The sequence below is a fragment of the Microcebus murinus genome, chromosome 14 (genome assembly GCF_040939455.1).
Source record: "Microcebus murinus isolate Inina chromosome 14, M.murinus_Inina_mat1.0, whole genome shotgun sequence".
NCBI lineage: Eukaryota > Metazoa > Chordata > Mammalia > Primates > Cheirogaleidae > Microcebus > Microcebus murinus.
This window is the reverse complement of record NC_134117.1, coordinates 81,057,048-81,116,496: the sequence shown is the minus strand read 5'-3', so window position 1 is coordinate 81,116,496 and position 59,449 is coordinate 81,057,048. Positions and strand designations below refer to the sequence as shown.

The window sequence follows — 59,449 nt, the reverse complement described above, 5'->3', positions numbered from 1 at the left end:
CTTGAAGCTCTGACCCGAGGGGGGAGGCTTGGAGAGGGCAAGGCACCCGACCTTAACATTGGTACCCCCACAATACGCTGGAACAACATGAGAGGTGTATGAATAAGAACACAGGGGGGGCCGGGCGCGGTGGCTCACGCCTGTAATCCTAGCTCTCTGGGAGGCCGAGGCGGGCGGATTGCTCCAGGTCAGGAGTTCGAAACCAGCCTGAGCAAGAGCGAGACCCCGTCTCTACTAAAAATAGAAAGAAATTAATTGGCCAACTAATATATATAGAAAAACACAGCCGGGCGTGGTGGTGCATGCCTGTAGTCCCAACTACTCGGGAGGCTGAGGCAGCAGGATTGCTTGAGCCCGGAGATTGAGGTTGCTGTGAGCTAGGCTGACGCCATGGCACTCACTCTAGCCTGGGCAGCAAAACGAGACTCTGTCTCAAAAAAAAAAAAAAAAAAAGAACACAGGGGGGAGGGCGGCACGGGCAACACATGTCACCTGAATACTTGTACTCCCATCATCTGCTTGAAAAGAGAGAGAAAAGAAAATGCAATCCTAGAGGTAAGAGACACTTTTTAAAAATAATGAATCCGAAGAGAAAAGTAAAAGGAGGCCTGTGGAGCAGGTCTGGGTGTGACTCCGGATCCCCCAACATCAGGTGCCACCACCAAAGATTCCTGCGTGTAGCCCATAGAACCCCAAAAGCAACGGGACGAGTTCTGGTCACATACTCCCTCAAAATGACATCCTGGCCTTCTTCTGGAACTCCCTCCCCTCTCAGACTCTCAAGGTTTCCTCCAGCGTGTCGGTTCCCACAGAGCAGACCTTTGGTCTGAGACCTGACAGTCCAGATGCCACGCATGCTGCCGCGTGGCGGCGGTGTCGCGGCTTGGGACAAGAGGAGGCCCCACGGTGCGGGCTGGGGCGCCAGGCACCGCGCGGGCGCTGAGGGTGGGGGTGACCCCCACCCCGGGCCGCCGCCGCGCTCCCAGAAAGGGGACAGAACAAGAGGCAAAAAAAAAAAAAAAAGCAGCAGCCTGTGGCACCCGGTATTCCCAGGCGGTCTCCCATCCAAGTACTAACCAGGCCCGACCCTGCTTAGCTTCCGAGACCAGACGAGATCGGGGGCGTTCAGGGTGGTGTGGCCCTAGACGGCGGCGGAGGGCGCCCCTGCCCCGCTCGAGAAGCCGAGCCTCTCTGGGCTTCCCCGCCGCCGCCTCCCGCCCCAGGCCCCGCGCCGGGCCGGGCCGGTTGAGTTCGCCGGCCGGGTCCCGCGGGCTCCCAGGGACGGGGGTGATGGGCGGGGCGGGGCGGGGTGGGGGGCTGTCTCTCTATACACACACACACACACTCACACTCACTCACACAAGATGCGCCTCCACGGCTGGACTCGCCAAGGTGGAGCCCTCCCAGCCCCCCTCGTCTCCTCGCCAGGCCTCCTTCACCTACCCGCTGCCCACCCCCAGCGCGTTGCTGCCGCTGACTGCGCACGCGCGGGACGCTCGCCCTTTGACCCCAGCCAGGGGCCGCCCTCCCCCACAACCCCTTTCAGCTGCGCCCCCCCCCTCGCCCTGTGGGTGGGCTGCCGCCTATTCCCCCGGGCCAGGGCTGGGGCACAGCCAGTGTATGGGGCGTCTCTCTCTGGGGATGTGTCCCATGGGTGGGGTGGGGTGGCGTGGTTTGGGGGGCGCTGAAGAAATCAGTCCCCTCCATCTCCTACCTCTGGAAAACGCCCAAGCCCGTGGAGAACTGCCGGCACCGCTTCGTGGGGGCCGGGACCCTCCTCAGTGTCCTCCTGTGGCCCAGTCTAAGGGGCCTGGGCCTGGCCGGGGCTGCATTGGACCCCGACCACCCTGGCGTGTGGACTCGCTAAAAATCGGCCATTAGATATTGGATTCCAGCTTCCTTGAGGTCATTTCACTAATGAGTGCACCGGAAAGGGTTTCCTAATCCATCTGTGAGGGTGGCAACTGAAAGAGAATTTGAAAGCTGACAGAATAGGCGAGGGAAGGCATAGGAGATTTCCACACCCAGCAAGGAAGACTTTCCCGAAATGGAAGAAAGAAACGAGCAAACAGAGACACCGGTAGCCCGCCCGGAAAAGAGTCTGCCCCTGAGAGAAAGCACCCTGACCAGGTTCACCCGTGGGTGGGTGGCGAGCTAGCGGCATTCAGAAGAGCGAGGCCCGCAGTCTGTGCGGAAGACACCTGCGCCTGGGTGTGTGTGGCGGCGCGATTCACAAGCAGCTCTAGATGTTAAACCAAGGAGAAGCCAGGGAGTTCCCAACGCCCCAGGTGTCCTCAGCCCACGACTGGCTGCTGTGGGAATGCGAAGCCCGGCTCCTTGTCTCAGAGCGGGGTTCCCAGGAGGATCAGGCTGAAGCTGGGACTTGGCCTCAAAGTGTCCCCTCGCATGGCCACCCCCTTCCCCTTCCTGCTCCTCTACTCCTGGTGCCCCTCCATCCAGGGGCCAGACCTTAAAGAGTCACCGCAAGAGAATCCTGGTCCCAAAGGAGCCTTCTGGGGGACCGGTGCTGAGAGAGGTTGTGGGCATGGCCCGCTGGGGCTCTGCCCGACCCAGGGCTGAGAGATGCCACCTCCCAGCTCTGGGTCCCTGCAGGAAGTGTTGGCAAGCACAGGGCCGGTCCTCCAAAGGCCCAGGTGCAGGGAGCCCAGGCCAAGCAGCCTGTGGAAGAAGCCACTTGCCGTGCCACCCCGGGAACAGGACTGCAGGCCCCGGCCCTTCCCACCTCCTCCTCCTCCTCCTCCTCCTCCCCCCCGCCCCGCCCCCACAGGGCACAGGGCTCAGAGACACCTCAGACTCTTGCTACCCAAAGTGCAAAGGGCATCAGTTGCTCCTCCAACCCCCCCCCCAGCAGACCACGTTGTCCAGCCACCCCCTGGCCTCCCTGGGGTGCCCAGCAGAAAAGTGCAGACACCCACCGGACCCTCAGTCTCAGTTTTCGGAGGTTTTTGCCACTCTAAGGACCCGCAGGCCAGCTGGGCCTTCGGGCAGGACAGAGAGCCCCGGAATCCGACGTGGAGAGCTGCGTGTACGTCCCCATCAGGAGGCGGTCCCCACCTCCGCGGCTCTCCCCTTGCGGGGAGCGGCAGCCCAGCCGGCAGCCGCAGGGCCTCAGGGAAGACACCAGGCTGGGCCCCCGCGGCACAGCGGGGGCACGTCCCCCGCACTCACGCGACTTAGGGACGGCTGCTGGAGACTGCTGCGGCCACCCTGCTGCCGGGTTTCTGGAGGGCTTCCTGGAAGCAGCATCCACACCAAGCCCTTGGAAGGCCCAGGCGACGGAGGAGCCGGTCAGGCAGGGGCCGAGGACGGTGAGAGGCCGGGCGGGAAGGAGCGTGTCAGGCAGGGGCAGAGGACGGTGACCGGCCGGGCGGGGAGGAGCCGGTCAGGCGGGGGCCCAGGACAGTGACGGGCCTGGCCGGGGAGGAGTGCAGTCAGGCAGGGGCAGAGGAGACGGGCTGGGTAAGGGTTAGGGTTACAGTTAGGGCACAATTCACAATCCCAAATACGTGGAAGCGACCCGAGTGCCCATCCTTCCAGGAGTGCATCAATAACACGTGGCGCGTGGACACCACGGAGTGCCATTCGGCTGTGAGGAGCAGCGGTGAGAGGGCGCCTCTCGTGTTCTCCTGGCCAGAGCTGGAACCCGTTCCAGTAAGCCAAGTATCCCAAGAATGGACACACGAGCACCACGTGAGCGCGCTCACCAGCAAATTGGTACGAACGGATGGACGCCTAAGTGGACAGAGAGGAATCACCTTCATCGGGTGGGTGTCGGGCGGGCGGGTGGGGGGAGGGGAGGGGCATACACATCCATTAGGCATGGGGTGGGTGCGCACCGACTGGGGGATGGGCGCACTTGAAGCTCTGACCCGAGGGGGGAGGCTTGGAGAGGGCAAGGCACCCGACCTTAACATTGGTACCCCCACAATACGCTGGAACAACATGAGAGGTGTATGAATAAGAACACAGGGGGGGCCGGGCGCGGTGGCTCACGCCTGTAATCCTAGCTCTCTGGGAGGCCGAGGCGGGCGGATTGCTCCAGGTCAGGAGTTCGAAACCAGCCTGAGCAAGAGCGAGACCCCGTCTCTACTAAAAATAGAAAGAAATTAATTGGCCAACTAATATATATAGAAAAACACAGCCGGGCGTGGTGGTGCATGCCTGTAGTCCCAACTACTCGGGAGGCTGAGGCAGCAGGATTGCTTGAGCCCGGAGATTGAGGTTGCTGTGAGCTAGGCTGACGCCATGGCACTCACTCTAGCCTGGGCAGCAAAACGAGACTCTGTCTCAAAAAAAAAAAAAAAAAAAGAACACAGGGGGGAGGGCGGCACGGGCAACACATGTCACCTGAATACTTGTACTCCCATCATCTGCTTGAAAAGAGAGAGAAAAGAAAATGCAATCCTAGAGGTAAGAGACACTTTTTAAAAATAATGAATCCGAAGAGAAAAGTAAAAGGAGGCCTGTGGAGCAGGTCTGGGTGTGACTCCGGATCCCCCAACATCAGGTGCCACCACCAAAGATTCCTGCGTGTAGCCCATAGAACCCCAAAAGCAACGGGACGAGTTCTGGTCACATACTCCCTCAAAATGACATCCTGGCCTTCTTCTGGAACTCCCTCCCCTCTCAGACTCTCAAGGTTTCCTCCAGCGTGTCGGTTCCCACAGAGCAGACCTTTGGTCTGAGACCTGACAGTCCAGATGCCACGCATGCTGCCGCGTGGCGGCGGTGTCGCGGCTTGGGACAAGAGGAGGCCCCACGGTGCGGGCTGGGGCGCCAGGCACCGCGCGGGCGCTGAGGGTGGGGGTGACCCCCACCCCGGGCCGCCGCCGCGCTCCCAGAAAGGGGACAGAACAAGAGGCAAAAAAAAAAAAAAAAGCAGCAGCCTGTGGCACCCGGTATTCCCAGGCGGTCTCCCATCCAAGTACTAACCAGGCCCGACCCTGCTTAGCTTCCGAGACCAGAGGAGATCGGGGGCGTTCAGGGTGGTGTGGCCCTAGACGGCGGCGGAGGGCGCCCCTGCCCCGCTCGAGAAGCCGAGCCTCTCTGGGCTTCCCCGCCGCCGCCTCCCGCCCCAGGCCCCGCGCCGGGCCGGGCCGGTTGAGTTCGCCGGCCGGGTCCCGCGGGCTCCCAGGGACGGGGGTGATGGGCGGGGCGGGGCGGGGTGGGGGGCTGTCTCTCTATACACACACACACACACTCACACTCACTCACACAAGATGCGCCTCCACGGCTGGACTCGCCAAGGTGGAGCCCTCCCAGCCCCCCTCGTCTCCTCGCCCGGCCTCCTTCACCTACCCGCCGCCCACCCCCAGCGCGTTGCTGCCGCTGACTGCGCACGCGCGGGACGCTCGCCCTTTGACCCCAGCCAGGGGCCGCCCTCCCCCACAACCCCTTTCAGCTGCGCCCCCCCCCTCGCCCTGTGGGTGGGCTGCCGCCTATTCCCCCGGGCCAGGGCTGGGGCACAGCCAGTGTATGGGGCGTCTCTCTCTGGGGATGTGTCCCATGGGTGGGGTGGGGTGGCGTGGTTTGGGGGGCGCTGAAGAAATCAGTCCCCTCCATCTCCTACCTCTGGAAAACGCCCAAGCCCGTGGAGAACTGCCGGCACCGCTTCGTGGGGGCCGGGACCCTCCTCAGTGTCCTCCTGTGGCCCAGTCTAAGGGGCCTGGGCCTGGCCGGGGCTGCATTGGACCCCGACCACCCTGGCGTGTGGACTCGCTAAAAATCGGCCATTAGATATTGGATTCCAGCTTCCTTGAGGTCATTTCACTAATGAGTGCACCGGAAAGAGTTTCCTAATCCATCTGTGAGGGTGGCAGCTGAAAGAGAATTTGAAAGCTGACAGAATAGGCGAGGGAAGGCATAGGAGATTTCCACACCCAGCAAGGAAGACTTTCCCGAAATGGAAGAAAGAAACGAGCAAACAGAGACACCGGTAGCCCGCCCGGAAAAGAGTCTGCCCCTGAGAGAAAGCACCCTGACCAGGTTCACCCGTGGGTGGGTGGCGAGCTAGCGGCATTCAGAAGAGCGAGGCCCGCAGTCTGTGCGGAAGACACCTGCGCTCGGGTGTGTGTGGCGGCGCGATTCACAAGCAGCTCTAGATGTTAAACCAAGGAGAAGCCAGGGAGTTCCCAACGCCCCAGGTGTCCTCAGCCCACGACTGGCTGCTGTGGGAATGCGAAGCCCGGCTCCTTGTCTCAGAGCGGGGTTCCCAGGAGGATCAGGCTGAAGCTGGGACTTGGCCTCAAAGTGTCCCCTCGCATGGCCACCCCCTTCCCCTTCCTGCTCCTCTACTCCTGGTGCCCCTCCATCCAGGGGCCAGACCTTAAAGAGTCACCGCAAGAGAATCCTGGTCCCAAAGGAGCCTTCTGGGGGACCGGTGCTGAGAGAGGTTGTGGGCATGGCCCGCTGGGGCTCTGCCCGACCCAGGGCTGAGAGATGCCACCTCCCAGCTCTGGGTCCCTGCAGGAAGTGTTGGCAAGCACAGGGCCGGTCCTCCAAAGGCCCAGGTGCAGGGAGCCCAGGCCAAGCAGCCTGTGGAAGAAGCCACTTGCCGTGCCACCCCGGGAACAGGACTGCAGGCCCCGGCCCTTCCCACCTCCTCCTCCTCCTCCTCCTCCTCCCCCCCGCCCCGCCCCCACAGGGCACAGGGCTCAGAGACACCTCAGACTCTTGCTACCCAAAGTGCAAAGGGCATCAGTTGCTCCTCCAACCCCCCCCCCCAGCAGACCACATTGTCCAGCCACCCCCTGGCCTCCCTGGGGTGCCCAGCAGAAAAGTGCAGACACCCACCGGACCCTCAGTCTCAGTTTTCGGAGGTTTTTGCCACTCTAAGGACCCGCAGGCCAGCTGGGCCTTCGGGCAGGACAGAGAGCCCCGGAATCCGACGTGGAGAGCTGCGTGTACGTCCCCATCAGGAGGCGGTCCCCACCTCCGCGGCTCTCCCCTTGCGGGGAGCGGCAGCCCAGCCGGCAGCCGCAGGGCCTCAGGGAAGACACCAGGCTGGGCCCCCGCACTCACGCGACTTAGGGACGGCTGCTGGAGACTGCTGCGGCCTCCCTGCTGCCGGGTTTCTGGAGGGCTTCCTGGAAGCAGCATCCACACCAAGCCCTTGGAAGGCCCAGGCGACGGAGGAGCCGGTCAGGCAGGGGCCGAGGACGGTGAGAGGCCGGGCGGGAAGGAGCGTGTCAGGCAGGGGCAGAGGACGGTGACCGGCCGGGCGGGGAGGAGCCGGTCAGGCGGGGGCCCAGGACAGTGACGGGCCTGGCCGGGGAGGAGTGCGTCAGGCAGGGGCAGAGGAGACGGGCTGGGTAAGGGTTAGGGTTACAGTTAGGGCACAATTCACAATCCCAAATACGTGGAAGCGACCCGAGTGCCCATCCTTCCAGGAGTGCATCAATAACACGTGGCGCGTGGACACCACGGAGTGCCATTCGGCTGTGAGGAGCAGCGGTGAGAGGGCGCCTCTCGTGTTCTCCTGGCCAGAGCTGGAACCCGTTCCAGTAAGCCAGGTATCCCAAGAATGGACACACGAGCACCACGTGAGCGCGCTCACCAGCAAATTGGTACGAACGGATGGACGCCTAAGTGGACAGAGAGGAATCACCTTCATCGGGTGGGTGTCGGGCGGGCGGGTGGGGGGAGGGGAGGGGCATACACATCCATTAGGCATGGGGTGGGTGCGCACCGACTGGGGGATGGGCGCACTTGAAGCTCTGACCCGAGGGGGGAGGCTTGGAGAGGGCAAGGCACCCGACCTTAACATTGGTACCCCCACAATACGCTGGAACAACATGAGAGGTGTATGAATAAGAACACAGGGGGGGCCGGGCGCGGTGGCTCACGCCTGTAATCCTAGCTCTCTGGGAGGCCGAGGCGGGCGGATTGCTCCAGGTCAGGAGTTCGAAACCAGCCTGAGCAAGAGCGAGACCCCGTCTCTACTAAAAATAGAAAGAAATTAATTGGCCAACTAATATATATAGAAAAACACAGCCGGGCGTGGTGGTGCATGCCTGTAGTCCCAACTACTCGGGAGGCTGAGGCAGCAGGATTGCTTGAGCCCGGAGATTGAGGTTGCTGTGAGCTAGGCTGACGCCATGGCACTCACTCTAGCCTGGGCTGCAAAACGAGACTCTGTCTCAAAAAAAAAAAAAAAAAAAGAACACAGGGGGGAGGGCGGCACGGGCAACACATGTCACCTGAATACTTGTACTCCCATCATCTGCTTGAAAAGAGAGAGAAAAGAAAATGCAATCCTAGAGGTAAGAGACACTTTTTAAAAATAATGAATCCGAAGAGAAAAGTAAAAGGAGGCCTGTGGAGCAGGTCTGGGTGTGACTCCGGATCCCCCAACATCAGGTGCCACCACCAAAGATTCCTGCGTGTAGCCCATAGAACCCCAAAAGCAACGGGACGAGTTCTGGTCACATACTCCCTCAAAATGACATCCTGGCCTTCTTCTGGAACTCCCTCCCCTCTCAGACTCTCAAGGTTTCCTCCAGCGTGTCGGTTCCCACAGAGCAGACCTTTGGTCTGAGACCTGACAGTCCAGATGCCACGCATGCTGCCGCGTGGCGGCGGTGTCGCGGCTTGGGACAAGAGGAGGCCCCACGGTGCGGGCTGGGGCGCCAGGCACCGCGCGGGCGCTGAGGGTGGGGGTGACCCCCACCCCGGGCCGCCGCCGCGCTCCCAGAAAGGGGACAGAACAAGAGGCAAAAAAAAAAAAAAAAGCAGCAGCCTGTGGCACCCGGTATTCCCAGGCGGTCTCCCATCCAAGTACTAACCAGGCCCGACCCTGCTTAGCTTCCGAGACCAGACGAGATCGGGGGCGTTCAGGGTGGTGTGGCCCTAGACGGCGGCGGAGGGCGCCCCTGCCCCGCTCGAGAAGCCGAGCCTCTCTGGGCTTCCCCGCCGCCGCCTCCCGCCCCAGGCCCCGCGCCGGGCCGGGCCGGTTGAGTTCGCCGGCCGGGTCCCGCGGGCTCCCAGGGACGGGGGTGATGGGCGGGGCGGGGCGGGGTGGGGGGCTGTCTCTCTATACACACACACACACACTCACACTCACTCACACAAGATGCGCCTCCACGGCTGGACTCGCCAAGGTGGAGCCCTCCCAGCCCCCCTCGTCTCCTCGCCAGGCCTCCTTCACCTACCCGCTGCCCACCCCCAGCGCGTTGCTGCCGCTGACTGCGCACGCGCGGGACGCTCGCCCTTTGACCCCAGCCAGGGGCCGCCCTCCCCCACAACCCCTTTCAGCTGCGCCCCCCCCCTCGCCCTGTGGGTGGGCTGCCGCCTATTCCCCCGGGCCAGGGCTGGGGCACAGCCAGTGTATGGGGCGTCTCTCTCTGGGGATGTGTCCCATGGGTGGGGTGGGGTGGCGTGGTTTGGGGGGCGCTGAAGAAATCAGTCCCCTCCATCTCCTACCTCTGGAAAACGCCCAAGCCCGTGGAGAACTGCCGGCACCGCTTCGTGGGGGCCGGGACCCTCCTCAGTGTCCTCCTGTGGCCCAGTCTAAGGGGCCTGGGCCTGGCCGGGGCTGCATTGGACCCCGACCACCCTGGCGTGTGGACTCGCTAAAAATCGGCCATTAGATATTGGATTCCAGCTTCCTTGAGGTCATTTCACTAATGAGTGCACCGGAAAGAGTTTCCTAATCCATCTGTGAGGGTGGCAACTGAAAGAGAATTTGAAAGCTGACAGAATAGGCGAGGGAAGGCATAGGAGATTTCCACACCCAGCAAGGAAGACTTTCCCGAAATGGAAGAAAGAAACGAGCAAACAGAGACACCGGTAGCCCGCCCGGAAAAGAGTCTGCCCCTGAGAGAAAGCACCCTGACCAGGCTCACCCGTGGGTGGGTGGCGAGCTAGCGGCATTCAGAAGAGCGAGGCCCGCAGTCTGTGCGGAAGACACCTGCGCCTGGGTGTGTGTGGCGGCGCGATTCACAAGCAGCTCTAGATGTTAAACCAAGGAGAAGCCAGGGAGTTCCCAACGCCCCAGGTGTCCTCAGCCCACGACTGGCTGCTGTGGGAATGCGAAGCCCGGCTCCTTGTCTCAGAGCGGGGTTCCCAGGAGGATCAGGCTGAAGCTGGGACTTGGCCTCAAAGTGTCCCCTCGCATGGCCACCCCCTTCCCCTTCCTGCTCCTCTACTCCTGGTGCCCCTCCATCCAGGGGCCAGACCTTAAAGAGTCACCGCAAGAGAATCCTGGTCCCAAAGGAGCCTTCTGGGGGACCGGTGCTGAGAGAGGTTGTGGGCATGGCCCGCTGGGGCTCTGCCCGACCCAGGGCTGAGAGATGCCACCTCCCAGCTCTGGGTCCCTGCAGGAAGTGTTGGCAAGCACAGGGCCGGTCCTCCAAAGGCCCAGGTGCAGGGAGCCCAGGCCAAGCAGCCTGTGGAAGAAGCCACTTGCCGTGCCACCCCGGGAACAGGACTGCAGGCCCCGGCCCTTCCCACCTCCTCCTCCTCCTCCTCCTCCTCCCCCCCGCCCCGCCCCCACAGGGCACAGGGCTCAGAGACACCTCAGACTCTTGCTACCCAAAGTGCAAAGGGCATCAGTTGCTCCTCCAACCCCCCCCCCAGCAGACCACGTTGTCCAGCCACCCCCTGGCCTCCCTGGGGTGCCCAGCAGAAAAGTGCAGACACCCACCGGACCCTCAGTCTCAGTTTTCGGAGGTTTTTGCCACTCTAAGGACCCGCAGGCCAGCTGGGCCTTCGGGCAGGACAGAGAGCCCCGGAATCCGACGTGGAGAGCTGCGTGTACGTCCCCATCAGGAGGCGGTCCCCACCTCCGCGGCTCTCCCCTTGCGGGGAGCGGCAGCCCAGCCGGCAGCCGCAGGGCCTCAGGGAAGACACCAGGCTGGGCCCCCGCGGCACAGCGGGGGCACGTCCCCCGCACTCACGCGACTTAGGGACGGCTGCTGGAGACTGCTGCGGCCACCCTGCTGCCGGGTTTCTGGAGGGCTTCCTAGAAGCAGCATCCACACCAAGCCCTTGGAAGGCCCAGGCGACGGAGGAGCCGGTCAGGCAGGGGCCGAGGACGGTGAGAGGCCGGGCGGGAAGGAGCGTGTCAGGCAGGGGCAGAGGACGGTGACCGGCCGGGCGGGGAGGAGCCGGTCAGGCGGGGGCCCAGGACAGTGACGGGCCTGGCCGGGGAGGAGTGCGTCAGGCAGGGGCAGAGGAGACGGGCTGGGTAAGGGTTAGGGTTACAGTTAGGGCACAATTCACAATCCCAAATACGTGGAAGCGACCCGAGTGCCCATCCTTCCAGGAGTGCATCAATAACACGTGGCGCGTGGACACCACGGAGTGCCATTCGGCTGTGAGGAGCAGCGGTGAGAGGGCGCCTCTCGTGTTCTCCTGGCCAGAGCTGGAACCCGTTCCAGTAAGCCAGGTATCCCAAGAATGGACACACGAGCACCACGTGAGCGCGCTCACCAGCAAATTGGTACGAACGGATGGACGCCTAAGTGGACAGAGAGGAATCACCTTCATCGGGTGGGTGTCGGGCGGGCGGGTGGGGGGAGGGGAGGGGCATACACATCCATTAGGCATGGGGTGGGTGCGCACCGACTGGGGGATGGGCGCACTTGAAGCTCTGACCCGAGGGGGGAGGCTTGGAGAGGGCAAGGCACCCGACCTTAACATTGGTACCCCCACAATACGCTGGAACAACATGAGAGGTGTATGAATAAGAACACAGGGGGGGCCGGGCGCGGTGGCTCACGCCTGTAATCCTAGCTCTCTGGGAGGCCGAGGCGGGCGGATTGCTCCAGGTCAGGAGTTCGAAACCAGCCTGAGCAAGAGCGAGACCCCGTCTCTACTAAAAATAGAAAGAAATTAATTGGCCAACTAATATATATAGAAAAACACAGCCGGGCGTGGTGGTGCATGCCTGTAGTCCCAACTACTCGGGAGGCTGAGGCAGCAGGATTGCTTGAGCCCGGAGATTGAGGTTGCTGTGAGCTAGGCTGACGCCATGGCACTCACTCTAGCCTGGGCAGCAAAACGAGACTCTGTCTCAAAAAAAAAAAAAAAAAAAAGAACACAGGGGGGAGGGCGGCACGGGCAACACATGTCACCTGAATACTTGTACTCCCATCATCTGCTTGAAAAGAGAGAGAAAAGAAAATGCAATCCTAGAGGTAAGAGACACTTTTTAAAAATAATGAATCCGAAGAGAAAAGTAAAAGGAGGCCTGTGGAGCAGGTCTGGGTGTGACTCCGGATCCCCCAACATCAGGTGCCACCACCAAAGATTCCTGCGTGTAGCCCATAGAACCCCAAAAGCAACGGGACGAGTTCTGGTCACATACTCCCTCAAAATGACATCCTGGCCTTCTTCTGGAACTCCCTCCCCTCTCAGACTCTCAAGGTTTCCTCCAGCGTGTCGGTTCCCACAGAGCAGACCTTTGGTCTGAGACCTGACAGTCCAGATGCCACGCATGCTGCCGCGTGGCGGCGGTGTCGCGGCTTGGGACAAGAGGAGGCCACACGGTGCGGGCTGGGGCGCCAGGCACCGCGCGGGCGCTGAGGGTGGGGGTGACCCCCACCCCGGGCCGCCGCCGCGCTCCCAGAAAGGGGACAGAACAAGAGGCAAAAAAAAAAAAAAAAGCAGCAGCCTGTGGCACCCGGTATTCCCAGGCGGTCTCCCATCCAAGTACTAACCAGGCCCGACCCTGCTTAGCTTCCGAGACCAGACGAGATCGGGGGCGTTCAGGGTGGTGTGGCCCTAGACGGCGGCGGAGGGCGCCCCTGCCCCGCTCGAGAAGCCGAGCCTCTCTGGGCTTCCCCGCCGCCGCCTCCCGCCCCAGGCCCCGCGCCGGGCCGGGCCGGTTGAGTTCGCCGGCCGGGTCCCGCGGGCTCCCAGGGACGGGGGTGATGGGCGGGGCGGGGCGGGGTGGGGGGCTGTCTCTCTATACACACACACACACACTCACACTCACTCACACAAGATGCGCCTCCACGGCTGGACTCGCCAAGGTGGAGCCCTCCCAGCCCCCCTCGTCTCCTCGCCAGGCCTCCTTCACCTACCCGCTGCCCACCCCCAGCGCGTTGCTGCCGCTGACTGCGCACGCGCGGGACGCTCGCCCTTTGACCCCAGCCAGGGGCCGCCCTCCCCCACAACCCCTTTCAGCTGCGCCCCCCCCCTCGCCCTGTGGGTGGGCTGCCGCCTATTCCCCCGGGCCAGGGCTGGGGCACAGCCAGTGTATGGGGCGTCTCTCTCTGGGGATGTGTCCCATGGGTGGGGTGGGGTGGCGTGGTTTGGGGGGCGCTGAAGAAATCAGTCCCCTCCATCTCCTACCTCTGGAAAACGCCCAAGCCCGTGGAGAACTGCCGGCACCGCTTCGTGGGGGCCGGGACCCTCCTCAGTGTCCTCCTGTGGCCCAGTCTAAGGGGCCTGGGCCTGGCCGGGGCTGCATTGGACCCCGACCACCCTGGCGTGTGGACTCGCTAAAAATCGGCCATTAGATATTGGATTCCAGCTTCCTTGAGGTCATTTCACTAATGAGTGCACCGGAAAGAGTTTCCTAATCCATCTGTGAGGGTGGCAGCTGAAAGAGAATTTGAAAGCTGACAGAATAGGCGAGGGAAGGCATAGGAGATTTCCACACCCAGCAAGGAAGACTTTCCCGAAATGGAAGAAAGAAACGAGCAAACAGAGACACCGGTAGCCCGCCCGGAAAAGAGTCTGCCCCTGAGAGAAAGCACCCTGACCAGGTTCACCCGTGGGTGGGTGGCGAGCTAGCGGCATTCAGAAGAGCGAGGCCCGCAGTCTGTGCGGAAGACACCTGCGCTCGGGTGTGTGTGGCGGCGCGATTCACAAGCAGCTCTAGATGTTAAACCAAGGAGAAGCCAGGGAGTTCCCAACGCCCCAGGTGTCCTCAGCCCACGACTGGCTGCTGTGGGAATGCGAAGCCCGGCTCCTTGTCTCAGAGCGGGGTTCCCAGGAGGATCAGGCTGAAGCTGGGACTTGGCCTCAAAGTGTCCCCTCGCATGGCCACCCCCTTCCCCTTCCTGCTCCTCTACTCCTGGTGCCCCTCCATCCAGGGGCCAGACCTTAAAGAGTCACCGCAAGAGAATCCTGGTCCCAAAGGAGCCTTCTGGGGGACCGGTGCTGAGAGAGGTTGTGGGCATGGCCCGCTGGGGCTCTGCCCGACCCAGGGCTGAGAGATGCCACCTCCCAGCTCTGGGTCCCTGCAGGAAGTGTTGGCAAGCACAGGGCCGGTCCTCCAAAGGCCCAGGTGCAGGGAGCCCAGGCCAAGCAGCCTGTGGAAGAAGCCACTTGCCGTGCCACCCCGGGAACAGGACTGCAGGCCCCGGCCCTTCCCACCTCCTCCTCCTCCTCCTCCTCCTCCCCCCCGCCCCGCCCCCACAGGGCACAGGGCTCAGAGACACCTCAGACTCTTGCTACCCAAAGTGCAAAGGGCATCAGTTGCTCCTCCAACCCCCCCCCCCAGCAGACCACATTGTCCAGCCACCCCCTGGCCTCCCTGGGGTGCCCAGCAGAAAAGTGCAGACACCCACCGGACCCTCAGTCTCAGTTTTCGGAGGTTTTTGCCACTCTAAGGACCCGCAGGCCAGCTGGGCCTTCGGGCAGGACAGAGAGCCCCGGAATCCGACGTGGAGAGCTGCGTGTACGTCCCCATCAGGAGGCGGTCCCCACCTCCGCGGCTCTCCCCTTGCGGGGAGCGGCAGCCCAGCCGGCAGCCGCAGGGCCTCAGGGAAGACACCAGGCTGGGCCCCCGCACTCACGCGACTTAGGGACGGCTGCTGGAGACTGCTGCGGCCTCCCTGCTGCCGGGTTTCTGGAGGGCTTCCTGGAAGCAGCATCCACACCAAGCCCTTGGAAGGCCCAGGCGACGGAGGAGCCGGTCAGGCAGGGGCCGAGGACGGTGAGAGGCCGGGCGGGAAGGAGCGTGTCAGGCAGGGGCAGAGGACGGTGACCGGCCGGGCGGGGAGGAGCCGGTCAGGCGGGGGCCCAGGACAGTGACGGGCCTGGCCGGGGAGGAGTGCGTCAGGCAGGGGCAGAGGAGACGGGCTGGGTAAGGGTTAGGGTTACAGTTAGGGCACAATTCACAATCCCAAATACGTGGAAGCGACCCGAGTGCCCATCCTTCCAGGAGTGCATCAATAACACGTGGCGCGTGGACACCACGGAGTGCCATTCGGCTGTGAGGAGCAGCGGTGAGAGGGCGCCTCTCGTGTTCTCCTGGCCAGAGCTGGAACCCGTTCCAGTAAGCCAGGTATCCCAAGAATGGACACACGAGCACCACGTGAGCGCGCTCACCAGCAAATTGGTACGAACGGATGGACGCCTAAGTGGACAGAGAGGAATCACCTTCATCGGGTGGGTGTCGGGCGGGCGGGTGGGGGGAGGGGAGGGGCATACACATCCATTAGGCATGGGGTGGGTGCGCACCGACTGGGGGATGGGCGCACTTGAAGCTCTGACCCGAGGGGGGAGGCTTGGAGAGGGCAAGGCACCCGACCTTAACATTGGTACCCCCACAATACGCTGGAACAACATGAGAGGTGTATGAATAAGAACACAGGGGGGGCCGGGCGCGGTGGCTCACGCCTGTAATCCTAGCTCTCTGGGAGGCCGAGGCGGGCGGATTGCTCCAGGTCAGGAGTTCGAAACCAGCCTGAGCAAGAGCGAGACCCCGTCTCTACTAAAAATAGAAAGAAATTAATTGGCCAACTAATATATATAGAAAAACACAGCCGGGCGTGGTGGTGCATGCCTGTAGTCCCAACTACTCGGGAGGCTGAGGCAGCAGGATTGCTTGAGCCCGGAGATTGAGGTTGCTGTGAGCTAGGCTGACGCCATGGCACTCACTCTAGCCTGGGCTGCAAAACGAGACTCTGTCTCAAAAAAAAAAAAAAAAAAAGAACACAGGGGGGAGGGCGGCACGGGCAACACATGTCACCTGAATACTTGTACTCCCATCATCTGCTTGAAAAGAGAGAGAAAAGAAAATGCAATCCTAGAGGTAAGAGACACTTTTTAAAAATAATGAATCCGAAGAGAAAAGTAAAAGGAGGCCTGTGGAGCAGGTCTGGGTGTGACTCCGGATCCCCCAACATCAGGTGCCACCACCAAAGATTCCTGCGTGTAGCCCATAGAACCCCAAAAGCAACGGGACGAGTTCTGGTCACATACTCCCTCAAAATGACATCCTGGCCTTCTTCTGGAACTCCCTCCCCTCTCAGACTCTCAAGGTTTCCTCCAGCGTGTCGGTTCCCACAGAGCAGACCTTTGGTCTGAGACCTGACAGTCCAGATGCCACGCATGCTGCCGCGTGGCGGCGGTGTCGCGGCTTGGGACAAGAGGAGGCCCCACGGTGCGGGCTGGGGCGCCAGGCACCGCGCGGGCGCTGAGGGTGGGGGTGACCCCCACCCCGGGCCGCCGCCGCGCTCCCAGAAAGGGGACAGAACAAGAGGCAAAAAAAAAAAAAAAAGCAGCAGCCTGTGGCACCCGGTATTCCCAGGCGGTCTCCCATCCAAGTACTAACCAGGCCCGACCCTGCTTAGCTTCCGAGACCAGACGAGATCGGGGGCGTTCAGGGTGGTGTGGCCCTAGACGGCGGCGGAGGGCGCCCCTGCCCCGCTCGAGAAGCCGAGCCTCTCTGGGCTTCCCCGCCGCCGCCTCCCGCCCCAGGCCCCGCGCCGGGCCGGGCCGGTTGAGTTCGCCGGCCGGGTCCCGCGGGCTCCCAGGGACGGGGGTGATGGGCGGGGCGGGGCGGGGTGGGGGGCTGTCTCTCTATACACACACACACACACTCACACTCACTCACACAAGATGCGCCTCCACGGCTGGACTCGCCAAGGTGGAGCCCTCCCAGCCCCCCTCGTCTCCTCGCCAGGCCTCCTTCACCTACCCGCTGCCCACCCCCAGCGCGTTGCTGCCGCTGACTGCGCACGCGCGGGACGCTCGCCCTTTGACCCCAGCCAGGGGCCGCCCTCCCCCACAACCCCTTTCAGCTGCGCCCCCCCCCTCGCCCTGTGGGTGGGCTGCCGCCTATTCCCCCGGGCCAGGGCTGGGGCACAGCCAGTGTATGGGGCGTCTCTCTCTGGGGATGTGTCCCATGGGTGGGGTGGGGTGGCGTGGTTTGGGGGGCGCTGAAGAAATCAGTCCCCTCCATCTCCTACCTCTGGAAAACGCCCAAGCCCGTGGAGAACTGCCGGCACCGCTTCGTGGGGGCCGGGACCCTCCTCAGTGTCCTCCTGTGGCCCAGTCTAAGGGGCCTGGGCCTGGCCGGGGCTGCATTGGACCCCGACCACCCTGGCGTGTGGACTCGCTAAAAATCGGCCATTAGATATTGGATTCCAGCTTCCTTGAGGTCATTTCACTAATGAGTGCACCGGAAAGAGTTTCCTAATCCATCTGTGAGGGTGGCAACTGAAAGAGAATTTGAAAGCTGACAGAATAGGCGAGGGAAGGCATAGGAGATTTCCACACCCAGCAAGGAAGACTTTCCCGAAATGGAAGAAAGAAACGAGCAAACAGAGACACCGGTAGCCCGCCCGGAAAAGAGTCTGCCCCTGAGAGAAAGCACCCTGACCAGGCTCACCCGTGGGTGGGTGGCGAGCTAGCGGCATTCAGAAGAGCGAGGCCCGCAGTCTGTGCGGAAGACACCTGCGCCTGGGTGTGTGTGGCGGCGCGATTCACAAGCAGCTCTAGATGTTAAACCAAGGAGAAGCCAGGGAGTTCCCAACGCCCCAGGTGTCCTCAGCCCACGACTGGCTGCTGTGGGAATGCGAAGCCCGGCTCCTTGTCTCAGAGCGGGGTTCCCAGGAGGATCAGGCTGAAGCTGGGACTTGGCCTCAAAGTGTCCCCTCGCATGGCCACCCCCTTCCCCTTCCTGCTCCTCTACTCCTGGTGCCCCTCCATCCAGGGGCCAGACCTTAAAGAGTCACCGCAAGAGAATCCTGGTCCCAAAGGAGCCTTCTGGGGGACCGGTGCTGAGAGAGGTTGTGGGCATGGCCCGCTGGGGCTCTGCCCGACCCAGGGCTGAGAGATGCCACCTCCCAGCTCTGGGTCCCTGCAGGAAGTGTTGGCAAGCACAGGGCCGGTCCTCCAAAGGCCCAGGTGCAGGGAGCCCAGGCCAAGCAGCCTGTGGAAGAAGCCACTTGCCGTGCCACCCCGGGAACAGGACTGCAGGCCCCGGCCCTTCCCACCTCCTCCTCCTCCTCCTCCTCCTCCCCCCCGCCCCGCCCCCACAGGGCACAGGGCTCAGAGACACCTCAGACTCTTGCTACCCAAAGTGCAAAGGGCATCAGTTGCTCCTCCAACCCCCCCCCCAGCAGACCACGTTGTCCAGCCACCCCCTGGCCTCCCTGGGGTGCCCAGCAGAAAAGTGCAGACACCCACCGGACCCTCAGTCTCAGTTTTCGGAGGTTTTTGCCACTCTAAGGACCCGCAGGCCAGCTGGGCCTTCGGGCAGGACAGAGAGCCCCGGAATCCGACGTGGAGAGCTGCGTGTACGTCCCCATCAGGAGGCGGTCCCCACCTCCGCGGCTCTCCCCTTGCGGGGAGCGGCAGCCCAGCCGGCAGCCGCAGGGCCTCAGGGAAGACACCAGGCTGGGCCCCCGCGGCACAGCGGGGGCACGTCCCCCGCACTCACGCGACTTAGGGACGGCTGCTGGAGACTGCTGCGGCCACCCTGCTGCCGGGTTTCTGGAGGGCTTCCTAGAAGCAGCATCCACACCAAGCCCTTGGAAGGCCCAGGCGACGGAGGAGCCGGTCAGGCAGGGGCCGAGGACGGTGAGAGGCCGGGCGGGAAGGAGCGTGTCAGGCAGGGGCAGAGGACGGTGACCGGCCGGGCGGGGAGGAGCCGGTCAGGCGGGGGCCCAGGACAGTGACGGGCCTGGCCGGGGAGGAGTGCGTCAGGCAGGGGCAGAGGAGACGGGCTGGGTAAGGGTTAGGGTTACAGTTAGGGCACAATTCACAATCCCAAATACGTGGAAGCGACCCGAGTGCCCATCCTTCCAGGAGTGCATCAATAACACGTGGCGCGTGGACACCACGGAGTGCCATTCGGCTGTGAGGAGCAGCGGTGAGAGGGCGCCTCTCGTGTTCTCCTGGCCAGAGCTGGAACCCGTTCCAGTAAGCCAGGTATCCCAAGAATGGACACACGAGCACCACGTGAGCGCGCTCACCAGCAAATTGGTACGAACGGATGGACGCCTAAGTGGACAGAGAGGAATCACCTTCATCGGGTGGGTGTCGGGCGGGCGGGTGGGGGGAGGGGAGGGGCATACACATCCATTAGGCATGGGGTGGGTGCGCACCGACTGGGGGATGGGCGCACTTGAAGCTCTGACCCGAGGGGGGAGGCTTGGAGAGGGCAAGGCACCCGACCTTAACATTGGTACCCCCACAATACGCTGGAACAACATGAGAGGTGTATGAATAAGAACACAGGGGGGGCCGGGCGCGGTGGCTCACGCCTGTAATCCTAGCTCTCTGGGAGGCCGAGGCGGGCGGATTGCTCCAGGTCAGGAGTTCGAAACCAGCCTGAGCAAGAGCGAGACCCCGTCTCTACTAAAAATAGAAAGAAATTAATTGGCCAACTAATATATATAGAAAAACACAGCCGGGCGTGGTGGTGCATGCCTGTAGTCCCAACTACTCGGGAGGCTGAGGCAGCAGGATTGCTTGAGCCCGGAGATTGAGGTTGCTGTGAGCTAGGCTGACGCCATGGCACTCACTCTAGCCTGGGCAGCAAAACGAGACTCTGTCTCAAAAAAAAAAAAAAAAAAAAGAACACAGGGGGGAGGGCGGCACGGGCAACACATGTCACCTGAATACTTGTACTCCCATCATCTGCTTGAAAAGAGAGAGAAAAGAAAATGCAATCCTAGAGGTAAGAGACACTTTTTAAAAATAATGAATCCGAAGAGAAAAGTAAAAGGAGGCCTGTGGAGCAGGTCTGGGTGTGACTCCGGATCCCCCAACATCAGGTGCCACCACCAAAGATTCCTGCGTGTAGCCCATAGAACCCCAAAAGCAACGGGACGAGTTCTGGTCACATACTCCCTCAAAATGACATCCTGGCCTTCTTCTGGAACTCCCTCCCCTCTCAGACTCTCAAGGTTTCCTCCAGCGTGTCGGTTCCCACAGAGCAGACCTTTGGTCTGAGACCTGACAGTCCAGATGCCACGCATGCTGCCGCGTGGCGGCGGTGTCGCGGCTTGGGACAAGAGGAGGCCACACGGTGCGGGCTGGGGCGCCAGGCACCGCGCGGGCGCTGAGGGTGGGGGTGACCCCCACCCCGGGCCGCCGCCGCGCTCCCAGAAAGGGGACAGAACAAGAGGCAAAAAAAAAAAAAAAAGCAGCAGCCTGTGGCACCCGGTATTCCCAGGCGGTCTCCCATCCAAGTACTAACCAGGCCCGACCCTGCTTAGCTTCCGAGACCAGACGAGATCGGGGGCGTTCAGGGTGGTGTGGCCCTAGACGGCGGCGGAGGGCGCCCCTGCCCCGCTCGAGAAGCCGAGCCTCTCTGGGCTTCCCCGCCGCCGCCTCCCGCCCCAGGCCCCGCGCCGGGCCGGGCCGGTTGAGTTCGCCGGCCGGGTCCCGCGGGCTCCCAGGGACGGGGGTGATGGGCGGGGCGGGGCGGGGTGGGGGGCTGTCTCTCTATACACACACACACACACTCACACTCACTCACACAAGATGCGCCTCCACGGCTGGACTCGCCAAGGTGGAGCCCTCCCAGCCCCCCTCGTCTCCTCGCCAGGCCTCCTTCACCTACCCGCTGCCCACCCCCAGCGCGTTGCTGCCGCTGACTGCGCACGCGCGGGACGCTCGCCCTTTGACCCCAGCCAGGGGCCGCCCTCCCCCACAACCCCTTTCAGCTGCGCCCCCCCCCTCGCCCTGTGGGTGGGCTGCCGCCTATTCCCCCGGGCCAGGGCTGGGGCACAGCCAGTGTATGGGGCGTCTCTCTCTGGGGATGTGTCCCATGGGTGGGGTGGGGTGGCGTGGTTTGGGGGGCGCTGAAGAAATCAGTCCCCTCCATCTCCTACCTCTGGAAAACGCCCAAGCCCGTGGAGAACTGCCGGCACCGCTTCGTGGGGGCCGGGACCCTCCTCAGTGTCCTCCTGTGGCCCAGTCTAAGGGGCCTGGGCCTGGCCGGGGCTGCATTGGACCCCGACCACCCTGGCGTGTGGACTCGCTAAAAATCGGCCATTAGATATTGGATTCCAGCTTCCTTGAGGTCATTTCACTAATGAGTGCACCGGAAAGAGTTTCCTAATCCATCTGTGAGGGTGGCAACTGAAAGAGAATTTGAAAGCTGACAGAATAGGCGAGGGAAGGCATAGGAGATTTCCACACCCAGCAAGGAAGACTTTCCCGAAATGGAAGAAAGAAACGAGCAAACAGAGACACCGGTAGCCCGCCCGGAAAAGAGTCTGCCCCTGAGAGAAAGCACCCTGACCAGGCTCACCCGTGGGTGGGTGGCGAGCTAGCGGCATTCAGAAGAGCGAGGCCCGCAGTCTGTGCGGAAGACACCTGCGCCTGGGTGTGTGTGGCGGCGCGATTCACAAGCAGCTCTAGATGTTAAACCAAGGAGAAGCCAGGGAGTTCCCAACGCCCCAGGTGTCCTCAGCCCACGACTGGCTGCTGTGGGAATGCGAAGCCCGGCTCCTTGTCTCAGAGCGGGGTTCCCAGGAGGATCAGGCTGAAGCTGGGACTTGGCCTCAAAGTGTCCCCTCGCATGGCCACCCCCTTCCCCTTCCTGCTCCTCTACTCCTGGTGCCCCTCCATCCAGGGGCCAGACCTTAAAGAGTCACCGCAAGAGAATCCTGGTCCCAAAGGAGCCTTCTGGGGGACCGGTGCTGAGAGAGGTTGTGGGCATGGCCCGCTGGGGCTCTGCCCGACCCAGGGCTGAGAGATGCCACCTCCCAGCTCTGGGTCCCTGCAGGAAGTGTTGGCAAGCACAGGGCCGGTCCTCCAAAGGCCCAGGTGCAGGGAGCCCAGGCCAAGCAGCCTGTGGAAGAAGCCACTTGCCGTGCCACCCCGGGAACAGGACTGCAGGCCCCGGCCCTTCCCACCTCCTCCTCCTCCTCCTCCTCCTCCCCCCCGCCCCGCCCCCACAGGGCACAGGGCTCAGAGACACCTCAGACTCTTGCTACCCAAAGTGCAAAGGGCATCAGTTGCTCCTCCAACCCCCCCCCCAGCAGACCACGTTGTCCAGCCACCCCCTGGCCTCCCTGGGGTGCCCAGCAGAAAAGTGCAGACACCCACCGGACCCTCAGTCTCAGTTTTCGGAGGTTTTTGCCACTCTAAGGACCCGCAGGCCAGCTGGGCCTTCGGGCAGGACAGAGAGCCCCGGAATCCGACGTGGAGAGCTGCGTGTACGTCCCCATCAGGAGGCGGTCCCCACCTCCGCGGCTCTCCCCTTGCGGGGAGCGGCAGCCCAGCCGGCAGCCGCAGGGCCTCAGGGAAGACACCAGGCTGGGCCCCCGCGGCACAGCGGGGGCACGTCCCCCGCACTCACGCGACTTAGGGACGGCTGCTGGAGACTGCTGCGGCCACCCTGCTGCCGGGTTTCTGGAGGGCTTCCTAGAAGCAGCATCCACACCAAGCCCTTGGAAGGCCCAGGCGACGGAGGAGCCGGTCAGGCAGGGGCCGAGGACGGTGAGAGGCCGGGCGGGAAGGAGCGTGTCAGGCAGGGGCAGAGGACGGTGACCGGCCGGGCGGGGAGGAGCCGGTCAGGCGGGGGCCCAGGACAGTGACGGGCCTGGCCGGGGAGGAGTGCGTCAGGCAGGGGCAGAGGAGACGGGCTGGGTAAGGGTTAGGGTTACAGTTAGGGCACAATTCACAATCCCAAATACGTGGAAGCGACCCGAGTGCCCATCCTTCCAGGAGTGCATCAATAACACGTGGCGCGTGGACACCACGGAGTGCCATTCGGCTGTGAGGAGCAGCGGTGAGAGGGCGCCTCTCGTGTTCTCCTGGCCAGAGCTGGAACCCGTTCCAGTAAGCCAGGTATCCCAAGAATGGACACACGAGCACCACGTGAGCGCGCTCACCAGCAAATTGGTACGAACGGATGGACGCCTAAGTGGACAGAGAGGAATCACCTTCATCGGGTGGGTGTCGGGCGGGCGGGTGGGGGGAGGGGAGGGGCATACACATCCATTAGGCATGGGGTGGGTGCGCACCGACTGGGGGATGGGCGCACTTGAAGCTCTGACCCGAGGGGGGAGGCTTGGAGAGGGCAAGGCACCCGACCTTAACATTGGTACCCCCACAATACGCTGGAACAACATGAGAGGTGTATGAATAAGAACACAGGGGGGGCCGGGCGCGGTGGCTCACGCCTGTAATCCTAGCTCTCTGGGAGGCCGAGGCGGGCGGATTGCTCCAGGTCAGGAGTTCGAAACCAGCCTGAGCAAGAGCGAGACCCCGTCTCTACTAAAAATAGAAAGAAATTAATTGGCCAACTAATATATATAGAAAAACACAGCCGGGCGTGGTGGTGCATGCCTGTAGTCCCAACTACTCGGGAGGCTGAGGCAGCAGGATTGCTTGAGCCCGGAGATTGAGGTTGCTGTGAGCTAGGCTGACGCCATGGCACTCACTCTAGCCTGGGCAGCAAAACGAGACTCTGTCTCAAAAAAAAAAAAAAAAAAAGAACACAGGGGGGAGGGCGGCACGGGCAACACATGTCACCTGAATACTTGTACTCCCATCATCTGCTTGAAAAGAGAGAGAAAAGAAAATGCAATCCTAGAGGTAAGAGACACTTTTTAAAAATAATGAATCCGAAGAGAAAAGTAAAAGGAGGCCTGTGGAGCAGGTCTGGGTGTGACTCCGGATCCCCCAACATCAGGTGCCACCACCAAAGATTCCTGCGTGTAGCCCATAGAACCCCAAAAGCAACGGGACGAGTTCTGGTCACATACTCCCTCAAAATGACATCCTGGCCTTCTTCTGGAACTCCCTCCCCTCTCAGACTCTCAAGGTTTCCTCCAGCGTGTCGGTTCCCACAGAGCAGACCTTTGGTCTGAGACCTGACAGTCCAGATGCCACGCATGCTGCCGCGTGGCGGCGGTGTCGCGGCTTGGGACAAGAGGAGGCCCCACGGTGCGGGCTGGGGCGCCAGGCACCGCGCGGGCGCTGAGGGTGGGGGTGACCCCCACCCCGGGCCGCCGCCGCGCTCCCAGAAAGGGGACAGAACAAGAGGCAAAAAAAAAAAAAAAAGCAGCAGCCTGTGGCACCCGGTATTCCCAGGCGGTCTCCCATCCAAGTACTAACCAGGCCCGACCCTGCTTAGCTTCCGAGACCAGAGGAGATCGGGGGCGTTCAGGGTGGTGTGGCCCTAGACGGCGGCGGAGGGCGCCCCTGCCCCGCTCGAGAAGCCGAGCCTCTCTGGGCTTCCCCGCCGCCGCCACCCGCCCCAGGCCCCGCGCCGGGCCGGGCCGGTTGAGTTCGCCGGCCGGGTCCCGCGGGCTCCCAGGGACGGGGGTGATGGGCGGGGCGGGGCGGGGTGGGGGGCTGTCTCTCTATACACACACACACACACTCACACTCACTCACACAAGATGCGCCTCCACGGCTGGACTCGCCAAGGTGGAGCCCTCCCAGCCCCCCTCGTCTCCTCGCCCGGCCTCCTTCACCTACCCGCCGCCCACCCCCAGCGCGTTGCTGCCGCTGACTGCGCACGCGCGGGACGCTCGCCCTTTGACCCCAGCCAGGGGCCGCCCTCCCCCACAACCCCTTTCAGCTGCGCCCCCCCCCTCGCCCTGTGGGTGGGCTGCCGCCTATTCCCCCGGGCCAGGGCTGGGGCACAGCCAGTGTATGGGGCGTCTCTCTCTGGGGATGTGTCCCATGGGTGGGGTGGGGTGGCGTGGTTTGGGGGGCGCTGAAGAAATCAGTCCCCTCCATCTCCTACCTCTGGAAAACGCCCAAGCCCGTGGAGAACTGCCGGCACCGCTTCGTGGGGGCCGGGACCCTCCTCAGTGTCCTCCTGTGGCCCAGTCTAAGGGGCCTGGGCCTGGCCGGGGCTGCATTGGACCCCGACCACCCTGGCGTGTGGACTCGCTAAAAATCGGCCATTAGATATTGGATTCCAGCTTCCTTGAGGTCATTTCACTAATGAGTGCACCGGAAAGAGTTTCCTAATCCATCTGTGAGGGTGGCAGCTGAAAGAGAATTTGAAAGCTGACAGAATAGGCGAGGGAAGGCATAGGAGATTTCCACACCCAGCAAGGAAGACTTTCCCGAAATGGAAGAAAGAAACGAGCAAACAGAGACACCGGTAGCCCGCCCGGAAAAGAGTCTGCCCCTGAGAGAAAGCACCCTGACCAGGTTCACCCGTGGGTGGGTGGCGAGCTAGCGGCATTCAGAAGAGCGAGGCCCGCAGTCTGTGCGGAAGACACCTGCGCTCGGGTGTGTGTGGCGGCGCGATTCACAAGCAGCTCTAGATGTTAAACCAAGGAGAAGCCAGGGAGTTCCCAACGCCCCAGGTGTCCTCAGCCCACGACTGGCTGCTGTGGGAATGCGAAGCCCGGCTCCTTGTCTCAGAGCGGGGTTCCCAGGAGGATCAGGCTGAAGCTGGGACTTGGCCTCAAAGTGTCCCCTCGCATGGCCACCCCCTTCCCCTTCCTGCTCCTCTACTCCTGGTGCCCCTCCATCCAGGGGCCAGACCTTAAAGAGTCACCGCAAGAGAATCCTGGTCCCAAAGGAGCCTTCTGGGGGACCGGTGCTGAGAGAGGTTGTGGGCATGGCCCGCTGGGGCTCTGCCCGACCCAGGGCTGAGAGATGCCACCTCCCAGCTCTGGGTCCCTGCAGGAAGTGTTGGCAAGCACAGGGCCGGTCCTCCAAAGGCCCAGGTGCAGGGAGCCCAGGCCAAGCAGCCTGTGGAAGAAGCCACTTGCCGTGCCACCCCGGGAACAGGACTGCAGGCCCCGGCCCTTCCCACCTCCTCCTCCTCCTCCTCCTCCTCCCCCCCGCCCCGCCCCCACAGGGCACAGGGCTCAGAGACACCTCAGACTCTTGCTACCCAAAGTGCAAAGGGCATCAGTTGCTCCTCCAACCCCCCCCCCCAGCAGACCACGTTGTCCAGCCACCCCCTGGCCTCCCTGGGGTGCCCAGCAGAAAAGTGCAGACACCCACCGGACCCGCAGTCTCAGTTTTCGGAGGTTTTTGCCACTCTAAGGACCCGCAGGCCAGCTGGGCCTTCGGGCAGGACAGAGAGCCCCGGAATCCGACGTGGAGAGCTGCGTGTACGTCCCCATCAGGAGGCGGTCCCCACCTCCGCGGCTCTCCCCTTGCGGGGAGCGGCAGCCCAGCCGGCAGCCGCAGGGCCTCAGGGAAGACACCAGGCTGGGCCCCCGCGGCACAGCGGGGGCACGTCCCCCGCACTCACGCGACTTAGGGACGGCTGCTGGAGACTGCTGCGGCCACCCTGCTGCCGGGTTTCTGGAGGGCTTCCTGGAAGCAGCATCCACACCAAGCCCTTGGAAGGCCCAGGCGACGGAGGAGCCGGTCAGGCAGGGGCCGAGGACGGTGAGAGGCCGGGCGGGAAGGAGCGTGTCAGGCAGGGGCAGAGGACGGTGACCGGCCGGGCGGGGAGGAGCCGGTCAGGCGGGGGCCCAGGACAGTGACGGGCCTGGCCGGGGAGGAGTGCGTCAGGCAGGGGCAGAGGAGACGGGCTGGGTAAGGGTTAGGGTTACAGTTAGGGCACAATTCACAATCCCAAATACGTGGAAGCGACCCGAGTGCCCATCCTTCCAGGAGTGCATCAATAACACGTGGCGCGTGGACACCACGGAGTGCCATTCGGCTGTGAGGAGCAGCGGTGAGAGGGCGCCTCTCGTGTTCTCCTGGCCAGAGCTGGAACCCGTTCCAGTAAGCCAGGTATCCCAAGAATGGACACACGAGCACCACGTGAGCGCGCTCACCAGCAAATTGGTACGAACGGATGGACGCCTAAGTGGACAGAGAGGAATCACCTTCATCGGGTGGGTGTCGGGCGGGCGGGTGGGGGGAGGGGAGGGGCATACACATCCATTAGGCATGGGGTGGGTGCGCACCGACTGGGGGATGGGCGCACTTGAAGCTCTGACCCGAGGGGGGAGGCTTGGAGAGGGCAAGGCACCCGACCTTAACATTGGTACCCCCACAATACGCTGGAACAACATGAGAGGTGTATGAATAAGAACACAGGGGGGGCCGGGCGCGGTGGCTCACGCCTGTAATCCTAGCTCTCTGGGAGGCCGAGGCGGGCGGATTGCTCCAGGTCAGGAGTTCGAAACCAGCCTGAGCAAGAGCGAGACCCCGTCTCTACTAAAAATAGAAAGAAATTAATTGGCCAACTAATATATATAGAAAAACACAGCCGGGCGTGGTGGTGCATGCCTGTAGTCCCAACTACTCGGGAGGCTGAGGCAGCAGGATTGCTTGAGCCCGGAGATTGAGGTTGCTGTGAGCTAGGCTGACGCCATGGCACTCACTCTAGCCTGGGCAGCAAAACGAGACTCTGTCTCAAAAAAAAAAAAAAAAAAAAAAGAACACAGGGGGGAGGGCGGCACGGGCAACACATGTCACCTGAATACTTGTACTCCCATCATCTGCTTGAAAAGAGAGAGAAAAGAAAATGCAATCCTAGAGGTAAGAGACACTTTTTAAAAATAATGAATCCGAAGAGAAAAGTAAAAGGAGGCCTGTGGAGCAGGTCTGGGTGTGACTCCGGATCCCCCAACATCAGGTGCCACCACCAAAGATTCCTGCGTGTAGCCCATAGAACCCCAAAAGCAACGGGACGAGTTCTGGTCACATACTCCCTCAAAATGACATCCTGGCCTTCTTCTGGAACTCCCTCCCCTCTCAGACTCTCAAGGTTTCCTCCAGCGTGTCGGTTCCCACAGAGCAGACCTTTGGTCTGAGACCTGACAGTCCAGATGCCACGCATGCTGCCGCGTGGCGGCGGTGTCGCGGCTTGGGACAAGAGGAGGCCCCACGGTGCGGGCTGGGGCGCCAGGCACCGCGCGGGCGCTGAGGGTGGGGGTGACCCCCACCCCGGGCCGCCGCCGCGCTCCCAGAAAGGGGACAGAACAAGAGGCAAAAAAAAAAAAAAAGCAGCAGCCTGTGGCACCCGGTATTCCCAGGCGGTCTCCCATCCAAGTACTAACCAGGCCCGACCCTGCTTAGCTTCCGAGACCAGACGAGATCGGGGGCGTTCAGGGTGGTGTGGCCCTAGACGGCGGCGGAGGGCGCCCCTGCCCCGCTCGAGAAGCCGAGCCTCTCTGGGCTTCCCCGCCGCCGCCTCCCGCCCCAGGCCCCGCGCCGGGCCGGGCCGGTTGAGTTCGCCGGCCGGGTCCCGCGGGCTCCCAGGGACGGGGGTGATGGGCGGGGCGGGGCGGGGTGGGGGGCTGTCTCTCTATACACACACACACACACTCACACTCACTCACACAAGATGCGCCTCCACGGCTGGACTCGCCAAGGTGGAGCCCTCCCAGCCCCCCTCGTCTCCTCGCCAGGCCTCCTTCACCTACCCGCTGCCCACCCCCAGCGCGTTGCTGCCGCTGACTGCGCACGCGCGGGACGCTCGCCCTTTGACCCCAGCCAGGGGCCGCCCTCCCCCACAACCCCTTTCAGCTGCGCCCCCCCCCTCGCCCTGTGGGTGGGCTGCCGCCTATTCCCCCGGGCCAGGGCTGGGGCACAGCCAGTGTATGGGGCGTCTCTCTCTGGGGATGTGTCCCATGGGTGGGGTGGGGTGGCGTGGTTTGGGGGGCGCTGAAGAAATCAGTCCCCTCCATCTCCTACCTCTGGAAAACGCCCAAGCCCGTGGAGAACTGCCGGCACCGCTTCGTGGGGGCCGGGACCCTCCTCAGTGTCCTCCTGTGGCCCAGTCTAAGGGGCCTGGGCCTGGCCGGGGCTGCATTGGACCCCGACCACCCTGGCGTGTGGACTCGCTAAAAATCGGCCATTAGATATTGGATTCCAGCTTCCTTGAGGTCATTTCACTAATGAGTGCACCGGAAAGAGTTTCCTAATCCATCTGTGAGGGTGGCAACTGAAAGAGAATTTGAAAGCTGACAGAATAGGCGAGGGAAGGCATAGGAGATTTCCACACCCAGCAAGGAAGACTTTCCCGAAATGGAAGAAAGAAACGAGCAAACAGAGACACCGGTAGCCCGCCCGGAAAAGAGTCTGCCCCTGAGAGAAAGCACCCTGACCAGGCTCACCCGTGGGTGGGTGGCGAGCTAGCGGCATTCAGAAGAGCGAGGCCCGCAGTCTGTGCGGAAGACACCTGCGCCTGGGTGTGTGTGGCGGCGCGATTCACAAGCAGCTCTAGATGTTAAACCAAGGAGAAGCCAGGGAGTTCCCAACGCCCCAGGTGTCCTCAGCCCACGACTGGCTGCTGTGGGAATGCGAAGCCCGGCTCCTTGTCTCAGAGCGGGGTTCCCAGGAGGATCAGGCTGAAGCTGGGACTTGGCCTCAAAGTGTCCCCTCGCATGGCCACCCCCTTCCCCTTCCTGCTCCTCTACTCCTGGTGCCCCTCCATCCAGGGGCCAGACCTTAAAGAGTCACCGCAAGAGAATCCTGGTCCCAAAGGAGCCTTCTGGGGGACCGGTGCTGAGAGAGGTTGTGGGCATGGCCCGCTGGGGCTCTGCCCGACCCAGGGCTGAGAGATGCCACCTCCCAGCTCTGGGTCCCTGCAGGAAGTGTTGGCAAGCACAGGGCCGGTCCTCCAAAGGCCCAGGTGCAGGGAGCCCAGGCCAAGCAGCCTGTGGAAGAAGCCACTTGCCGTGCCACCCCGGGAACAGGACTGCAGGCCCCGGCCCTTCCCACCTCCTCCTCCTCCTCCTCCTCCTCCCCCCCGCCCCGCCCCCACAGGGCACAGGGCTCAGAGACACCTCAGACTCTTGCTACCCAAAGTGCAAAGGGCATCAGTTGCTCCTCCAACCCCCCCCCCAGCAGACCACGTTGTCCAGCCACCCCCTGGCCTCCCTGGGGTGCCCAGCAGAAAAGTGCAGACACCCACCGGACCCTCAGTCTCAGTTTTCGGAGGTTTTTGCCACTCTAAGGACCCGCAGGCCAGCTGGGCCTTCGGGCAGGACAGAGAGCCCCGGAATCCGACGTGGAGAGCTGCGTGTACGTCCCCATCAGGAGGCGGTCCCCACCTCCGCGGCTCTCCCCTTGCGGGGAGCGGCAGCCCAGCCGGCAGCCGCAGGGCCTCAGGGAAGACACCAGGCTGGGCCCCCGCGGCACAGCGGGGGCACGTCCCCCGCACTCACGCGACTTAGGGACGGCTGCTGGAGACTGCTGCGGCCACCCTGCTGCCGGGTTTCTGGAGGGCTTCCTGGAAGCAGCATCCACACCAAGCCCTTGGAAGGCCCAGGCGACGGAGGAGCCGGTCAGGCAGGGGCCGAGGACGGTGAGAGGCCGGGCGGGAAGGAGCGTGTCAGGCAGGGGCAGAGGACGGTGACCGGCCGGGCGGGGAGGAGCCGGTCAGGCGGGGGCCCAGGACAGTGACGGGCCTGGCCGGGGAGGAGTGCGTCAGGCAGGGGCAGAGGAGACGGGCTGGGTAAGGGTTAGGGTTACAGTTAGGGCACAATTCACAATCCCAAATACGTGGAAGCGACCCGAGTGCCCATCCTTCCAGGAGTGCATCAATAACACGTGGCGCGTGGACACCACGGAGTGCCATTCGGCTGTGAGGAGCAGCGGTGAGAGGGCGCCTCTCGTGTTCTCCTGGCCAGAGCTGGAACCCGTTCCAGTAAGCCAGGTATCCCAAGAATGGACACACGAGCACCACGTGAGCGCGCTCACCAGCAAATTGGTACGAACGGATGGACGCCTAAGTGGACAGAGAGGAATCACCTTCATCGGGTGGGTGTCGGGCGGGCGGGTGGGGGGAGGGGAGGGGCATACACATCCATTAGGCATGGGGTGGGTGCGCACCGACTGGGGGATGGGCGCACTTGAAGCTCTGACCCGAGGGGGGAGGCTTGGAGAGGGCAAGGCACCCGACCTTAACATTGGTACCCCCACAATACGCTGGAACAACATGAGAGGTGTATGAATAAGAACACAGGGGGGGCCGGGCGCGGTGGCTCACGCCTGTAATCCTAGCTCTCTGGGAGGCCGAGGCGGGCGGATTGCTCCAGGTCAGGAGTTCGAAACCAGCCTGAGCAAGAGCGAGACCCCGTCTCTACTAAAAATAGAAAGAAATTAATTGGCCAACTAATATATATAGAAAAACACAGCCGGGCGTGGTGGTGCATGCCTGTAGTCCCAACTACTCGGGAGGCTGAGGCAGCAGGATTGCTTGAGCCCGGAGATTGAGGTTGCTGTGAGCTAGGCTGACGCCATGGCACTCACTCTAGCCTGGGCAGCAAAACGAGACTCTGTCTCAAAAAAAAAAAAAAAAAAAAGAACACAGGGGGGAGGGCGGCACGGGCAACACATGTCACCTGAATACTTGTACTCCCATCATCTGCTTGAAAAGAGAGAGAAAAGAAAATGCAATCCTAGAGGTAAGAGACACTTTTTAAAAATAATGAATCCGAAGAGAAAAGTAAAAGGAGGCCTGTGGAGCAGGTCTGGGTGTGACTCCGGATCCCCCAACATCAGGTGCCACCACCAAAGATTCCTGCGTGTAGCCCATAGAACCCCAAAAGCAACGGGACGAGTTCTGGTCACATACTCCCTCAAAATGACATCCTGGCCTTCTTCTGGAACTCCCTCCCCTCTCAGACTCTCAAGGTTTCCTCCAGCGTGTCGGTTCCCACAGAGCAGACCTTTGGTCTGAGACCTGACAGTCCAGATGCCACGCATGCTGCCGCGTGGCGGCGGTGTCGCGGCTTGGGACAAGAGGAGGCCCCACGGTGCGGGCTGGGGCGCCAGGCACCGCGCGGGCGCTGAGGGTGGGGGTGACCCCCACCCCGGGCCGCCGCCGCGCTCCCAGAAAGGGGACAGAACAAGAGGCAAAAAAAAAAAAAAAAAGCAGCAGCCTGTGGCACCCGGTATTCCCAGGCGGTCTCCCATCCAAGTACTAACCAGGCCCGACCCTGCTTAGCTTCCGAGACCAGACGAGATCGGGGGCGTTCAGGGTGGTGTGGCCCTAGACGGCGGCGGAGGGCGCCCCTGCCCCGCTCGAGAAGCCGAGCCTCTCTGGGCTTCCCCGCCGCCGCCTCCCGCCCCAGGCCCCGCGCCGGGCCGGGCCGGTTGAGTTCGCCGGCCGGGTCCCGCGGGCTCCCAGGGACGGGGGTGATGGGCGGGGCGGGGCGGGGTGGGGGGCTGTCTCTCTATACACACACACACACACTCACACTCACTCACACAAGATGCGCCTCCACGGCTGGACTCGCCAAGGTGGAGCCCTCCCAGCCCCCCTCGTCTCCTCGCCAGGCCTCCTTCACCTACCCGCTGCCCACCCCCAGCGCGTTGCTGCCGCTGACTGCGCACGCGCGGGACGCTCGCCCTTTGACCCCAGCCAGGGGCCGCCCTCCCCCACAACCCCTTTCAGCTGCGCCCCCCCCCTCGCCCTGTGGGTGGGCTGCCGCCTATTCCCCCGGGCCAGGGCTGGGGCACAGCCAGTGTATGGGGCGTCTCTCTCTGGGGATGTGTCCCATGGGTGGGGTGGGGTGGCGTGGTTTGGGGGGCGCTGAAGAAATCAGTCCCCTCCATCTCCTACCTCTGGAAAACGCCCAAGCCCGTGGAGAACTGCCGGCACCGCTTCGTGGGGGCCGGGACCCTCCTCAGTGTCCTCCTGTGGCCCAGTCTAAGGGGCCTGGGCCTGGCCGGGGCTGCATTGGACCCCGACCACCCTGGCGTGTGGACTCGCTAAAAATCGGCCATTAGATATTGGATTCCAGCTTCCTTGAGGTCATTTCACTAATGAGTGCACCGGAAAGGGTTTCCTAATCCATCTGTGAGGGTGGCAACTGAAAGAGAATTTGAAAGCTGACAGAATAGGCGAGGGAAGGCATAGGAGATTTCCACACCCAGCAAGGAAGACTTTCCCGAAATGGAAGAAAGAAACGAGCAAACAGAGACACCGGTAGCCCGCCCGGAAAAGAGTCTGCCCCTGAGAGAAAGCACCCTGACCAGGTTCACCCGTGGGTGGGTGGCGAGCTAGCGGCATTCAGAAGAGCGAGGCCCGCAGTCTGTGCGGAAGACACCTGCGCCTGGGTGTGTGTGGCGGCGCGATTCACAAGCAGCTCTAGATGTTAAACCAAGGAGAAGCCAGGGAGTTCCCAACGCCCCAGGTGTCCTCAGCCCACGACTGGCTGCTGTGGGAATGCGAAGCCCGGCTCCTTGTCTCAGAGCGGGGTTCCCAGGAGGATCAGGCTGAAGCTGGGACTTGGCCTCAAAGTGTCCCCTCGCATGGCCACCCCCTTCCCCTTCCTGCTCCTCTACTCCTGGTGCCCCTCCATCCAGGGGCCAGACCTTAAAGAGTCACCGCAAGAGAATCCTGGTCCCAAAGGAGCCTTCTGGGGGACCGGTGCTGAGAGAGGTTGTGGGCATGGCCCGCTGGGGCTCTGCCCGACCCAGGGCTGAGAGATGCCACCTCCCAGCTCTGGGTCCCTGCAGGAAGTGTTGGCAAGCACAGGGCCGGTCCTCCAAAGGCCCAGGTGCAGGGAGCCCAGGCCAAGCAGCCTGTGGAAGAAGCCACTTGCCGTGCCACCCCGGGAACAGGACTGCAGGCCCCGGCCCTTCCCACCTCCTCCTCCTCCTCCTCCTCCTCCCCCCCGCCCCGCCCCCACAGGGCACAGGGCTCAGAGACACCTCAGACTCTTGCTACCCAAAGTGCAAAGGGCATCAGTTGCTCCTCCAACCCCCCCCCCCAGCAGACCACGTTGTCCAGCCACCCCCTGGCCTCCCTGGGGTGCCCAGCAGAAAAGTGCAGACACCCACCGGACCCTCAGTCTCAGTTTTCGGAGGTTTTTGCCACTCTAAGGACCCGCAGGCCAGCTGGGCCTTCGGGCAGGACAGAGAGCCCCGGAATCCGACGTGGAGAGCTGCGTGTACGTCCCCATCAGGAGGCGGTCCCCACCTCCGCGGCTCTCCCCTTGCGGGGAGCGGCAGCCCAGCCGGCAGCCGCAGGGCCTCAGGGAAGACACCAGGCTGGGCCCCCGCGGCACAGCGGGGGCACGTCCCCCGCACTCACGCGACTTAGGGACGGCTGCTGGAGACTGCTGCGGCCACCCTGCTGCCGGGTTTCTGGAGGGCTTCCTGGAAGCAGCATCCACACCAAGCCCTTGGAAGGCCCAGGCGACGGAGGAGCCGGTCAGGCAGGGGCCGAGGACGGTGAGAGGCCGGGCGGGAAGGAGCGTGTCAGGCAGGGGCAGAGGACGGTGACCGGCCGGGCGGGGAGGAGCCGGTCAGGCGGGGGCCCAGGACAGTGACGGGCCTGGCCGGGGAGGAGTGCAGTCAGGCAGGGGCAGAGGAGACGGGCTGGGTAAGGGTTAGGGTTACAGTTAGGGCACAATTCACAATCCCAAATACGTGGAAGCGACCCGAGTGCCCATCCTTCCAGGAGTGCATCAATAACACGTGGCGCGTGGACACCACGGAGTGCCATTCGGCTGTGAGGAGCAGCGGTGAGAGGGCGCCTCTCGTGTTCTCCTGGCCAGAGCTGGAACCCGTTCCAGTAAGCCAGGTATCCCAAGAATGGACACACGAGCACCACGTGAGCGCGCTCACCAGCAAATTGGTACGAACGGATGGACGCCTAAGTGGACAGAGAGGAATCACCTTCATCGGGTGGGTGTCGGGCGGGCGGGTGGGGGGAGGGGAGGGGCATACACATCCATTAGGCATGGGGTGGGTGCGCACCGACTGGGGGATGGGCGCACTTGAAGCTCTGACCCGAGGGGGGAGGCTTGGAGAGGGCAAGGCACCCGACCTTAACATTGGTACCCCCACAATACGCTGGAACAACATGAGAGGTGTATGAATAAGAACACAGGGGGGGCCGGGCGCGGTGGCTCACGCCTGTAATCCTAGCTCTCTGGGAGGCCGAGGCGGGCGGATTGCTCCAGGTCAGGAGTTCGAAACCAGCCTGAGCAAGAGCGAGACCCCGTCTCTACTAAAAATAGAAAGAAATTAATTGGCCAACTAATATATATAGAAAAACACAGCCGGGCGTGGTGGTGCATGCCTGTAGTCCCAACTACTCGGGAGGCTGAGGCAGCAGGATTGCTTGAGCCCGGAGATTGAGGTTGCTGTGAGCTAGGCTGACGCCATGGCACTCACTCTAGCCTGGGCAGCAAAAGGAGACTCTGTCTCAAAAAAAAAAAAAAAAAAAAGAACACAGGGGGGAGGGCGGCACGGGCAACACATGTCACCTGAATACTTGTACTCCCATCATCTGCTTGAAAAGAGAGAGAAAAGAAAATGCAATCCTAGAGGTAAGAGACACTTTTTAAAAATAATGAATCCGAAGAGAAAAGTAAAAGGAGGCCTGTGGAGCAGGTCTGGGTGTGACTCCGGATCCCCCAACATCAGGTGCCACCACCAAAGATTCCTGCGTGTAGCCCATAGAACCCCAAAAGCAACGGGACGAGTTCTGGTCACATACTCCCTCAAAATGACATCCTGGCCTTCTTCTGGAACTCCCTCCCCTCTCAGACTCTCAAGGTTTCCTCCAGCGTGTCGGTTCCCACAGAGCAGACCTTTGGTCTGAGACCTGACAGTCCAGATGCCACGCATGCTGCCGCGTGGCGGCGGTGTCGCGGCTTGGGACAAGAGGAGGCCCCACGGTGCGGGCTGGGGCGCCAGGCACCGCGCGGGCGCTGAGGGTGGGGGTGACCCCCACCCCGGGCCGCCGCCGCGCTCCCAGAAAGGGGACAGAACAAGAGGCAAAAAAAAAAAAAAAAGCAGCAGCCTGTGGCACCCGGTATTCCCAGGCGGTCTCCCATCCAAGTACTAACCAGGCCCGACCCTGCTTAGCTTCCGAGACCAGACGAGATCGGGGGCGTTCAGGGTGGTGTGGCCCTAGACGGCGGCGGAGGGCGCCCCTGCCCCGCTCGAGAAGCCGAGCCTCTCTGGGCTTCCCCGCCGCCGCCTCCCGCCCCAGGCCCCGCGCCGGGCCGGGCCGGTTGAGTTCGCCGGCCGGGTCCCGCGGGCTCCCAGGGACGGGGGTGATGGGCGGGGCGGGGCGGGGTGGGGGGCTGTCTCTCTATACACACACACACACACTCACACTCACTCACACAAGATGCGCCTCCACGGCTGGACTCGCCAAGGTGGAGCCCTCCCAGCCCCCCTCGTCTCCTCGCCAGGCCTCCTTCACCTACCCGCTGCCCACCCCCAGCGCGTTGCTGCCGCTGACTGCGCACGCGCGGGACGCTCGCCCTTTGACCCCAGCCAGGGGCCGCCCTCCCCCACAACCCCTTTCAGCTGCGCCCCCCCCCTCGCCCTGTGGGTGGACTGCCGCCTATTCCCCCGGGCCAGGGCTGGGGCACAGCCAGTGTATGGGGCGTCTCTCTCTGGGGATGTGTCCCATGGGTGGGGTGGGGTGGCGTGGTTTGGGGGGCGCTGAAGAAATCAGTCCCCTCCATCTCCTACCTCTGGAAAACGCCCAAGCCCGTGGAGAACTGCCGGCACCGCTTCGTGGGGGCCGGGACCCTCCTCAGTGTCCTCCTGTGGCCCAGTCTAAGGGGCCTGGGCCTGGCCGGGGCTGCATTGGACCCCGACCACCCTGGCGTGTGGACTCGCTAAAAATCGGCCATTAGATATTGGATTCCAGCTTCCTTGAGGTCATTTCACTAATGAGTGCACCGGAAAGAGTTTCCTAATCCATCTGTGAGGGTGGCAACTGAAAGAGAATTTGAAAGCTGACAGAATAGGCGAGGGAAGGCATAGGAGATTTCCACACCCAGCAAGGAAGACTTTCCCGAAATGGAAGAAAGAAACGAGCAAACAGAGACACCGGTAGCCCGCCCGGAAAAGAGTCTGCCCCTGAGAGAAAGCACCCTGACCAGGTTCACCCGTGGCTGGGTGGCGAGCTAGCGGCATTCAGAAGAGCGAGGCCCGCAGTCTGTGCGGAAGACACCTGCGCTCGGGTGTGTGTGGCGGCGCGATTCACAAGCAGCTCTAGATGTTAAACCAAGGAGAAGCCAGGGAGTTCCCAACGCCCCAGGTGTCCTCAGCCCACGACTGGCTGCTGTGGGAATGCGAAGCCCGGCTCCTTGTCTCAGAGCGGGGTTCCCAGGAGGATCAGGCTGAAGCTGGGACTTGGCCTCAAAGTGTCCCCTCGCATGGCCACCCCCTTCCCCTTCCTGCTCCTCTACTCCTGGTGCCCCTCCATCCAGGGGCCAGACCTTAAAGAGTCACCGCAAGAGAATCCTGGTCCCAAAGGAGCCTTCTGGGGGACCGGTGCTGAGAGAGGTTGTGGGCATGGCCCGCTGGGGCTCTGCCCGACCCAGGGCTGAGAGATGCCACCTCCCAGCTCTGGGTCCCTGCAGGAAGTGTTGGCAAGCACAGGGCCGGTCCTCCAAAGACCCAGGTGCAGGGAGCCCAGGCCAAGCAGCCTGTGGAAGAAGCCACTTGCCGTGCCACCCCGGGAACAGGACTGCAGGCCCCGGCCCTTCCCACCTCCTCCTCCTCCTCCTCCTCCTCCCCCCCGCCCCGCCCCCACAGGGCACAGGGCTCAGAGACACCTCAGACTCTTGCTACCCAAAGTGCAAAGGGCATCAGTTGCTCCTCCAACCCCCCCCCAGCAGACCACGTTGTCCAGCCACCCCCTGGCCTCCCTGGGGTGCCCAGCAGAAAAGTGCAGACACCCACCGGACCCTCAGTCTCAGTTTTCGGAGGTTTTTGCCACTCTAAGGACCCGCAGGCCAGCTGGGCCTTCGGGCAGGACAGAGAGCCCCGGAATCCGACGTGGAGAGCTGCGTGTACGTCCCCATCAGGAGGCGGTCCCCACCTCCGCGGCTCTCCCCTTGCGGGGAGCGGCAGCCCAGCCGGCAGCCGCAGGGCCTCAGGGAAGACACCAGGCTGGGCCCCCGCGGCACAGCGGGGGCACGTCCCCCGCACTCACGCGACTTAGGGACGGCTGCTGGAGACTGCTGCGGCCACCCTGCTGCCGGGTTTCTGGAGGGCTTCCTGGAAGCAGCATCCACACCAAGCCCTTGGAAGGCCCAGGCGACGGAGGAGCCGGTCAGGCAGGGGCCGAGGACGGTGAGAGGCCGGGCGGGAAGGAGCGTGTCAGGCAGGGGCAGAGGACGGTGACCGGCCGGGCGGGGAGGAGCCGGTCAGGCGGGGGCCCAGGACAGTGACGGGCCTGGCCGGGGAGGAGTGCAGTCAGGCAGGGGCAGAGGAGACGGGCTGGGTAAGGGTTAGGGTTACAGTTAGGGCACAATTCACAATCCCAAATACGTGGAAGCGACCCGAGTGCCCATCCTTCCAGGAGTGCATCAATAACACGTGGCGCGTGGACACCACGGAGTGCCATTCGGCTGTGAGGAGCAGCGGTGAGAGGGCGCCTCTCGTGTTCTCCTGGCCAGAGCTGGAACCCGTTCCAGTAAGCCAGGTATCCCAAGAATGGACACACGAGCACCACGTGAGCGCGCTCACCAGCAAATTGGTACGAACGGATGGACGCCTAAGTGGACAGAGAGGAATCACCTTCATCGGGTGGGTGTCGGGCGGGCGGGTGGGGGGAGGGGAGGGGCATACACATCCATTAGGCATGGGGTGGGTGCGCACCGACTGGGGGATGGGCGCACTTGAAGCTCTGACCCGAGGGGGGAGGCTTGGAGAGGGCAAGGCACCCGACCTTAACATTGGTACCCCCACAATACGCTGGAACAACATGAGAGGTGTATGAATAAGAACACAGGGGGGGCCGGGCGCGGTGGCTCACGCCTGTAATCCTAGCTCTCTGGGAGGCCGAGGCGGGCGGATTGCTCCAGGTCAGGAGTTCGAAACCAGCCTGAGCAAGAGCGAGACCCCGTCTCTACTAAAAATAGAAAGAAATTAATTGGCCAACTAATATATATAGAAAAACACAGCCGGGCGTGGTGGTGCATGCCTGTAGTCCCAACTACTCGGGAGGCTGAGGCAGCAGGATTGCTTGAGCCCGGAGATTGAGGTTGCTGTGAGCTAGGCTGACGCCATGGCACTCACTCTAGCCTGGGCAGCAAAACGAGACTCTGTCTCAAAAAAAAAAAAAAAAAAAAGAACACAGGGGGGAGGGCGGCACGGGCAACACATGTCACCTGAATACTTGTACTCCCATCATCTGCTTGAAAAGAGAGAGAAAAGAAAATGCAATCCTAGAGGTAAGAGACACTTTTTAAAAATAATGAATCCGAAGAGAAAAGTAAAAGGAGGCCTGTGGAGCAGGTCTGGGTGTGACTCCGGATCCCCCAACATCAGGTGCCACCACCAAAGATTCCTGCGTGTAGCCCATAGAACCCCAAAAGCAACGGGACGAGTTCTGGTCACATACTCCCTCAAAATGACATCCTGGCCTTCTTCTGGAACTCCCTCCCCTCTCAGACTCTCAAGGTTTCCTCCAGCGTGTCGGTTCCCACAGAGCAGACCTTTGGTCTGAGACCTGACAGTCCAGATGCCACGCATGCTGCCGCGTGGCGGCGGTGTCGCGGCTTGGGACAAGAGGAGGCCCCACGGTGCGGGCTGGGGCGCCAGGCACCGCGCGGGCGCTGAGGGTGGGGGTGACCCCCACCCCGGGCCGCCGCCGCGCTCCCAGAAAGGGGACAGAACAAGAGGCAAAAAAAAAAAAAAAAAGCAGCAGCCTGTGGCACCCGGTATTCCCAGGCGGTCTCCCATCCAAGTACTAACCAGGCCCGACCCTGCTTAGCTTCCGAGACCAGACGAGATCGGGGGCGTTCAGGGTGGTGTGGCCCTAGACGGCGGCGGAGGGCGCCCCTGCCCCGCTCGAGAAGCCGAGCCTCTCTGGGCTTCCCCGCCGCCGCCTCCCGCCCCAGGCCCCGCGCCGGGCCGGGCCGGTTGAGTTCGCCGGCCGGGTCCCGCGGGCTCCCAGGGACGGGGGTGATGGGCGGGGCGGGGCGGGGTGGGGGGCTGTCTCTCTATACACACACACACACACTCACACTCACTCACACAAGATGCGCCTCCACGGCTGGACTCGCCAAGGTGGAGCCCTCCCAGCCCCCCTCGTCTCCTCGCCAGGCCTCCTTCACCTACCCGCTGCCCACCCCCAGCGCGTTGCTGCCGCTGACTGCGCACGCGCGGGACGCTCGCCCTTTGACCCCAGCCAGGGGCCGCCCTCCCCCACAACCCCTTTCAGCTGCGCCCCCCCCCTCGCCCTGTGGGTGGGCTGCCGCCTATTCCCCCGGGCCAGGGCTGGGGCACAGCCAGTGTATGGGGCGTCTCTCTCTGGGGATGTGTCCCATGGGTGGGGTGGGGTGGCGTGGTTTGGGGGGCGCTGAAGAAATCAGTCCCCTCCATCTCCTACCTCTGGAAAACGCCCAAGCCCGTGGAGAACTGCCGGCACCGCTTCGTGGGGGCCGGGACCCTCCTCAGTGTCCTCCTGTGGCCCAGTCTAAGGGGCCTGGGCCTGGCCGGGGCTGCATTGGACCCCGACCACCCTGGCGTGTGGACTCGCTAAAAATCGGCCATTAGATATTGGATTCCAGCTTCCTTGAGGTCATTTCACTAATGAGTGCACCGGAAAGAGTTTCCTAATCCATCTGTGAGGGTGGCAACTGAAAGAGAATTTGAAAGCTGACAGAATAGGCGAGGGAAGGCATAGGAGATTTCCACACCCAGCAAGGAAGACTTTCCCGAAATGGAAGAAAGAAACGAGCAAACAGAGACACCGGTAGCCCGCCCGGAAAAGAGTCTGCCCCTGAGAGAAAGCACCCTGACCAGGTTCACCCGTGGGTGGGTGGCGAGCTAGCGGCATTCAGAAGAGCGAGGCCCGCAGTCTGTGCGGAAGACACCTGCGCCTGGGTGTGTGTGGCGGCGCGATTCACAAGCAGCTCTAGATGTTAAACCAAGGAGAAGCCAGGGAGTTCCCAACGCCCCAGGTGTCCTCAGCCCACGACTGGCTGCTGTGGGAATGCGAAGCCCGGCTCCTTGTCTCAGAGCGGGGTTCCCAGGAGGATCAGGCTGAAGCTGGGACTTGGCCTCAAAGTGTCCCCTCGCATGGCCACCCCCTTCCCCTTCCTGCTCCTCTACTCCTGGTGCCCCTCCATCCAGGGGCCAGACCTTAAAGAGTCACCGCAAGAGAATCCTGGTCCCAAAGGAGCCTTCTGGGGGACCGGTGCTGAGAGAGGTTGTGGGCATGGCCCGCTGGGGCTCTGCCCGACCCAGGGCTGAGAGATGCCACCTCCCAGCTCTGGGTCCCTGCAGGAAGTGTTGGCAAGCACAGGGCCGGTCCTCCAAAGGCCCAGGTGCAGGGAGCCCAGGCCAAGCAGCCTGTGGAAGAAGCCACTTGCCGTGCCACCCCGGGAACAGGACTGCAGGCCCCGGCCCTTCCCACCTCCTCCTCCTCCTCCTCCTCCTCCCCCCCGCCCCGCCCCCACAGGGCACAGGGCTCAGAGACACCTCAGACTCTTGCTACCCAAAGTGCAAAGGGCATCAGTTGCTCCTCCAACCCCCCCCCCCAGCAGACCACGTTGTCCAGCCACCCCCTGGCCTCCCTGGGGTGCCCAGCAGAAAAGTGCAGACACCCACCGGACCCTCAGTCTCAGTTTTCGGAGGTTTTTGCCACTCTAAGGACCCGCAGGCCAGCTGGGCCTTCGGGCAGGACAGAGAGCCCCGGAATCCGACGTGGAGAGCTGCGTGTACGTCCCCATCAGGAGGCGGTCCCCACCTCCGCGGCTCTCCCCTTGCGGGGAGCGGCAGCCCAGCCGGCAGCCGCAGGGCCTCAGGGAAGACACCAGGCTGGGCCCCCGCGGCACAGCGGGGGCACGTCCCCCGCACTCACGCGACTTAGGGACGGCTGCTGGAGACTGCTGCGGCCACCCTGCTGCCGGGTTTCTGGAGGGCTTCCTGGAAGCAGCATCCACACCAAGCCCTTGGAAGGCCCAGGCGACGGAGGAGCCGGTCAGGCAGGGGCCGAGGACGGTGAGAGGCCGGGCGGGAAGGAGCGTGTCAGGCAGGGGCAGAGGACGGTGACCGGCCGGGCGGGGAGGAGCCGGTCAGGCGGGGGCCCAGGACAGTGACGGGCCTGGCCGGGGAGGAGTGCAGTCAGGCAGGGGCAGAGGAGACGGGCTGGGTAAGGGTTAGGGTTACAGTTAGGGCACAATTCACAATCCCAAATACGTGGAAGCGACCCGAGTGCCCATCCTTCCAGGAGTGCATCAATAACACGTGGCGCGTGGACACCACGGAGTGCCATTCGGCTGTGAGGAGCAGCGGTGAGAGGGCGCCTCTCGTGTTCTCCTGGCCAGAGCTGGAACCCGTTCCAGTAAGCCAGGTATCCCAAGAATGGACACACGAGCACCACGTGAGCGCGCTCACCAGCAAATTGGTACGAACGGATGGACGCCTAAGTGGACAGAGAGGAATCACCTTCATCGGGTGGGTGTCGGGCGGGCGGGTGGGGGGAGGGGAGGGGCATACACATCCATTAGGCATGGGGTGGGTGCGCACCGACTGGGGGATGGGCGCACTTGAAGCTCTGACCCGAGGGGGGAGGCTTGGAGAGGGCAAGGCACCCGACCTTAACATTGGTACCCCCACAATACGCTGGAACAACATGAGAGGTGTATGAATAAGAACACAGGGGGGGCCGGGCGCGGTGGCTCACGCCTGTAATCCTAGCTCTCTGGGAGGCCGAGGCGGGCGGATTGCTCCAGGTCAGGAGTTCGAAACCAGCCTGAGCAAGAGCGAGACCCCGTCTCTACTAAAAATAGAAAGAAATTAATTGGCCAACTAATATATATAGAAAAACACAGCCGGGCGTGGTGGTGCATGCCTGTAGTCCCAACTACTCGGGAGGCTGAGGCAGCAGGATTGCTTGAGCCCGGAGATTGAGGTTGCTGTGAGCTAGGCTGACGCCATGGCACTCACTCTAGCCTGGGCAGCAAAACGAGACTCTGTCTCAAAAAAAAAAAAAAAAAAAGAACACAGGGGGGAGGGCGGCACGGGCAACACATGTCACCTGAATACTTGTACTCCCATCATCTGCTTGAAAAGAGAGAGAAAAGAAAATGCAATCCTAGAGGTAAGAGACACTTTTTAAAAATAATGAATCCGAAGAGAAAAGTAAAAGGAGGCCTGTGGAGCAGGTCTGGGTGTGACTCCGGATCCCCCAACATCAGGTGCCACCACCAAAGATTCCTGCGTGTAGCCCATAGAACCCCAAAAGCAACGGGACGAGTTCTGGTCACATACTCCCTCAAAATGACATCCTGGCCTTCTTCTGGAACTCCCTCCCCTCTCAGACTCTCAAGGTTTCCTCCAGCGTGTCGGTTCCCACAGAGCAGACCTTTGGTCTGAGACCTGACAGTCCAGATGCCACGCATGCTGCCGCGTGGCGGCGGTGTCGCGGCTTGGGACAAGAGGAGGCCCCACGGTGCGGGCTGGGGCGCCAGGCACCGCGCGGGCGCTGAGGGTGGGGGTGACCCCCACCCCGGGCCGCCGCCGCGCTCCCAGAAAGGGGACAGAACAAGAGGCAAAAAAAAAAAAAAAAGCAGCAGCCTGTGGCACCCGGTATTCCCAGGCGGTCTCCCATCCAAGTACTAACCAGGCCCGACCCTGCTTAGCTTCCGAGACCAGACGAGATCGGGGGCGTTCAGGGTGGTGTGGCCCTAGACGGCGGCGGAGGGCGCCCCTGCCCCGCTCGAGAAGCCGAGCCTCTCTGGGCTTCCCCGCCGCCGCCTCCCGCCCCAGGCCCCGCGCCGGGCCGGGCCGGTTGAGTTCGCCGGCCGGGTCCCGCGGGCTCCCAGGGACGGGGGTGATGGGCGGGGCGGGGCGGGGTGGGGGGCTGTCTCTCTATACACACACACACACACTCACACTCACTCACACAAGATGCGCCTCCACGGCTGGACTCGCCAAGGTGGAGCCCTCCCAGCCCCCCTCGTCTCCTCGCCAGGCCTCCTTCACCTACCCGCTGCCCACCCCCAGCGCGTTGCTGCCGCTGACTGCGCACGCGCGGGACGCTCGCCCTTTGACCCCAGCCAGGGGCCGCCCTCCCCCACAACCCCTTTCAGCTGCGCCCCCCCCCTCGCCCTGTGGGTGGGCTGCCGCCTATTCCCCCGGGCCAGGGCTGGGGCACAGCCAGTGTATGGGGCGTCTCTCTCTGGGGATGTGTCCCATGGGTGGGGTGGGGTGGCGTGGTTTGGGGGGCGCTGAAGAAATCAGTCCCCTCCATCTCCTACCTCTGGAAAACGCCCAAGCCCGTGGAGAACTGCCGGCACCGCTTCGTGGGGGCCGGGACCCTCCTCAGTGTCCTCCTGTGGCCCAGTCTAAGGGGCCTGGGCCTGGCCGGGGCTGCATTGGACCCCGACCACCCTGGCGTGTGGACTCGCTAAAAATCGGCCATTAGATATTGGATTCCAGCTTCCTTGAGGTCATTTCACTAATGAGTGCACCGGAAAGAGTTTCCTAATCCATCTGTGAGGGTGGCAACTGAAAGAGAATTTGAAAGCTGACAGAATAGGCGAGGGAAGGCATAGGAGATTTCCACACCCAGCAAGGAAGACTTTCCCGAAATGGAAGAAAGAAACGAGCAAACAGAGACACCGGTAGCCCGCCCGGAAAAGAGTCTGCCCCTGAGAGAAAGCACCCTGACCAGGTTCACCCGTGGCTGGGTGGCGAGCTAGCGGCATTCAGAAGAGCGAGGCCCGCAGTCTGTGCGGAAGACACCTGCGCTCGGGTGTGTGTGGCGGCGCGATTCACAAGCAGCTCTAGATGTTAAACCAAGGAGAAGCCAGGGAGTTCCCAACGCCCCAGGTGTCCTCAGCCCACGACTGGCTGCTGTGGGAATGCGAAGCCCGGCTCCTTGTCTCAGAGCGGGGTTCCCAGGAGGATCAGGCTGAAGCTGGGACTTGGCCTCAAAGTGTCCCCTCGCATGGCCACCCCCTTCCCCTTCCTGCTCCTCTACTCTTGGTGCCCCTCCATCCAGGGGCCAGACCTTAAAGAGTCACCGCAAGAGAATCCTGGTCCCAAAGGAGCCTTCTGGGGGACCGGTGCTGAGAGAGGTTGTGGGCATGGCCCGCTGGGGCTCTGCCCGACCCAGGGCTGAGAGATGACACCTCCCAGCTCTGGGTCCCTGCAGGAAGTGTTGGCAAGCACAGGGCCGGTCCTCCAAAGACCCAGGTGCAGGGAGCCCAGGCCAAGCAGCCTGTGGAAGAAGCCACTTGCCGTGCCACCCCGGGAACAGGACTGCAGGCCCCGGCCCTTCCCACCTCCTCCTCCTCCTCCTCCTCCTCCCCCCCGCCCCGCCCCCACAGGGCACAGGGCTCAGAGACACCTCAGACTCTTGCTACCCAAAGTGCAAAGGGCATCAGTTGCTCCTCCAACCCCCCCCCCAGCAGACCACGTTGTCCAGCCACCCCCTGGCCTCCCTGGGGTGCCCAGCAGAAAAGTGCAGACACCCACCGGACCCTCAGTCTCAGTTTTCGGAGGTTTTTGCCACTCTAAGGACCCGCAGGCCAGCTGGGCCTTCGGGCAGGACAGAGAGCCCCGGAATCCGACGTGGAGAGCTGCGTGTACGTCCCCATCAGGAGGCGGTCCCCACCTCCGCGGCTCTCCCCTTGCGGGGAGCGGCAGCCCAGCCGGCAGCCGCAGGGCCTCAGGGAAGACACCAGGCTGGGCCCCCGCGGCACAGCGGGGGCACGTCCCCCGCACTCACGCGACTTAGGGACGGCTGCTGGAGACTGCTGCGGCCACCCTGCTGCCGGGTTTCTGGAGGGCTTCCTGGAAGCAGCATCCACACCAAGCCCTTGGAAGGCCCAGGCGACGGAGGAGCCGGTCAGGCAGGGGCCGAGGACGGTGAGAGGCCGGGCGGGAAGGAGCGTGTCAGGCAGGGGCAGAGGACGGTGACCGGCCGGGCGGGGAGGAGCCGGTCAGGCGGGGGCCCAGGACAGTGACGGGCCTGGCCGGGGAGGAGTGCAGTCAGGCAGGGGCAGAGGAGACGGGCTGGGTAAGGGTTAGGGTTACAGTTAGGGCACAATTCACAATCCCAAATACGTGGAAGCGACCCGAGTGCCCATCCTTCCAGGAGTGCATCAATAACACGTGGCGCGTGGACACCACGGAGTGCCATTCGGCTGTGAGGAGCAGCGGTGAGAGGGCGCCTCTCGTGTTCTCCTGGCCAGAGCTGGAACCCGTTCCAGTAAGCCAGGTATCCCAAGAATGGACACACGAGCACCACGTGAGCGCGCTCACCAGCAAATTGGTACGAACGGATGGACGCCTAAGTGGACAGAGAGGAATCACCTTCATCGGGTGGGTGTCGGGCGGGCGGGTGGGGGGAGGGGAGGGGCATACACATCCATTAGGCATGGGGTGGGTGCGCACCGACTGGGGGATGGGCGCACTTGAAGCTCTGACCCGAGGGGGGAGGCTTGGAGAGGGCAAGGCACCCGACCTTAACATTGGTACCCCCACAATACGCTGGAACAACATGAGAGGTGTATGAATAAGAACACAGGGGGGGCCGGGCGCGGTGGCTCACGCCTGTAATCCTAGCTCTCTGGGAGGCCGAGGCGGGCGGATTGCTCCAGGTCAGGAGTTCGAAACCAGCCTGAGCAAGAGCGAGACCCCGTCTCTACTAAAAATAGAAAGAAATTAATTGGCCAACTAATATATATAGAAAAACACAGCCGGGCGTGGTGGTGCATGCCTGTAGTCCCAACTACTCGGGAGGCTGAGGCAGCAGGATTGCTTGAGCCCGGAGATTGAGGTTGCTGTGAGCTAGGCTGACGCCATGGCACTCACTCTAGCCTGGGCAGCAAAACGAGACTCTGTCTCAAAAAAAAAAAAAAAAAAAAGAACACAGGGGGGAGGGCGGCACGGGCAACACATGTCACCTGAATACTTGTACTCCCATCATCTGCTTGAAAAGAGAGAGAAAAGAAAATGCAATCCTAGAGGTAAGAGACACTTTTTAAAAATAATGAATCCGAAGAGAAAAGTAAAAGGAGGCCTGTGGAGCAGGTCTGGGTGTGACTCCGGATCCCCCAACATCAGGTGCCACCACCAAAGATTCCTGCGTGTAGCCCATAGAACCCCAAAAGCAACGGGACGAGTTCTGGTCACATACTCCCTCAAAATGACATCCTGGCCTTCTTCTGGAACTCCCTCCCCTCTCAGACTCTCAAGGTTTCCTCCAGCGTGTCGGTTCCCACAGAGCAGACCTTTGGTCTGAGACCTGACAGTCCAGATGCCACGCATGCTGCCGCGTGGCGGCGGTGTCGCGGCTTGGGACAAGAGGAGGCCCCACGGTGCGGGCTGGGGCGCCAGGCACCGCGCGGGCGCTGAGGGTGGGGGTGACCCCCACCCCGGGCCGCCGCCACGCTCCCAGAAAGGGGACAGAACAAGAGGCAAAAAAAAAAAAAAAAGCAGCAGCCTGTGGCACCCGGTATTCCCAGGCGGTCTCCCATCCAAGTACTAACCAGGCCCGACCCTGCTTAGCTTCCGAGACCAGACGAGATCGGGGGCGTTCAGGGTGGTGTGGCCCTAGACGGCGGCGGAGGGCGCCCCTGCCCCGCTCGAGAAGCCGAGCCTCTCTGGGCTTCCCCGCCGCCGCCTCCCGCCCCAGGCCCCGCGCCGGGCCGGGCCGGTTGAGTTCGCCGGCCGGGTCCCGCGGGCTCCCAGGGACGGGGGTGATGGGCGGGGCGGGGCGGGGTGGGGGGCTGTCTCTCTATACACACACACACACACTCACACTCACTCACACAAGATGCGCCTCCACGGCTGGACTCGCCAAGGTGGAGCCCTCCCAGCCCCCCTCGTCTCCTCGCCAGGCCTCCTTCACCTACCCGCTGCCCACCCCCAGCGCGTTGCTGCCGCTGACTGCGCACGCGCGGGACGCTCGCCCTTTGACCCCAGCCAGGGGCCGCCCTCCCCCACAACCCCTTTCAGCTGCGCCCCCCCCCTCGCCCTGTGGGTGGGCTGCCGCCTATTCCCCCGGGCCAGGGCTGGGGCACAGCCAGTGTATGGGGCGTCTCTCTCTGGGGATGTGTCCCATGGGTGGGGTGGGGTGGCGTGGTTTGGGGGGCGCTGAAGAAATCAGTCCCCTCCATCTCCTACCTCTGGAAAACGCCCAAGCCCGTGGAGAACTGCCGGCACCGCTTCGTGGGGGCCGGGACCCTCCTCAGTGTCCTCCTGTGGCCCAGTCTAAGGGGCCTGGGCCTGGCCGGGGCTGCATTGGACCCCGACCACCCTGGCGTGTGGACTCGCTAAAAATCGGCCATTAGATATTGGATTCCAGCTTCCTTGAGGTCATTTCACTAATGAGTGCACCGGAAAGAGTTTCCTAATCCATCTGTGAGGGTGGCAACTGAAAGAGAATTTGAAAGCTGACAGAATAGGCGAGGGAAGGCATAGGAGATTTCCACACCCAGCAAGGAAGACTTTCCCGAAATGGAAGAAAGAAACGAGCAAACAGAGACACCGGTAGCCCGCCCGGAAAAGAGTCTGCCCCTGAGAGAAAGCACCCTGACCAGGTTCACCCGTGGGTGGGTGGCGAGCTAGCGGCATTCAGAAGAGCGAGGCCCGCAGTCTGTGCGGAAGACACCTGCGCCTGGGTGTGTGTGGCGGCGCGATTCACAAGCAGCTCTAGATGTTAAACCAAGGAGAAGCCAGGGAGTTCCCAACGCCCCAGGTGTCCTCAGCCCACGACTGGCTGCTGTGGGAATGCGAAGCCCGGCTCCTTGTCTCAGAGCGGGGTTCCCAGGAGGATCAGGCTGAAGCTGGGACTTGGCCTCAAAGTGTCCCCTCGCATGGCCACCCCCTTCCCCTTCCTGCTCCTCTACTCCTGGTGCCCCTCCATCCAGGGGCCAGACCTTAAAGAGTCACCGCAAGAGAATCCTGGTCCCAAAGGAGCCTTCTGGGGGACCGGTGCTGAGAGAGGTTGTGGGCATGGCCCGCTGGGGCTCTGCCCGACCCAGGGCTGAGAGATGCCACCTCCCAGCTCTGGGTCCCTGCAGGAAGTGTTGGCAAGCACAGGGCCGGTCCTCCAAAGGCCCAGGTGCAGGGAGCCCAGGCCAAGCAGCCTGTGGAAGAAGCCACTTGCCGTGCCACCCCCGGAACAGGACTGCAGGCCCCGGCCCTTCCCACCTCCTCCTCCTCCTCCTCCTCCTCCCCCCCGCCCCGCCCCCACAGGGCACAGGGCTCAGAGACACCTCAGACTCTTGCTACCCAAAGTGCAAAGGGCATCAGTTGCTCCTCCAACCCCCCCCCCCAGCAGACCACGTTGTCCAGCCACCCCCTGGCCTCCCTGGGGTGCCCAGCAGAAAAGTGCAGACACCCACCGGACCCTCAGTCTCAGTTTTCGGAGGTTTTTGCCACTCTAAGGACCCGCAGGCCAGCTGGGCCTTCGGGCAGGACAGAGAGCCCCGGAATCCGACGTGGAGAGCTGCGTGTACGTCCCCATCAGGAGGCGGTCCCCACCTCCGCGGCTCTCCCCTTGCGGGGAGCGGCAGCCCAGCCGGCAGCCGCAGGGCCTCAGGGAAGACACCAGGCTGGGCCCCCGCGGCACAGCGGGGGCACGTCCCCCGCACTCACGCGACTTAGGGACGGCTGCTGGAGACTGCTGCGGCCACCCTGCTGCCGGGTTTCTGGAGGGCTTCCTGGAAGCAGCATCCACACCAAGCCCTTGGAAGGCCCAGGCGACGGAGGAGCCGGTCAGGCAGGGGCCGAGGACGGTGAGAGGCCGGGCGGGAAGGAGCGTGTCAGGCAGGGGCAGAGGACGGTGACCGGCCGGGCGGGGAGGAGCCGGTCAGGCGGGGGCCCAGGACAGTGACGGGCCTGGCCGGGGAGGAGTGCAGTCAGGCAGGGGCAGAGGAGACGGGCTGGGTAAGGGTTAGGGTTACAGTTAGGGCACAATTCACAATCCCAAATACGTGGAAGCGACCCGAGTGCCCATCCTTCCAGGAGTGCATCAATAACACGTGGCGCGTGGACACCACGGAGTGCCATTCGGCTGTGAGGAGCAGCGGTGAGAGGGCGCCTCTCGTGTTCTCCTGGCCAGAGCTGGAACCCGTTCCAGTAAGCCAGGTATCCCAAGAATGGACACACGAGCACCACGTGAGCGCGCTCACCAGCAAATTGGTACGAACGGATGGACGCCTAAGTGGACAGAGAGGAATCACCTTCATCGGGTGGGTGTCGGGCGGGCGGGTGGGGGGAGGGGAGGGGCATACACATCCATTAGGCATGGGGTGGGTGCGCACCGACTGGGGGATGGGCGCACTTGAAGCTCTGACCCGAGGGGGGAGGCTTGGAGAGGGCAAGGCACCCGACCTTAACATTGGTACCCCCACAATACGCTGGAACAACATGAGAGGTGTATGAATAAGAACACAGGGGGGGCCGGGCGCGGTGGCTCACGCCTGTAATCCTAGCTCTCTGGGAGGCCGAGGCGGGCGGATTGCTCCAGGTCAGGAGTTCGAAACCAGCCTGAGCAAGAGCGAGACCCCGTCTCTACTAAAAATAGAAAGAAATTAATTGGCCAACTAATATATATAGAAAAACACAGCCGGGCGTGGTGGTGCATGCCTGTAGTCCCAACTACTCGGGAGGCTGAGGCAGCAGGATTGCTTGAGCCCGGAGATTGAGGTTGCTGTGAGCTAGGCTGACGCCATGGCACTCACTCTAGCCTGGGCAGCAAAACGAGACTCTGTCTCAAAAAAAAAAAAAAAAAAAAGAACACAGGGGGGAGGGCGGCACGGGCAACACATGTCACCTGAATACTTGTACTCCCATCATCTGCTTGAAAAGAGAGAGAAAAGAAAATGCAATCCTAGAGGTAAGAGACACTTTTTAAAAATAATGAATCCGAAGAGAAAAGTAAAAGGAGGCCTGTGGAGCAGGTCTGGGTGTGACTCCGGATCCCCCAACATCAGGTGCCACCACCAAAGATTCCTGCGTGTAGCCCATAGAACCCCAAAAGCAACGGGACGAGTTCTGGTCACATACTCCCTCAAAATGACATCCTGGCCTTCTTCTGGAACTCCCTCCCCTCTCAGACTCTCAAGGTTTCCTCCAGCGTGTCGGTTCCCACAGAGCAGACCTTTGGTCTGAGACCTGACAGTCCAGATGCCACGCATGCTGCCGCGTGGCGGCGGTGTCGCGGCTTGGGACAAGAGGAGGCCCCACGGTGCGGGCTGGGGCGCCAGGCACCGCGCGGGCGCTGAGGGTGGGGGTGACCCCCACCCCGGGCCGCCGCCACGCTCCCAGAAAGGGGACAGAACAAGAGGCAAAAAAAAAAAAAAAAGCAGCAGCCTGTGGCACCCGGTATTCCCAGGCGGTCTCCCATCCAAGTACTAACCAGGCCCGACCCTGCTTAGCTTCCGAGACCAGACGAGATCGGGGGCGTTCAGGGTGGTGTGGCCCTAGACGGCGGCGGAGGGCGCCCCTGCCCCGCTCGAGAAGCCGAGCCTCTCTGGGCTTCCCCGCCGCCGCCTCCCGCCCCAGGCCCCGCGCCGGGCCGGGCCGGTTGAGTTCGCCGGCCGGGTCCCGCGGGCTCCCAGGGACGGGGGTGATGGGCGGGGCGGGGCGGGGTGGGGGGCTGTCTCTCTATACACACACACACACACTCACACTCACTCACACAAGATGCGCCTCCACGGCTGGACTCGCCAAGGTGGAGCCCTCCCAGCCCCCCTCGTCTCCTCGCCAGGCCTCCTTCACCTACCCGCTGCCCACCCCCAGCGCGTTGCTGCCGCTGACTGCGCACGCGCGGGACGCTCGCCCTTTGACCCCAGCCAGGGGCCGCCCTCCCCCACAACCCCTTTCAGCTGCGCCCCCCCCCTCGCCCTGTGGGTGGGCTGCCGCCTATTCCCCCGGGCCAGGGCTGGGGCACAGCCAGTGTATGGGGCGTCTCTCTCTGGGGATGTGTCCCATGGGTGGGGTGGGGTGGCGTGGTTTGGGGGGCGCTGAAGAAATCAGTCCCCTCCATCTCCTACCTCTGGAAAACGCCCAAGCCCGTGGAGAACTGCCGGCACCGCTTCGTGGGGGCCGGGACCCTCCTCAGTGTCCTCCTGTGGCCCAGTCTAAGGGGCCTGGGCCTGGCCGGGGCTGCATTGGACCCCGACCACCCTGGCGTGTGGACTCGCTAAAAATCGGCCATTAGATATTGGATTCCAGCTTCCTTGAGGTCATTTCACTAATGAGTGCACCGGAAAGAGTTTCCTAATCCATCTGTGAGGGTGGCAACTGAAAGAGAATTTGAAAGCTGACAGAATAGGCGAGGGAAGGCATAGGAGATTTCCACACCCAGCAAGGAAGACTTTCCCGAAATGGAAGAAAGAAACGAGCAAACAGAGACACCGGTAGCCCGCCCGGAAAAGAGTCTGCCCCTGAGAGAAAGCACCCTGACCAGGTTCACCCGTGGGTGGGTGGCGAGCTAGCGGCATTCAGAAGAGCGAGGCCCGCAGTCTGTGCGGAAGACACCTGCGCCTGGGTGTGTGTGGCGGCGCGATTCACAAGCAGCTCTAGATGTTAAACCAAGGAGAAGCCAGGGAGTTCCCAACGCCCCAGGTGTCCTCAGCCCACGACTGGCTGCTGTGGGAATGCGAAGCCCGGCTCCTTGTCTCAGAGCGGGGTTCCCAGGAGGATCAGGCTGAAGCTGGGACTTGGCCTCAAAGTGTCCCCTCGCATGGCCACCCCCTTCCCCTTCCTGCTCCTCTACTCCTGGTGCCCCTCCATCCAGGGGCCAGACCTTAAAGAGTCACCGCAAGAGAATCCTGGTCCCAAAGGAGCCTTCTGGGGGACCGGTGCTGAGAGAGGTTGTGGGCATGGCCCGCTGGGGCTCTGCCCGACCCAGGGCTGAGAGATGCCACCTCCCAGCTCTGGGTCCCTGCAGGAAGTGTTGGCAAGCACAGGGCCGGTCCTCCAAAGGCCCAGGTGCAGGGAGCCCAGGCCAAGCAGCCTGTGGAAGAAGCCACTTGCCGTGCCACCCCCGGAACAGGACTGCAGGCCCCGGCCCTTCCCACCTCCTCCTCCTCCTCCTCCTCCTCCCCCCCGCCCCGCCCCCACAGGGCACAGGGCTCAGAGACACCTCAGACTCTTGCTACCCAAAGTGCAAAGGGCATCAGTTGCTCCTCCAACCCCCCCCCCCAGCAGACCACGTTGTCCAGCCACCCCCTGGCCTCCCTGGGGTGCCCAGCAGAAAAGTGCAGACACCCACCGGACCCTCAGTCTCAGTTTTCGGAGGTTTTTGCCACTCTAAGGACCCGCAGGCCAGCTGGGCCTTCGGGCAGGACAGAGAGCCCCGGAATCCGACGTGGAGAGCTGCGTGTACGTCCCCATCAGGAGGCGGTCCCCACCTCCGCGGCTCTCCCCTTGCGGGGAGCGGCAGCCCAGCCGGCAGCCGCAGGGCCTCAGGGAAGACACCAGGCTGGGCCCCCGCGGCACAGCGGGGGCACGTCCCCCGCACTCACGCGACTTAGGGACGGCTGCTGGAGACTGCTGCGGCCACCCTGCTGCCGGGTTTCTGGAGGGCTTCCTGGAAGCAGCATCCACACCAAGCCCTTGGAAGGCCCAGGCGACGGAGGAGCCGGTCAGGCAGGGGCCGAGGACGGTGAGAGGCCGGGCGGGAAGGAGCGTGTCAGGCAGGGGCAGAGGACGGTGACCGGCCGGGCGGGGAGGAGCCGGTCAGGCGGGGGCCCAGGACAGTGACGGGCCTGGCCGGGGAGGAGTGCAGTCAGGCAGGGGCAGAGGAGACGGGCTGGGTAAGGGTTAGGGTTACAGTTAGGGCACAATTCACAATCCCAAATACGTGGAAGCGACCCGAGTGCCCATCCTTCCAGGAGTGCATCAATAACACGTGGCGCGTGGACACCACGGAGTGCCATTCGGCTGTGAGGAGCAGCGGTGAGAGGGCGCCTCTCGTGTTCTCCTGGCCAGAGCTGGAACCCGTTCCAGTAAGCCAGGTATCCCAAGAATGGACACACGAGCACCACGTGAGCGCGCTCACCAGCAAATTGGTACGAACGGATGGACGCCTAAGTGGACAGAGAGGAATCACCTTCATCGGGTGGGTGTCGGGCGGGCGGGTGGGGGGAGGGGAGGGGCATACACATCCATTAGGCATGGGGTGGGTGCGCACCGACTGGGGGATGGGCGCACTTGAAGCTCTGACCCGAGGGGGGAGGCTTGGAGAGGGCAAGGCACCCGACCTTAACATTGGTACCCCCACAATACGCTGGAACAACATGAGAGGTGTATGAATAAGAACACAGGGGGGGCCGGGCGCGGTGGCTCACGCCTGTAATCCTAGCTCTCTGGGAGGCCGAGGCGGGCGGATTGCTCCAGGTCAGGAGTTCGAAACCAGCCTGAGCAAGAGCGAGACCCCGTCTCTACTAAAAATAGAAAGAAATTAATTGGCCAACTAATATATATAGAAAAACACAGCCGGGCGTGGTGGTGCATGCCTGTAGTCCCAACTACTCGGGAGGCTGAGGCAGCAGGATTGCTTGAGCCCGGAGATTGAGGTTGCTGTGAGCTAGGCTGACGCCATGGCACTCACTCTAGCCTGGGCAGCAAAACGAGACTCTGTCTCAAAAAAAAAAAAAAAAAAAGAACACAGGGGGGAGGGCGGCACGGGCAACACATGTCACCTGAATACTTGTACTCCCATCATCTGCTTGAAAAGAGAGAGAAAAGAAAATGCAATCCTAGAGGTAAGAGACACTTTTTAAAAATAATGAATCCGAAGAGAAAAGTAAAAGGAGGCCTGTGGAGCAGGTCTGGGTGTGACTCCGGATCCCCCAACATCAGGTGCCACCACCAAAGATTCCTGCGTGTAGCCCATAGAACCCCAAAAGCAACGGGACGAGTTCTGGTCACATACTCCCTCAAAATGACATCCTGGCCTTCTTCTGGAACTCCCTCCCCTCTCAGACTCTCAAGGTTTCCTCCAGCGTGTCGGTTCCCACAGAGCAGACCTTTGGTCTGAGACCTGACAGTCCAGATGCCACGCATGCTGCCGCGTGGCGGCGGTGTCGCGGCTTGGGACAAGAGGAGGCCCCACGGTGCGGGCTGGGGCGCCAGGCACCGCGCGGGCGCTGAGGGTGGGGGTGACCCCCACCCCGGGCCGCCGCCGCGCTCCCAGAAAGGGGACAGAACAAGAGGCAAAAAAAAAAAAAAAAGCAGCAGCCTGTGGCACCCGGTATTCCCAGGCGGTCTCCCATCCAAGTACTAACCAGGCCCGACCCTGCTTAGCTTCCGAGACCAGACGAGATCGGGGGCGTTCAGGGTGGTGTGGCCCTAGACGGCGGCGGAGGGCGCCCCTGCCCCGCTCGAGAAGCCGAGCCTCTCTGGGCTTCCCCGCCGCCGCCTCCCGCCCCAGGCCCCGCGCCGGGCCGGGCCGGTTGAGTTCGCCGGCCGGGTCCCGCGGGCTCCCAGGGACGGGGGTGATGGGCGGGGCGGGGCGGGGTGGGGGGCTGTCTCTCTATACACACACACACACACTCACACTCACTCACACAAGATGCGCCTCCACGGCTGGACTCGCCAAGGTGGAGCCCTCCCAGCCCCCCTCGTCTCCTCGCCAGGCCTCCTTCACCTACCCGCTGCCCACCCCCAGCGCGTTGCTGCCGCTGACTGCGCACGCGCGGGACGCTCGCCCTTTGACCCCAGCCAGGGGCCGCCCTCCCCCACAACCCCTTTCAGCTGCGCCCCCCCCCTCGCCCTGTGGGTGGGCTGCCGCCTATTCCCCCGGGCCAGGGCTGGGGCACAGCCAGTGTATGGGGCGTCTCTCTCTGGGGATGTGTCCCATGGGTGGGGTGGGGTGGCGTGGTTTGGGGGGCGCTGAAGAAATCAGTCCCCTCCATCTCCTACCTCTGGAAAACGCCCAAGCCCGTGGAGAACTGCCGGCACCGCTTCGTGGGGGCCGGGACCCTCCTCAGTGTCCTCCTGTGGCCCAGTCTAAGGGGCCTGGGCCTGGCCGGGGCTGCATTGGACCCCGACCACCCTGGCGTGTGGACTCGCTAAAAATCGGCCATTAGATATTGGATTCCAGCTTCCTTGAGGTCATTTCACTAATGAGTGCACCGGAAAGAGTTTCCTAATCCATCTGTGAGGGTGGCAACTGAAAGAGAATTTGAAAGCTGACAGAATAGGCGAGGGAAGGCATAGGAGATTTCCACACCCAGCAAGGAAGACTTTCCCGAAATGGAAGAAAGAAACGAGCAAACAGAGACACCGGTAGCCCGCCCGGAAAAGAGTCTGCCCCTGAGAGAAAGCACCCTGACCAGGTTCACCCGTGGCTGGGTGGTGAGCTAGCGGCATTCAGAAGAGCGAGGCCCGCAGTCTGTGCGGAAGACACCTGCGCTCGGGTGTGTGTGGCAGCGCGATTCACAAGCAGCTCTAGATGTTAAACCAAGGAGAAGCCAGGGAGTTCCCAACGCCCCAGGTGTCCTCAGCCCACGACTGGCTGCTGTGGGAATGCGAAGCCCGGCTCCTTGTCTCAGAGCGGGGTTCCCAGGAGGATCAGGCTGAAGCTGGGACTTGGCCTCAAAGTGTCCCCTCGCATGGCCACCCCCTTCCCCTTCCTGCTCCTCTACTCTTGGTGCCCCTCCATCCAGGGGCCAGACCTTAAAGAGTCACCGCAAGAGAATCCTGGTCCCAAAGGAGCCTTCTGGGGGACCGGTGCTGAGAGAGGTTGTGGGCATGGCCCGCTGGGGCTCTGCCCGACCCAGGGCTGAGAGATGACACCTCCCAGCTCTGGGTCCCTGCAGGAAGTGTTGGCAAGCACAGGGCCGGTCCTCCAAAGACCCAGGTGCAGGGAGCCCAGGCCAAGCAGCCTGTGGAAGAAGCCACTTGCCGTGCCACCCCGGGAACAGGACTGCAGGCCCCGGCCCTTCCCACCTCCTCCTCCTCCTCCTCCTCCTCCCCCCCGCCCCGCCCCCACAGGGCACAGGGCTCAGAGACACCTCAGACTCTTGCTACCCAAAGTGCAAAGGGCATCAGTTGCTCCTCCAACCCCCCCCCCAGCAGACCACGTTGTCCAGCCACCCCCTGGCCTCCCTGGGGTGCCCAGCAGAAAAGTGCAGACACCCACCGGACCCTCAGTCTCAGTTTTCGGAGGTTTTTGCCACTCTAAGGACCCGCAGGCCAGCTGGGCCTTCGGGCAGGACAGAGAGCCCCGGAATCCGACGTGGAGAGCTGCGTGTACGTCCCCATCAGGAGGCGGTCCCCACCTCCGCGGCTCTCCCCTTGCGGGGAGCGGCAGCCCAGCCGGCAGCCGCAGGGCCTCAGGGAAGACACCAGGCTGGGCCCCCGCGGCACAGCAGGGGCACGTCCCCCGCACTCACGCGACTTAGGGACGGCTGCTGGAGACTGCTGCGGCCACCCTGCTGCCGGGTTTCTGGAGGGCTTCCTGGAAGCAGCATCCACACCAAGCCCTTGGAAGGCCCAGGCGACGGAGGAGCCGGTCAGGCAGGGGCCGAGGACGGTGAGAGGCCGGGCGGGAAGGAGCGTGTCAGGCAGGGGCAGAGGACGGTGACCGGCCGGGCGGGGAGGAGCCGGTCAGGCGGGGGCCCAGGACAGTGACGGGCCTGGCCGGGGAGGAGTGCAGTCAGGCAGGGGCAGAGGAGACGGGCTGGGTAAGGGTTAGGGTTACAGTTAGGGCACAATTCACAATCCCAAATACGTGGAAGCGACCCGAGTGCCCATCCTTCCAGGAGTGCATCAATAACACGTGGCGCGTGGACACCACGGAGTGCCATTCGGCTGTGAGGAGCAGCGGTGAGAGGGCGCCTCTCGTGTTCTCCTGGCCAGAGCTGGAACCCGTTCCAGTAAGCCAGGTATCCCAAGAATGGACACACGAGCACCACGTGAGCGCGCTCACCAGCAAATTGGTACGAACGGATGGACGCCTAAGTGGACAGAGAGGAATCACCTTCATCGGGTGGGTGTCGGGCGGGCGGGTGGGGGGAGGGGAGGGGCATACACATCCATTAGGCATGGGGTGGGTGCGCACCGACTGGGGGATGGGCGCACTTGAAGCTCTGACCCGAGGGGGGAGGCTTGGAGAGGGCAAGGCACCCGACCTTAACATTGGTACCCCCACAATACGCTGGAACAACATGAGAGGTGTATGAATAAGAACACAGGGGGGGCCGGGCGCGGTGGCTCACGCCTGTAATCCTAGCTCTCTGGGAGGCCGAGGCGGGCGGATTGCTCCAGGTCAGGAGTTCGAAACCAGCCTGAGCAAGAGCGAGACCCCGTCTCTACTAAAAATAGAAAGAAATTAATTGGCCAACTAATATATATAGAAAAACACAGCCGGGCGTGGTGGTGCATGCCTGTAGTCCCAACTACTCGGGAGGCTGAGGCAGCAGGATTGCTTGAGCCCGGAGATTGAGGTTGCTGTGAGCTAGGCTGACGCCATGGCACTCACTCTAGCCTGGGCAGCAAAACGAGACTCTGTCTCAAAAAAAAAAAAAAAAAAAGAACACAGGGGGGAGGGCGGCACGGGCAACACATGTCACCTGAATACTTGTACTCCCATCATCTGCTTGAAAAGAGAGAGAAAAGAAAATGCAATCCTAGAGGTAAGAGACACTTTTTAAAAATAATGAATCCGAAGAGAAAAGTAAAAGGAGGCCTGTGGAGCAGGTCTGGGTGTGACTCCGGATCCCCCAACATCAGGTGCCACCACCAAAGATTCCTGCGTGTAGCCCATAGAACCCCAAAAGCAACGGGACGAGTTCTGGTCACATACTCCCTCAAAATGACATCCTGGCCTTCTTCTGGAACTCCCTCCCCTCTCAGACTCTCAAGGTTTCCTCCAGCGTGTCGGTTCCCACAGAGCAGACCTTTGGTCTGAGACCTGACAGTCCAGATGCCACGCATGCTGCCGCGTGGCGGCGGTGTCGCGGCTTGGGACAAGAGGAGGCCCCACGGTGCGGGCTGGGGCGCCAGGCACCGCGCGGGCGCTGAGGGTGGGGGTGACCCCCACCCCGGGCCGCCGCCACGCTCCCAGAAAGGGGACAGAACAAGAGGCAAAAAAAAAAAAAAAAGCAGCAGCCTGTGGCACCCGGTATTCCCAGGCGGTCTCCCATCCAAGTACTAACCAGGCCCGACCCTGCTTAGCTTCCGAGACCAGACGAGATCGGGGGCGTTCAGGGTGGTGTGGCCCTAGACGGCGGCGGAGGGCGCCCCTGCCCCGCTCGAGAAGCCGAGCCTCTCTGGGCTTCCCCGCCGCCGCCTCCCGCCCCAGGCCCCGCGCCGGGCCGGGCCGGTTGAGTTCGCCGGCCGGGTCCCGCGGGCTCCCAGGGACGGGGGTGATGGGCGGGGCGGGGCGGGGTGGGGGGCTGTCTCTCTATACACACACACACACACTCAC

General features: G+C 62.8%; 16 non-coding genes across 16 annotated transcripts; all 16 read right to left on the bottom strand.

Moving 5' to 3' along the window:
* Positions 1 to 1,028: 1,028 nt before the first annotated feature.
* LOC142875861 (5S ribosomal RNA) lies at positions 1,029 to 1,147 on the bottom strand. The gene has a single exon (XR_012923141.1). It is a non-coding gene; the product is annotated as a 5S ribosomal RNA (ribosomal RNA).
* A 3,757-nt stretch (positions 1,148 to 4,904) lies between these two features.
* LOC142875871 (5S ribosomal RNA) lies at positions 4,905 to 5,023 on the bottom strand. Its single transcript, XR_012923151.1, has one exon. It is a non-coding gene; the product is annotated as a 5S ribosomal RNA (ribosomal RNA).
* A 3,732-nt stretch (positions 5,024 to 8,755) lies between these two features.
* Positions 8,756 to 8,874, bottom strand: LOC142875860 (5S ribosomal RNA). Its single transcript, XR_012923140.1, has one exon. It is a non-coding gene; the product is annotated as a 5S ribosomal RNA (ribosomal RNA).
* Positions 8,875 to 12,631: 3,757 nt separating this feature from the next.
* Positions 12,632 to 12,750, bottom strand: LOC142875859 (5S ribosomal RNA). The gene has a single exon (XR_012923139.1). It is a non-coding gene; the product is annotated as a 5S ribosomal RNA (ribosomal RNA).
* Positions 12,751 to 16,482: 3,732 nt separating this feature from the next.
* LOC142875858 (5S ribosomal RNA) lies at positions 16,483 to 16,601 on the bottom strand. The gene has a single exon (XR_012923138.1). It is a non-coding gene; the product is annotated as a 5S ribosomal RNA (ribosomal RNA).
* Positions 16,602 to 20,358: 3,757 nt separating this feature from the next.
* LOC142875856 (5S ribosomal RNA) lies at positions 20,359 to 20,477 on the bottom strand. Its single transcript, XR_012923136.1, has one exon. It is a non-coding gene; the product is annotated as a 5S ribosomal RNA (ribosomal RNA).
* Positions 20,478 to 24,233: 3,756 nt separating this feature from the next.
* LOC142875870 (5S ribosomal RNA) lies at positions 24,234 to 24,352 on the bottom strand. Its single transcript, XR_012923150.1, has one exon. It is a non-coding gene; the product is annotated as a 5S ribosomal RNA (ribosomal RNA).
* A 3,759-nt stretch (positions 24,353 to 28,111) lies between these two features.
* Positions 28,112 to 28,230, bottom strand: LOC142875855 (5S ribosomal RNA). The gene has a single exon (XR_012923135.1). It is a non-coding gene; the product is annotated as a 5S ribosomal RNA (ribosomal RNA).
* Positions 28,231 to 31,988: 3,758 nt separating this feature from the next.
* LOC142875854 (5S ribosomal RNA) lies at positions 31,989 to 32,107 on the bottom strand. The gene has a single exon (XR_012923134.1). It is a non-coding gene; the product is annotated as a 5S ribosomal RNA (ribosomal RNA).
* Positions 32,108 to 35,866: 3,759 nt separating this feature from the next.
* Positions 35,867 to 35,985, bottom strand: LOC142875853 (5S ribosomal RNA). Its single transcript, XR_012923133.1, has one exon. It is a non-coding gene; the product is annotated as a 5S ribosomal RNA (ribosomal RNA).
* A 3,758-nt stretch (positions 35,986 to 39,743) lies between these two features.
* On the bottom strand, positions 39,744 to 39,862 carry LOC142875852 (5S ribosomal RNA). The gene has a single exon (XR_012923132.1). It is a non-coding gene; the product is annotated as a 5S ribosomal RNA (ribosomal RNA).
* A 3,758-nt stretch (positions 39,863 to 43,620) lies between these two features.
* On the bottom strand, positions 43,621 to 43,739 carry LOC142875851 (5S ribosomal RNA). The gene has a single exon (XR_012923131.1). It is a non-coding gene; the product is annotated as a 5S ribosomal RNA (ribosomal RNA).
* A 3,758-nt stretch (positions 43,740 to 47,497) lies between these two features.
* LOC142875850 (5S ribosomal RNA) lies at positions 47,498 to 47,616 on the bottom strand. The gene has a single exon (XR_012923130.1). It is a non-coding gene; the product is annotated as a 5S ribosomal RNA (ribosomal RNA).
* Positions 47,617 to 51,375: 3,759 nt separating this feature from the next.
* LOC142875849 (5S ribosomal RNA) lies at positions 51,376 to 51,494 on the bottom strand. Its single transcript, XR_012923129.1, has one exon. It is a non-coding gene; the product is annotated as a 5S ribosomal RNA (ribosomal RNA).
* Positions 51,495 to 55,252: 3,758 nt separating this feature from the next.
* Positions 55,253 to 55,371, bottom strand: LOC142875848 (5S ribosomal RNA). The gene has a single exon (XR_012923128.1). It is a non-coding gene; the product is annotated as a 5S ribosomal RNA (ribosomal RNA).
* Positions 55,372 to 59,128: 3,757 nt separating this feature from the next.
* LOC142875847 (5S ribosomal RNA) lies at positions 59,129 to 59,247 on the bottom strand. Its single transcript, XR_012923127.1, has one exon. It is a non-coding gene; the product is annotated as a 5S ribosomal RNA (ribosomal RNA).
* Between the last annotated feature and the right edge of the window lie 202 nt (positions 59,248 to 59,449).